The 58,691-nt window shown below is 37.5% G+C and overlaps 1 protein-coding gene across 1 annotated transcript; it reads left to right on the forward strand.

The window, feature by feature from the left end:
* The first annotated feature begins 23,710 nt into the window (after window positions 1–23,710).
* LOC139725995 (polycystin-2-like) lies at window positions 23,711–53,834 on the forward strand. Its single transcript, XM_071637078.1, has 15 exons — window positions 23,711–24,285; window positions 29,834–29,947; window positions 32,696–32,826; window positions 34,367–34,620; window positions 35,304–35,528; window positions 37,619–37,847; window positions 38,417–38,587; window positions 39,171–39,352; window positions 40,261–40,381; window positions 40,874–41,106; window positions 42,595–42,712; window positions 43,653–43,828; window positions 44,675–44,822; window positions 47,949–48,143; window positions 53,520–53,834. The coding sequence occupies exons 1-15, from the start codon at window positions 23,886–23,888 to the stop codon at window positions 53,547–53,549; spliced, it is 2,727 nt and encodes a 908-aa protein (XP_071493179.1). The 5' UTR covers window positions 23,711–23,885; the 3' UTR covers window positions 53,550–53,834.
* Window positions 53,835–58,691: the final 4,857 nt, after the last annotated feature.

Raw genomic sequence — 58,691 nt, forward strand, 5'->3', positions numbered from 1 at the left:
AATCATCATTCACCGCATCGACTGGACGTGGTCGTCATAACGTTGGATTTTGCACATTTTGCTGTGAACATTATACCGTGGACCTATAATGTGGACATACCCTGGATTTATACCGTGGAGTATTATAACCTGCGCCTCTGGATTTACGTCGGAGGTGTCATTCATCGGTGCATCGCGGATCATTCATCTGTGCACCGAACATCGTATGATCTGGACGCTACCAGGGAATTATAAGGACCTCATGATTTAAGAGTTAGCTGCAATACGTGTAAGTGATTCCACTACTGTTTTATAATAATTGTTTCTATTGATCATTATTGTACTGATGTGAAACCGATTACCAGTCTGTACCCACAATATCACTGTTAATAAACCGCCTGAACATTAGTTGATGGTTTCTTTTGTGCGATCATTCTCAGTGTGATTTTGGTCGTAACAGTTGTAACAGTAATGATGATAACAATGGAAATAAAATGTACTTGTATTAACACTGAATATAGGCCCAATGGGCAATTCCGTAAATGTGACAACCTCAAGGTGAAATTTCAAAACTCATAGGCTAAACCTAAATTGCATCTCATTTGAAAGCTGAAACAATGAATTGTCCACATTTGTGACTTCCAATTAGGTTTGACCAAGGTCAAGGTCATCATGCCTCAGTTTATTGAGACATTTCAGATAATTGTATTTTTTTAAACACAAGGTATACCTGACATTTTGTCTGTATTTCCAGAACTGACTTCATGGAATTGTTTCTTTCTTTATGGTAAAAGTAGTTTATATCCAGCTCTTATAAATGCAATATTTTATTTTTGATGTAATTTTTCTTTTAATGACTAATTGCCACTTAATTGCATTACACGTATGGTCGTGTACGTCCGTCACAAAAAAACTAGTTTTTTTAAGATTTCAGAAAAAAAAAGTATTCAACTGATGTTATAATGTCAATCCTAAATAAGCTTTAGGGTATCTACATACTTGTCACAAAAGTTTGTTTTTACTCCTGCTAATTAAGTTATTAATGAGCGGTTGGACGTACACTTTTTTTGTACGTCCAACCGCACCTAATTTGTACGTCCATCACGGTGTCATATAGCTCTCATTTCGCCATTTCAATTTGCCTAAGCATCTTGTATAATTGTTCTCCTTTGTTGACAATGACTGGAGAGATGGTCAAAATTGTTACAGGGCAGATTAATTAGTTCATTAGTCACTAATTACAATGGAATTGGAAATTAGCTGTCTAAACTTTCTTCATTCATAAAAGTTCGGGCTTTAGTGAAAAAAGGAAGAGTTTTTTTTTCAGGTAATAAATAAACACTGGAGACTGGGTGTTGGTAGATTACCAAGGCGAATCCTTCCCTTGAGAAGTCATGGAATTTGGGGCAAACAATGCTGATGTATGTAAAGGTCAATGTCATGCACCCAGCAGGGGGATTCTGGAGATGCCCAGAGCCACCAGATCAGATATTCTACCTAAAAAAAAGATGTTGTCCAAAAAATAGCAGCACCTGTAGTTGCTGGAAATAGGGGTCAATTCAGTTTCACATTCTAGGCATATTGTTTCCAATTACAGGAGGAAGTCAAATATATACTGTAACACTTTGCTTGATGATGGCTAATTCAACCACTTTATTTATTTTGATTTTGCAAGGGGAAAATAACATTATACATGTAAGTAAAAGGCAAATTATCTCAACTCCTCAAATGTTCCAACATTGGACCATGTATGAATCCATTCAACTTCTTATGGTTTGGTGTTTCCTCCCCAGACTTTGCAAAGTTCTTCACAGACATTTCAATTGTTGGTAAATTAACAGACTGTTTTATGCATTCATTCAGTCGTGATTATCCATTAATTATTAGTAATCATACAAAGTCAATATACAGTTCCATTCATGTAAAAGAAAACTGCTCTTAAAGGAGAGTACTTCAATCATGCATGGCTGTAATTCCAAAATTTAAGAAACAAGGTACACATATGTTTTGCTTAAACTGTTTTTTTTTTCTGAAACGTTGTTTTAATTGTTATCGTATGAAATGCTTTTTTTGTTTGTTATACTAGTACATGTGATAATGTGCATGAACTTTACTTTTGTATAATAACCTGCCACTGGATACTTACTAGTTCTAACTGTAGTTTAAGACTTTTTAGTAGTACAGGTATTTCAACTTTCTGTAGTTTCCAGGTTTAAGCCTGATATTATACTCGTGTTACCTCGTATATTGTGCTTACTTACTGTACATCAATCCTACTATAGTTTTTCATGTGTATGATTACATGTACATGTACACATCATGACTTAGTTTTCTCTTTGTTTAGAATTAAAACTATTGTATATGAAAGTATTAATCTTAAGTCACACTGTCAGTCCTTTTTAGGTATACATGTACATTTACCTATTCTTTTTCATTTTCTTTTGCAACCACTTGTTCAGTGTTTGATGTCATGTCAACTCTCATGTAGTACATGTATGTACATGATGTGGTCGAAAATATATCCATATATCATGATAACTTGTTTGTCTTAACCCCCCCCCCCCCCCCCCCCATTTTAATATAGATATTGCCTTAAATGAGTTACTATATGAGGAGTATTGTTAAAATTTTTACTCTGGCTTAGTTTACTTTGGTATGTTAAGGACATATTGAGCATTGGCTCCCAAAATCTATAGCAATACAAAAAAAATGTATGATAAGATGGAAAAACAAGGAAATACAAAGAAAAAATAACCTTGGCATGTATATTTCTTTTTGATAAATGCCAGCTCATATTAAAGAGAGTGATATTTAATTGTGGTTACAAATATGACAAAAATGCTCAATTTCCATATATATAATACATGTACGTCCATCACAGACAAATTGTACGTCCAACCGTGTACGTCCGTCACGATAATAAAACATAGAATATCTCCATATGAATGAATAAACAAAGCTAGATTTTGGTACCTTACTATCATTTGACATCTCCTTCTTACAGTCATACCTGAGTTTGAAGAAAAAATCTGAATAAATCACAGAAATTTTTATTTGAAATCAAGAGATTGGAAAACAGCGTCCATTTTTGTACGTCCAACCAGAGGGGGTTTTTCCACTTTTTGAAGGTCACAGGAAGGGTGTTGCCCCAAAATTTTATGTGAATGTTTTCTTTTCATAGAGGTACATCTTTTGGTAGGAAAAAACTTGTCTTAATAATATTTGTTTTTGTTGTCAAATGTCATTAAAGGCTGTGAAATGTACGTCCGTATTTACGGAATTGCCCCAATGATCAAAACATCATGATGAATAAAACGGTGAAAAATAATAATCATGGTCATGAGGTAGTGCTCTATTTGGTAGGCTCGTCAGGTGTAGCAGCTTATCGCCTTTTCTCCTTTCCTGGATGAAGAAATTAAGGACAAAGTAATAATAATCAATATTGTTATACTGGATGGTATTGAAAAATCATACTAGTAGTTCCTCCAGATTTGGTTTCTTCATTCTTTTGCTTTAATTCTTCTTCCTCAGACCCTGATGGATGGCTAACATAAATGTGTGAGTATGAGTGTATGTGTGTGTTGTGTGTGTGTCTGTGTGTGTGTGTGTGTGGGTGTGTGTGTGTGTGTGTGCCACGGTGTTGTGTGTGTGTTGTGTGTATGTGTGTCTTTCTGTCTGTCTCTCTCTCTCTCTGTGTGGGTGTGTGTGCGTTTAATCGTTGTAGGTTCTGCTTGAATCCATTATCGACACAACAAAAATGGTGAATTGTGAGTGAAAGAATGTTGATCATGTAACATTCATCTCAACCCACTCAATTGCTGATAGTTGATTTTTAGTCTCTTTGAAACAAAAAAAATGACAAGATGCTATTATGACTTATTATATTGGGTTAATAATAGAATCTTTAGTCGATGTCATTCTCTCTTCTCATATGCATTTGCAACAATTTTAAATGTGTAATGTGAGCGTTTTCCGTTAGTCCTAGCTCTTTGCCTATTTTTTTTTTTTTTATCAACGCCATCTTGAACACGGAATTGAATTATTTTTCTATACAGTGCACGTGGTATTCAAGCTTCGCATGTTTTTTCTTTTATTAGTTCTCGGAGTATTACATCTTATTCTTTATCTTTATATTGTCCTATTCATGCATCCTTGCACTCCCAAGTTGATGTAATGCCGTTTATTTTGCTTCGACACATGATTTGGTATTTCCAATTAAAAACCATGTGCATAATCATCGTGCATGCAAGAGTTAAGTAGAAGTTGTTTCTAGTATTTTATAGATGTTTGTTGTTGTGGTGCATGTGTCCTTTTCTTCTTCTTCTTCTTCTTCTTCTTTTTTTTTTTTTTGGGGGGGGGGGTGATGTTTCTTTTTTTCAGTCCGTGCATGTTCATAATTGTGTTCACATGTTGCGTTCTTGACCGACAGAGGGCGTGATTCTCCACTGGGTCTCAAACCTATAATAGTCAGACGAAGAGATTTTTCTTCTCATCACTATGACTCGTTATAAGCTCCTAGAATCTCATACACGTGGTCTCAACAATGATAATTAGATGAGTTCAGCGAGTGTCTCAACCTCTTTGGTTTCGCAATGCAGGGATCTGTTAATCCATTCACCCGCGATAGAAATGACAACGGTTTGACAAGTCCTCACTTTGTCGTACCAAGGAGGTATCATACCTCCTTGGTCGTACCAGGATGGTGGTAGCTACACCTTCCCACTCTCTCTTCTGTTGTCGTACTCAGCGAGAGTTCTACCCAAATCATTATGGGGGGGGGGGGGTATATCTAAGAATGCAAGTCTATAAACGGGAAGTTAAAGCTGTTACACCAGTTAAAGGGATTATTTGCTTATGTGTTTGAATGTTTGTTTTTCGTTTGAGTTATTAACTACGTACTGCGTATTCAATATAGGCCTATATTGACTGAAATCGAAAACCGGACAGTGAACATTGATAAACAATACGGAGCCTGCACTTCGTGGAGACTATATAGGAATTTGGTTTGTAGGACTAAATTTCACTGGAGGGGAGATGAAGACATAAGCATTTCTTAAAGTCAAAACTGAGTCTTTTAGTCAAACTGAGTTTATTCATCAGAATTTAGAAAGAAAGATGCTAACTTAATCTGCAAATTATACAGCTCTGTACAAGAATGAAGGTATGAGGGGAACATACTGTTATATATACTGATATAATTATATTTATGAACATTCGTTCAAACTCTTTTACTCCTAATATTATTGTCTTGCTTAATAATCTTATCAGTTACTTTGGTTGGGAATTATGGGTTGACAGATGCATGGTCGGTGGAACCTTTCTGTTAAAACGAAACAATAACCAGGAATGTAAGAAAATTGACAACTGCATAACTACATAACTTCATGATAAATACTTCTTTTACTACGTGATGCTATTATGTTCATTCAAATTATGTTCCTTGAACTTTTTATAGGCTCATTCTGCAAGAACTGCACCACTGTTGTTTGTATGATGAACCATATGGAATATTATCTGCGTATTTTTGTTTCACCTGATAACAAGGAAGGTGTTTTGGAAAACAATTTTCATAACACGTTGCGGACGAAGAACGTTCCAAGTGACATCTTTGTTATGGTTATCATGACACGTGTCTTATCCCCTCCCGCTGCGTAGAAAGGGCGTTTCTAGATAGAGAATGACAACAACATAAATGTAAAGAGATGAGTTATAGTCAATTCTGTATACGGTTTTTCTTTATTGACTGCAGCTGTCATCTTCGTCGAGGATTTGTTGTGCCCTTTTTCTGCGGCACCTGTCGCCTGGTTCAGTTGATAATACTTTGCGATATACTGCCATCATCGGCAAAGTGACGACAATGACGAGCATTTTGCCGAGCGGGTAAAAATCATTCAAACATATGAACTCACGCAGAATTTTTGCTTATTTTGTTATATTAGATGGATGGATAGATGGATGGATTTATGGATGAATTGATTGATAAGTTGGTTTAATGATTATTAATTTTGATTGATTATTTGATTGATTGATAGATTGATTGATTGATTGATTGACTGATTGACTGACTGACTGATTGATTGATTGATTCATTATTAACATTTTGATGGATGGACTGATTGATTGATTGATTGATTGATTCATTCATTCATTCATTCATTCATTGTGTGATAATATTGTTTTGTCTTATCAATTTCTTTTTTATCTCATTCCATTACAACTATACACAATCCTAAGAATGTCTACTTATGATACTTGCTATTTCCTGGAACTCTTTAATCTGAATTGAAGCCGGCAAATCATCGGCAGGCTTAATGGTACAATGTGAATCCCTATCTTTGTTAAAGGGACTGTATACAGTACTGGTTGAGGTGGGGATTCATGTTTTGAACATTCCTATAAGTGAGATAATGAGAAACCTCTTATGAAATATGAAAGAGCATGTAATTTTAAGAAGGATTCAACGGGTTTTTGTTGTTGTTGTTGTTGTTGTTGTTGATGAAAATTGGTTTTCAAATGGCTGAGATATCCAAAAAAGTGAAAGGCCACGCCACACCTTTTATTAGGATATTTTTGTTTCACCTTGTTTTTAGATATCTCAGCCATTTCAGAACCGATTTTCATCAAATAAACTTTTGATACCCCTTGGAATTGCATGCTCTTTGATATCTCATAATAGAGTGATTTCTGATCTCGCAAAACGTTACAAGCTAAATCCTCACCTCAACCAGAACTGTATACACACCCTTCAAGTTGTTATTTCAGTATTTCGTTTTCAAGTTATTCACATTTATCTAAATTATTGTCAACACAGCATTAAATGAAAGTTTACAGCACTTGAAGTTTGCATAATTCTTTTTTTAGAGGGACCAATTAGTAATATACTTTTGTTTCTGCTGAAAAAAAGGAGACAAACTGAAAATAGAAGTCGCCTTGTTTATAATTTACACGATGAACAATATTAATCCATGACGATTCACAAGATGTTGATTAACTGAGCCTTAGGCCTAGACTGAATTTTTCTTTGTCTTTTTCTTTTCTGTTGGGGGGGGGGGGGGGGGGGGAGGGGGGTGATAAAAATCAAACCAGCCCTGAAAATAGACAAACACCGTGACACATGAAAAGATTCTTCGTATAATTCTTCTTTACTCTAAAAAAAAAATCCGGGTCAGAACTGACCCGGAACCGGATCCGTTGGGGTCACACCCCGTTCCGGGTCAAATATGACTTGGAATTTGGTCATTAAGACCCGGAATGGGGTCACCCTGACCCAATTCATGACTCTGAATGGGTTTATATCTAACCCCATTTCTTGTCATTTCTGACCCGGAACGGGGTGTGACCCCAACGGACCCTTTCCGGGTCAGTTCTGACGCGGATGTTTTAAGAGTGTTCATTGCTCTGAGAATTGAGTGAAAAATGAAAAATTATCGTCAAAGCAGTGACAAATCATGACTTATAAAATATCCTTTTCAAATAGATTATTTGATGTTGTTGTTGTTGTAATTGTTGTTGTAATTGTTATTGTTGTTGCTGCTGCTGTTGTTGTTGAAAATTGTAATGATTTGAATAGTGTTATTATGGTCTAGTCAACTTTGGGTTGTCTCTTCATTGCACTGTAATTGACACTTAACCATTTATACCAGTGATTATACTCCTGTTATTTAATAAAATGATTTTATCACATTTATAGCATGCAGCATGGGTCGAGATCAAAGATGTTTGAATGAAATACAGAACAAAAATACTGCCATTTCTGTCACCTCGGAATAAATCATTAAAAGAAAAAACTGTCAGCGATGATTGTGTATACTCGTTTCCTCAGCGGAAAAATTACTCTCACACTCAGACAGTGTAACAAGATGAGGCAATATTGCAAAGTATGTGTATTCAGATGCGATTTGATGTCTATATTGATTGACCGATTTTCTTTATATTTGCTTTCCTTCAGTTCATGTGAAAGTACAATAATGTGTGAGAGGAAAGACAATTTTTTGGAAAGCAATACTTTCTTCTGTAGGGGAAGATGGATTATTGCACAATATTGGAAGCCAGAAAATAATTTTGCCAAAGGACATCACAGTGTTTCTTTTTCACAAACACTGATTACTCGGGGCTTACAGCCACACAAGCTATCTTTCATGTAGGTCCCGTCATACTTCTCTTTGTTCAACCCCATTTCGATGTTGACCAGTTGTCATTACAATTACTGTGTTATCACCATGTATATTGTTTGTTTTCTGCACATTGTTTACAAGGTAAAAGAACTTGCATTATTATTTCTGTTGTAATATTCATAACAATGAGAAGTATGAAAATAATTATATGAATTGAAAAAAATGAAATATCAAATCACAATTAACGAATAAAAGACTATATTATAATCATCATCATCATCATCACCACCATCATGACAATAATAATGATGATGATAATCAGCAATGATGTATAATAATAATAATAATAAGATTTATCATACAACGTTTCAGATTAAAGTGAGGAATGTTATAAACGGAAACCATAACAACAGGTGTGGTGTTTTGTATCGCTTTACGTTATTAGCTGCCACTGTTGTGCAAGACAGCATCATGGTTTACAACGCCACATTGAAGTTATTCTGATGTCGAGGAAAGGGTATTGAATTGTGAAAGATCTGTGTTGCAGTATTAAAACATGTCCTTAATTAGTGTGGCCGTGATCGAAAAAAAAAAAAAAACTCTGCCTGCATGTCTATCTTCTGAAAAGAGGGGTTTATAATACTTTTGTGGCTAATCATTGTACGTTGCGAAGCGTTTTGTGGAACTGGTAAAGCCGAATGCAGATTTGATTATCAGGCATATAGATAAATGGGTTATCGAACTGATTAGAAGCTCTTTGATCAGACTACCAGGCAAGTCTTTCAAAACTGTTAAGCAGAGACACAACAATGAAACATAGAATGTATACCAAAAATTTTTCATTAAATTCCATCGACAGGCACGTATAGCCAAAGATAGTTTTGCTCGTCCTTAAGTTTCTCTTTCACGCAGTATGTCTATAGAATGTCATATTGATGAATTCTGCTCAATGCGAACGTCATCGTTGGGAGATGGATAGCGATCCCAAGTTCATTAAATTTATATTGATACGGCAAATATCCCTCATGGATGAGAGTCAATCTCCACAGAAAGCGACAGACGTCGCCTTGACAACGATTGCGTCCATCGTTAATGTCAAATAATTTTTTTCCCTCTCCATGGAGTATTGTGAGAGCGCCATCAATATTGTGAACCTTGCCTCATGACATGTCAAAATAACATTCGGGCTTTTGTGATACGATAATTATTTCCATCGGTCGGTCTGTTAGATCAGATGCTGACATTCCAACCGGACATAAATATTTTTCCCCTCATAATTTTCTCTGATTTCTCCAGATTTTCACAGATGCACATTTTTGTTTACATGCAGCTTATTGACAGACACGATTTTCTCTTTACAGTATAATCACTCCTTTAGAACCGACACATTTAATGACATATGAATTTACAATATTTTCTGAAGTGAATTATAATCACACATCCTATCATACTTCAAGTTTGCTTACTATTGTATTTTTGCAAGCTTTATAATGCAATGGTAACATGTAATTATACGTTATATGTATGGTATCTGGTAATTTGCTGTGTTTTTTTTTTCAAAGTGAGTTTTAGAAAACATACAGTTCCATATTACCAACACCAAAAGTGTTTGAGCCTTTGAGAGATGGTGTACAATGGAGTGCTGTTGGCAAACGGATATTGCGTTAGTATTGTTCCACGCAGCAAACGTATAATAGTCCTCTTTGGATATGTTGTTTAGCAAATAAATACGCGCATGGTAAATGTATAAATAGCTTTTATATGAATATTATTCATGATTATGTTCTATATGAATGTAGTATATGACTTTGACCTCCTCGCACGAAGCAGAGAATTCCGTTTCCGCAAGGCATTCATTGATAATTTCTTGAACTGCATGCACTTTATGAGGAATATTGATAATTTTATGCTTTAAAAAAATCATCTACGCAACAGAAAGCATTTTATTGAGGATTGTGCCGCCATTTGAGGTATTGTTTACCTTTGGGAGCAGTGATTTTAAAAAAAATGTTCGAGATGTCACATTTTTGATAAATAATGTGAAGGTCAGTTGTCTCACAAAACTTCCTACCATATAAAAATTTCGCAATAAAGCTTAAAATATGAGGAGATATCTCTATTTTTCTCAATATATAATACAATAACTGTAGACGGTTTTAGTCTAAAAAAAAACAACAATTTTATTATAGGTATTGTTCACATTTTGTATTTTTCACAATACTTTACATTGACTATACTGATTCAATTTTTTACGTTGGTTGTTTCTATCCTTGACTCTCATTTTAGAACTATTTTGAAAAACTATAAAAACTAGGTTTTTGTTTCATCTGCAAATGGTAAATAATGCCTTTAAGACCATCAGGTGCATGGAGCAATAGGGAAGGCTCACTCTTGACTCATTAATTTTTCTTTTGTCATTTTCTTTAACCCTTGCTCAGACGTGAATATTTCAATTTCACACTGAATTTATAAATTCTGAAATAGCTGTGCAAGTAATGATTTTGTGTTAAAATATTACTTTATTTCACATAGCAGACAGCAACTATACACAGAGTATACACTGAAGACAACTTCACTCGCCCACTCTCGTGACGGTGACCTCACTTTCTTCCGCTCTCTTCATTATTTATTAGCTTGCAGTTTTCTGGCTGATGGTCAAAACAATAGGAGCCCTGATTTTTTTGAAAAAATTCTATTCATTATGCTTCGGACATCGCTCCGAAAGTTTTTACCTCCCTGACGTATTGTTTACTCCATGCACCTGTAATGACCATTGTGTTTGCGTTGCATTGTCTGAATGTATATTGATTTGTGTAAAAATGCGCGTCATACATTTCGCTCCTACATAACCGTGATTCTGTTTGGTATATATCTGAGGTGTTCTCCTTGAGTCCTACCAGATCCACAGGTATGGGTGAATCTCGATATGGTATCCGAGATATTCGTGTGCCTTTGATATTTGTAAAACACTTTTGAGTCACTAACTTGTGAAGAACTATATCAACGCAATGCCAGAATCCGGTATCTATATTTTGTCGTATACTGGATGACAATGACTTTCTACGCCACGATTTGCAACTCGTAATGAGTGAAGTTAAAATGAATCAGTTTTAAACAAGGTGAATTATAATATTCAGTGATTATTTTGATATTTAGGAAATGAACTTAATTACGACGTGAAAGATCCTGCCAACCTGTAAAGTCCTTTGCATTTGCAAGGAATTACGAGATAAGTTTCACTTTCGCCAATCAACGCCCTTTCCCAACGACTGTATTGGAGATGCTATCTCCCCATCAGCATCAGTTCGAGATCTCGGGGTTGTCGTAGACCACAAGCTCAAACAGAGGCATATAAACAACACATGCCGCTCACAGAGACTCCAACTCTCCCGTTTTCGACGGGAGCATTACAATTTCTAAAGTGACATCTTCCATACGCAGAGCACGTTTTGAAAAAGCACTGATCTGAGCGCATAGACAGGTATAGGGCTTATACACGCAAAGTCTAGTTCATGAGCCCAAAGCTGCGCAGTAATATCTCGGGAAGTAAAAGTAACTCATTAAAATGAAAAGGTAGGTCGTACACTTGGAGTAGATGCAGAAATTTTACATTTCTGTACACATTTTACATAGGTACCTTTTGAGTTGAAAATTAGCTGTTTTTCACCTTAGGATTCAGTACTCCGCAAGAGACACACATTTTTGCGCGTTATATGAACGGCGCGGTGCGCGCGAACAGGCAGGGAGAGGTCCCATCAGATGACCTACTTCGAGAGGTAAAAGAACCATTATTCCTGTCGCACAATCAAAAAGTAACTCCTTAAAATGAATAATCATATTCTAATGAATATTCATGTAAAATATCTAGCCAATTGGAAAAACTTTCCCATAGGTACCTCTGCAATATTCATATTCCATAGCTGCTGACAGAATCTGCCTCTGATACACTCTATTCAACGCGTGCCGCACTTTAGGATACCGCATCCTGATTGGCTAAAAGGTTTTCGGGCAATCGGTCACCGCGTGATCATTTCATTAATATTCATCACTACTCACGCCACTGGATCGCTGTGATTGGCTTCATGTAAATAAGAACCTCAGATTCAAAAATAATGATCTCGCTGCATCGGATACAGTGTATGTACTTTGTGACCTCCTGCGCTGGCGTGCTCTGCATCTCCTGCCTTCTATAATCCCTTCTATACGTTTTTTTTTTTTTTTTAAATGTATTACTACTACTACTACTACTACGACTACTACGACTCCTACTACTACTACTACTACTACTACTACTACTACTACTACTACTACTACTACTACTACTACTACTACTACCATGGAGGTTCTACCTCCATGGCACTACTACTACTACTACTCGTACTACTACTCGTACTAGTAGAGTATGGCAAAATCAAAATACATGCCCATTGGATATTAAAGACAGCTCGCACAGCTAGAAAAGTACGTCAGTAATATAAAAGCTATCAATTTGATTATTATAAAATTGACACTTAATCATTTGGATTAGATTTTTGTGTACGGCTATGAATAAAATTCTAACTATTAATCAATTTTCAATGTCGTTGAGTGGCTGAATTGCATAATGTACAGTACTTGTATGTCACTGAGCTCTGCACTGTCGTAATTACTTTTTGATTCCGTTGGGTTCGATCCCCCCCCCCCACTCACACACACACACACACACACACACACACACACACACACACACACACATGTACATCATATCTTAATGTATGCACGCACACCTCTACCGAGCAAAATCAACACAAGCACACATGCTGTATACACATGTCATATCACTGACAAAACCTTTTGGACATAAACACAAAAACAGTGTATATATGAAGATAGACCAACAGCCATTTGCTTTTATTCAGTCTTCTTTTTTAGTCATCTGCAAAATTACAATACGTGCAAATTCTCCAACAAGATACAGAATTGGTACAAATGCTCTAACAAGAGACAGAATTGGTACAAATCTTCTAACAAGAGACAGAATTGGTACAAATCATCTATTGTCTTTATAAATTCAATATTTAGTCCTATAAGGTATAGATATCTGCAAAACTATGTGACGGTTTAGAAAAGAATCCAGCGTGTGCAAAATTGAATGACAGTTAGTCATTGTGGCAACAATGTATGGATTAATTTCATGGCAGGATTGTACCTATGCGCGTAAAACTTGTAACAAAAAAATCAGGGGTATATTTTGCTTATAAATACGAATAGAGTGTAATACACGTTTTGTACACTGAAGTTTGGAAAAGCGCTGAACTAGAGGAGCTGTGTGTATAATTGCATTGGCTGGAATGGTTTAGCTAATGAGACGTACAGGATGTTTCACCATAAGGCTCATCAGTGACTGACCATTTGTTTGTTTTGTTTTGCTTTTTTCATTTATAAGAGAAGAAGACGGCACGAAGGGTTGTATCGTCTTCTCTTTTGAATGCAAAAATACTGGTCAGTGCTGATGAGCTTTCGGGTGAAGCAGGCTGTATGACTCATAAGCTAAACTATTCCAGCCAATACAATTATATTTTTGATGACTTTATCTTTAGGATATTTCAATTATGAGAGAGTCAATTTATACATTTCACGGAGGTTTGGAAAGATTTAAAATGAATTACATTATAATTCACCACATTCCCTAACAAAAAAAAAAAAAAAAACCTTACATAAATTTCATAATCTGCAACGATAACAAGGAGCATCATGACTTTTCAGTTGTAATATAGTACAATGTATTAACTGTTTGTATCAAATGTATTCAGAACTACCATTTAGGAATCCATATCCAAAAGTCATGTCCATTTCAGAACGACTGGGCCATGTGTTCATTGCTTCTAAGTCGTTTAACTGATATACATGGATATGATTATGAACACTTTTTTTAAGTGTGCACGACACAGCACTATAACATGTACTGTGAAGGAATACAATAGGTCGTAACAACCCGAAAACTTCTCGGACCTCTTCTGGCGGAAACATAAAAAGTTTGTCATGTACATCCATCATAGTAACATTAATAAACATGAAACGGTGTAATGTGAAAATAGAACTTTATACCCTTATATTCGCAGGAAAGATACACAATTATGCAATTTTCTTCAAAGGGTAATTTTTAACTTTCAAAAAGTTGACTTCTATCAGGACAGTACTGCTCTACTTTGGCAATGGGAAGCAAATGACATACCATCCAATCTGAGTTAGTGACATTTTCATACTCTATCTAGTGTGCTCTTAGTAGTCAATTCTTGTGCATTGACACTCATCCTACCAAGTGATGTGCTGGGCAAGACATCATGACATTACATTGGCGTCAATAAAGAATGACAGAAACATTTTTCTTTTTTTACAATAAATGTCAGTTTTGTCAATTGCTTCCTTTACCCAAAGTAGGGCAGAGTACCCCAAAGTTTAAACACCAGTGTTTGTTTGTTTGTTTGTTTGTTTTTTGACATGCATACTATCTTGAACATCAACAACATCTCTGTATACGTATTCATGCAACACGATAACACTGTCAGAACTTATTTCATATTTGGACAAAATTCATCGAGTACTCTATTCTACAAGTACTAGGCTACTATATTGCTAATACACGCAAGTGCATTCCAAGACTCATCTGAGATGCCATGAGCATCCTTTACTAGCACGGCGAGATTTACCCTTTGTAAAATATCCTCTTCATTACATCCTGTCATGCTACACAACTCCTCTGTATCTTCAATCAGAGAAATAGCCTTCAGTTCTTCACTGTTTTTGTCTCGTACAGTGATATGTATGACAAGAACTCCCTACGAATCAAGAAGTTGTAACCTGGCCCGACACTCTTCTTTGAGATGCATTGAGAGTCTCCTGGCATGTCTCCTTGAGTAATGTTCTTTTCTCATCCATGCTGATCGCTTGCCTGATTGTCTATTTCTCAGTAACATAGAGAGATGCAGAGCACGTTTTTTGTACTTTTTCCTGATCAATTCAAAGCGTTCATTCTTTTTCAAAACTTTTTCAAGCTTCTGTTTTATGTATGCCAACTTCTCAATTTTTCTTTTAAGTTTCTTTATGGTATCAAGCAGACTTTTTTTGCGGACATTCTGATTGCAAAATTTTAAGCTGCCATGTCTTTGTCTTTTTAAGCCCCTTACTGAACAGAGCTCGCTGCTTCCCTCCTCGTCGTGACTGCTTTATTCAAGTAATAGGTCTGATTAGATACGATTTTATTGCATTCAGTAGACGAGGAGTTGAAGACATATTCATAGAATAATGTTGGCATATAGAAAAAAACACAATGTTTGAAACCTGATGTGGACCCTTATGCATAATTATGTAACTTTGTAACTTCAGTAACAAAAGCCAAATCTACATTTAAAAAAAAAAGTATGCCATAGTTCATGAATGAATCAAACTGCATAAAAAATATGGAACTGACGTTTGAGTGTAAAATGTCTAAATAACTTTGAATTTAAGAAACTGTAAAACTCCTAAACAACCCTGAAACAAAAAGTTGTTGTGTCTTGACTTCATTTCTGCTGTTTCCACTCTTCTCGAGTTCCATACGACCTTATGAACCTCAACATCAGATAGTGCCCTCTCTCCAGATGATGTCCTGGCAGGGTACCACTACGTTCCACAAATTCGGTAATTGGTCTCATTTTCCTAACCTTTAGGTAAAGCCCCTTTTCTTTCACGTATGCGAAATCCCCTGCCATATTGGTTATTCTTACGTTCCAGTCGGGTCCTAGGATGGCATTCAGCTCATTCATTTAATAGGTTACGGTCTTGAGTATTTTTGCAAGGTGCAAATACTTCCTCGAACACCAGTGGATCTACAGGGACACGTGCCACGCACTCCGGATTCTGGTTTATGCTGATTGTAAGCTTTTCCTTTATGGCAAGCCTGAGCGCAGTATTGACATCACTTGCTGTTCCGCAGCTGCCTGAAAAATCCTCTTTGGTGATGAGATCCGCCTGAAATTAAAAAACAAGTTCATACAATCTCTCTGTAAATCAAAGATGATGATACTACATAGGTACCCATCATTTATTAGAGAAGTGGTAAGTATACACACAAAGGATATGTAGGTAGAAAGGAATTATGCACAATGAATGTATAATTGAATTATAACAATGGCTTTATCCCTTCGGCAGTGTAATGTTAAACACGGATTACATGTTAAATAGGAATATACGTTTTCCTGTTCAATTTCGTATTAGTGCATGAAAGAGTATAGAGAGTCATTCAATTTCGATAGGGCAACAAAATAATGGGCATTCAGTTTCACATGAGTAGAGCAATCAAAAGAGTAAAAACGTTATTTAGATTCCATATACCACAGGGCATTCAAGTAAGCACGAAAAGACACGCGACTGAAGATTCCTGGTAGATTATATGAATTATGTTACACAATTCAAGAACAAGCATCTTTTCCAATTATACACGTGTACATGTGGATTCCTGGTGACGTGCAATACTGCATATTAACAAAATCTCATTTTATTGTGTTACTTGTTCACCTTCACATTATATACAATGTGTGACAAATTTTCAAACATTTTTGTCAATCATATCATTTCCTCAAATCTAAGCTTCACCCTAAAAAAATAATAAAAAATAAGAGTAACATCGCTCTGCTTTAAGCCTTTAGATATCTCGACTCAGCCATTTCAAAACCAATTTTCATCAAATAAATGTTGAATTCCTCATGGAATTCCATGCTCTTTCATGTTTCTCATTGGTATCTCACAAAAAATGTTAGCGTTAGAAACCTGAAATTAGGTCTCAACCAAAACTATAGGAGCCCTTTAAGGTTGGTGCTGTGAGCATGTTTTTTATTGTTAGACTAGACGTCTAGAGTGTTACTGTTACGGTACACAGTTTACTTTTTTTAGTGTTACTGTTAGTGACGGTTTGATGAATGCACAAATAGTTTTGACCTTTAAGTTTAGGTTTAATCTCCTCTATTAATAACAGTGGCGGATCCAGAGGGGGGCGCAACCGGCGCACGTACGCCCCCCCCTTAAATTTTCGTTAAAAACAAAGAAAATAAAAAGAAAATACTGCAATGAAACCCGGAAGTGGCACCAAAAATATTAGTCACGCCCCCCCCCCCCCCCTTTACAGAATTCCTGGATCCGCCCCTGAATAATACACTAGTTTGATTCGTTACAGGTTCTATTCTACATCGGCGCTAACAGTTAGGCCTACATGAGACAATGCTTAAACATGCTTCAAAATATTAGAATGATGTTTAGTAGAGTTTAACGTTTAGGCCTGTTGTTAGAGTTTAAGGTTTGTCGTTAGGCCTACCTCGACATCAAAGGCTGACTTTTTGTTCCACTGCTGGCACTGCAGTTGTCTTCTCCTGGGTCTCCGCGAGTTTTTTGAAATGTCCGATGGAATATGAAGCACATCTTCTCCTTGGTCTTTGGGTTGGGTGTTCACTCATTGGTTCCAGAATGAAGTAGCCTAGTACTAGTAGAATAGAGTACTCGTTGAATTTGTCCAAATATGAAATAAGTTCTAACAGTATTATCGTGTTGCATGCATACGTATACTGAGTAACTAAGCTAGCTAAGCTCAGACCCTTATACTAGTAGTGCATGCATTATACAGCTGCGCGTATCGCATGCTGGTATTTCGCGGAGCGCGACCACGCTAGCCAGTCGTCCAGCACTAGCTCGTGATTGGCTAATATCTTTGACCTGTGTTTGTATGTAAATGAGGTCAACGCGTGATCAATTAATGAATATTCATTATACACTATCAGCAACGGGTTTCAATTGGTTGTATGTTAATGGAAATATGACATCATACCTCATTAAGAGTTTGTCCGCCGACGCGTGTAGACTTTTTGTAATGGATCTCCCGCCGAAAGCCCATTTTTGCAAAATCTCCCGTTCTCCCGCTTGAGATTTGATTTCTCCCGCCCTGGCTCTGTGTCTCCCGATGGAAAGGATTTCTTACTTATTTCTATCGTATGTTGAAAAAATAAGCCTTAGATAGCACCAGAAAACATCTAGAACCCTAGGAACTTTGCGCTTCGCACACATCAACTTGGAGTCTCCCGTTTGCTAGGGGTTTCGGGGGGGGGGGGGGGGGGGAGAATCTCCAGATCAGAAGGTGATTGGGGTTGGAGTCTCTGCGCTCAGCCGCGTTCGGCATATGCAAAATTGGGAAACTTTATAGACGCTTCTTGGATCAAGCCAATACGGAACGTCTTGTCCATGCCTTTGTCACCACGCACCTCGACTATCGTAATTCTCTGTATGTTAACCTTCCCTATGCCCATATTGCCCCCCCCCCCCCCCTGCAAAAAATCCAGAACACAGCAGCTCGTCCACTCGTCTCTCGCACCAAGAAATCCGACCACATCACCCCCATCCTTCGCTCCCTTCACTGGCTCCCCATGGTTCAAAGAATACAATTCAAAACACTCACCCTTACCTACAAAGCCAAGCACGGTTTAGCCCCTGGATACATCTCTGAACTATTACTTCCCAAGAATTCATCCCGTGTCCTGCGATCATCTCGCTCAATCCATCTCCAACTTAGCCCTGGACCCATACCACGTTTATACCCGCTATGGCAGTCGTGCTTTCGCCGTCGCTGCGCCCCAACTATGGATCAAGCTCCCCCTGCACATCAGGTCTTCACCCTCGCTAGATACGTTTAAGACCCTCCTGAAGACACATTTAATGAAGTCAATATAAGTTGAAGTTACTATGATGTCATGTTTTTCTACATGCGTATGTTATGTTTTCTTCTTTTGTGTGTGTGTCTATTAAGTATGCAAATTCTAGTATTTGATTGTTGCTAAAGTATATTATGTAATGTAAATTATTGTAGAGTTTTGTAGTTATGTTGAATATTACGTTTTGGCATAATTACGATCATGTAAGGCGCTTAGAAACTGTGTATTAAGCGCGATATGAATGTTAATTATTATCATTATTATAATATTCTCTTCACTTCAAAAAATAAAAAGCAGCATTGATATAATATACTTTCAGCATTTCATAAAGGACGTTACAAATCTTTTCTAATTGGTTCGACTGAAATCTGGATCTCTGACGTATACCCAGCGAATAAATATGGCTATTCATTGCAAGATCTATCACGATTGTCAGAAATATGCCTGTTGATAATCAGCTTTAAAATGATAAAAGAACAAAAAAGAGAGGCGGCGTTGCACCGTACAAAATTTATGGACTGTTTTACATTATGCATGATGACATCAATCTAAATGGCACTGTAGAATCTTTGTTCGTGGAAATGTATAATTATTTATTCCAAAACGTGAAATCATATGATTGTGAATGCTATGGGTGTATTATGTTGTCCGCCCAAATCGAACTGCGGCGAATTCAATAAAATAATTCGGAATATTGTCTATAAGCGATGTATATAGCAAAACAAACTGGCCATGATTTACCGTGTGATATTTTAATGGCGCTGTAAAGAATCTCTCTTCGTATAATATATAGAAATGCATATTCCAAAAAGTAAAAATGTGATTGTGGGTGATCTTATCACCCGCCCACTGAAATTCACTGACAAATATTCAGGGGGGTGCTATTGGAAGACAACAATTCCCACCTCCCTGCATCGTCTGTTATATAAGACTTGTATTTAGCAAGCAAATTCTGTGTGATCACCTGAGATATTAACATAACCTATAATCGATGAAAATAAGATCAAGAGTTTAAGATACATTTAGTCCTCATCTGTAGTGCCCTTCATTGTCTGTTGTCACAAAACCCAAGAGAATGAATCCTAAATCATCATTTTCACCAATTTACACATAATCAATTATGTATTTCAGGATGACTATCAGGTTTTCGCTCATTTTGTTTCAGGACGATTTTATAACGACAGGCCAAGAACCAAATGACTTGAAGCTATCGCTATAAAGTCACTCCTATCTTAATATACAACACATACATAATATAAAGTTAAGACCAGGGACATTACTATAAGTCATTACATAAAATACCCGGGAAATCTATAATAGACAAGGGAAAAGTGTTTTCTTTTTAAATAAACAACATTCTCCATTAGAAGTAATTAAAAAAAAACTATTCACAGAACATGGCACATCGTATATGCCCGTTTGACATTTATCGACAAAATCGCTCATTCGATATTGATTCCTCTCTCGATATATACTGTTAACATTTTCGTGGAACTCTTCAGAGGCCTTCCATACCAAAAACTATGAAATAAAACTTCTCCTCAAATCATCTCTCTTAATGATAGGCTTGTAGGTTGTCCAAAAATTACCCATCAAACGATAAATAATAAACAGTTCTTCTGTCTCCATGTTATCTGTCTCTTGTGATTCTTGCAAGGCAGCTTCACTTACTTGGGACACACTTGATCTTAAAGGACAAGTTCACCTTCATAAACATAAGGATTGAGAGAATGTAGAAATATTAGTAGAACACATCATTGAAAGTTTGAGGAAAATCAGACAATCCGTTCAAAAGTTATGAATTTTTGAAGTTTTTGTGCAGTACCCGCTGGATGAGAAGACTACTGCAGTGTATGAATAACTTAGATGTCACATGCGTACAACAATATAAGGGAAATATAAAGAAAATTTCACAAAATTCCATCTTTTGAAAAAAGTACACATTCCCCTGACTCGTTACCGATAGATATTATGGGTAATATTATTCCCCCTGCCTTTAGAAAGAGGCAAGTCAATTGTTCTTTTATTATGCGAAAAAAGTGAAAATATGTTGAATTTTCTTTTATATTTTCTTTATACTGTTGTACGCATTATGACTCACAAGCTGTAGTAGTCTCCTCATCCAGCAGTTCCAACACAAAAATTTAAAAAATTCATAACTTTTGAACGGATTGTCTGATTTTCCTCAAACTTTCACTGATGTGTTCTACTAATATTGTTGCATTTTCTCAATCCTTATGTTTATGAAGGTGAACTTGTCCTTTAATTCACGTAAACGACATTAATGTTCTGAAATACGTAGCAAATTATGCCTATCGCTGATAACCTGAACTATATAGTGAAGAGTATGTGTACAAGGCATTGGAACTATCACCTCATCTATAAATTATAATTTGCTTTCAGTTTGAATCTGGATAGGCCTTAATTTTGCAATCGATGTCACTGCTTCATGAAGACCTGAAAACTATCGACTCATTCCCTGATATGGGCTACTATATATATATATATATATATATATATATATATATATATATATATATTATAAGATAATGAAACGTTAATTATTTTATTTTTTTTAGACGCATTTAAAAGTTAATTCTTATATGTCTGGATTTCAGGGGTGACAACAATGTTCGTTCGTTTGTTTGCTTGCTTTTATGTAATCATAGAGCAAAATGCCTGTGTTCTCAATTTATATACTGGTGTTCAGCAAGGCCGTGAACATTCACTATAAAGCGGGTTTTACAAACGAAATTACCATAAACAGAAATATACAATCAAAACGTATACACAAATGAATATTATAATATGGAAACTAATTATATGAACAGAAATCGAGATACAACTGAAGAAAATATTTACATACAGAAATATGCAAAGATTAGAAATAACAGATGCTAAAAAAGATGCTGATGTCGTTTTTGTTTGATGGCGTCATCCGTCCCTTGTTTTTTCTTTCCTCTTCTTATATTATTTCTTATATTCTTTATATCCTCCATCACATGCAAACTCTCGGTTTAAATTTGTGATGTATAGTATCATTTCTTCTTTAGAGTTTTGTTTAGGAATCGACGTAGGGCCCAATACTATATGATTCCGTCACCGTGGGGAAGGTGTGCGGGGATTGAGACAAAATATACGAAAGAATCAAAATAGACCATCCAATAACACCATAACGAATAAGCGATTAAACAGCAAAGTCTCCTCTTATGCCATTTTGACATCGATTATCAAGAATTACAATTCTGGTGCAACTTTTAGAATAATATTATGATTCTGCAGATGTGATTTTAGAATACTCTTGATAACAGTATAGCTTTCAAACTGAAGATAATTTTCATTAATTCTTATGTAGCAGAATCTTACGCTCTATATAATTTCAGGTTTCTTTTTCTTCTTGTCAAAATCGTTTATCGTTTCAATATACATTGTACACAATCTCTCTCATCACAATCTCTCATGAACCTCGCATCTTGTTCCTCGCGTGTGTTGCATAGTGACCTATCAACTCCTCTTCCTTTACCCCCCCCCCCCTTTTTAACTTCCCTGTCTCCTTTTTAGTCTTTTTCTGTTACTCCTTCGACGCTAATTCCTCTTCTTTCTGTTTTTTTCTCTCTTTACATGAGAGCTTCCTCGTGTTTGTTTGTTTGTGTGTGTGTGTGTGTGTGAACGTGTTACTTTTTCCCTTTCATAGGCAATTTACCTTAGTATTATTAGTTTAGTTCAATAAGTATAAGTTATTGTCCACGAGGAGAGGACTGCAAAGTAGAAGCTTTGCTTTTCAACATGTCTTCTGAATTTCCAACAATTTTGATTTGAATTCATCACAGGACAGTCAGAAAGACCACAGTACTGTCGATCACGACAGTATTTTTCTTTGTTAACAACATTGTAATTATTTTGTGTTATACGTGTATGAATGTGTTGTGTTGTTGGAAATAAACTAAAATGAAATGAAATGCGGTAGCGCGAATTTTTCTAATCTTTCTATTTCTTTGAAAGACATTATTTATGCTTTAAAAAGAGATACTTGTACGCCTAATTCCCGTGAGTACTGAGTATGTTGGAACTATGTCTGATTATATTTTTGCATTTCTGTATCTTTACCCGATATGCCATGAGATAAGTATTTCAGTCTAATATAGTAGAGCCTAGGTAACTGAAATTGTTGCGTTTTTCGCTTTCTTTGGTGAATTTACAATTTAATTGTTAACACAAGGAGGTTATGACTACTAAGTAATTTGGGTGTTTTATTTTTTGCTCGAGAGTATAGTCCTATAACGTCTGAAGATTTCTGGGCTAATTGATATCAAATTCTCCTCGCTCCTTTCTATTTCGCAATCAGGTTTGCGTCATCGGACATCAATCCTAGTCTCGAAGAACAGGCAGGTTGCAAATATTTATTCCCTGCCCTACGCTGAGAGGATGCCAAAATACAGACCATTGCGAAATGATTAGAGAACAAATTAGACAGAATTCTGATTTTTTTTTTCTAATGTTAATTTCTTTCTCTGGAAACCGGTTTGATTTTTTTTTTCTTTTATGTGAATTTCATGTAGCACGTGACGCCAAACTCATCCTCCCGCTTCCACCACCTCCTCCGGTTAATACCGCATCTCATGTCTAAGAAGTAGACTAGACTTTCTACGGCAACTCGTCAGTATCGATCGGGGCTCTTGAAGTTGGTGTCTTGCGTTCTCCCGCTGCGAGAGACTGCGCTGGAAAATCCACGAAAACACGCAAAGTTTTGCTGCGCAGAGATCATCATCATTCTCTTCACACACCTCCAGCTCCCATTGTGTAGCACAATCGAACGGTTTATACAATGCACTAGTGGAGGGTGGTGTTTGGTGTACACGTACACACGCGTACAATTCAATGCGCAGATCGGCGGATGCAACAGAAGTGAGTTGAGCAGGTAGAGAGGACGTCGTACCGGTTGTCTTCTAAAGTTTTCATCGCGTGATGCTGATGAATACTTAGAGATTGATGAGTACGATTGTACCCGAATAACATCAAACCCTGTTACGTTTTGCTTGTCAGGTAATCTGAGTAAATTGTTGCAGAGAGGGCCTTCAAAATGAGTTCCAACAGGCGGGTGAGTCCATCACCTAGGCCTTCTCCTCGTCCGGGCTCCAGTGCGAGCGGACTTTCTCTACAAGACGAGATGGAAATGGACAAAATCGAGGAGGAGGCGAGGAGACCAGGCAGCTCTGCATCTCGCAATGCCTGGAACGACAACGAAGGTTTTGACATGGGTACAGAAGAAAGGAATGTTCACAGCAGTTTTGCCGAAAGAGAATATGATGATGATGAAGAAGAGGAATCGGATAGCGAGGACGACGATCATGCACCTACTGCCATGGAAAATGAAGTTTACGTCGGTGGTCAGATCAGAGCGATGGACCCGAAAGTTGCCAAGGCAAAAGCGGAACGGGAGAAGGCGAGTTGCTGGGTTAAAATTGGCCGAGGAATCAGATGTGAGTAACAAAATAGATTTTTCTATTAAATTATTATAATTTGTATAAAAATTCCATCTCGCATGGAATGTACATGAAGTAGAGTTTAGAGTGTGAAATGAGGCTCTTCAGAAAGGAAGTGGTGTAGACCTCTAAGTTTAAAGTATGAGAAGATAGGTGATGTAGTGTTCACAAACTTATAAAATAGGCCCCTAACTTGATTAAATAGTATTATTAAAGAAACCTAGACAAGCTTAATAGTAGTAGAATTAAATAGATACAAGTTTTGTCAATTTTTTTAAATTCAACAAAAACTGTGATAGTCATTAAATTCCTCAATGTTTACATGTTTCAACCAAGGCCAACAATGAGTAGAGCAAAGTCAGAAATATCCTTAGGTCTCCGCTGCACTGACAAGTCCAGAAATGTTCAGCATTTTTATTGCACTTAACACTGAGAAACAAAATCCGTCAAATAGAATGTATGCTCTCCACTTCTGATTAAAGTCTAGAATAAGATATCATTCCAGGTGTGAAGAAATGCATTTATTATTAGATATGATGACTTTTTTAGAAATTAGATTGTAACTACAAATGATGTAGGCCAACAGCAGCATGATTTTATTCTTTTTTTTTTTCAGAACCAACAGGAGAAATGTTCCATGATGACATACACTATAAATTGCTTTTGGTATCCAATGCATTTATAATGTAAACAAGAACTTTTTCATGCATTTCAATATGGCAAATCTTGACTCTCACCAAATGTGCAATATTAAAATGCATGCAAAAGTTTCTGGTTTTACATTGATTGTGTTGTGTCAAAATGATGAGCATAAATGGGTTAAATTCAATTCAATTCATTTCAATTCAATTCAATTCAATTCAATGTAATTCAATGTAATTCAATGTAATTTTGATTTATTTTTAAAACAATATTTGTGATTAGAAGAGCCATCCCTTATACTGTAGCCTCACTTCCTAAGTGCAAGAGATAATTAAATCCTCTGCTGACAAATTAATCAAGAAAAGTGTCAATCAAGGACCAGCTTATTTTGCTATGTGACACATCATATGCATTTATCAGAGACACCTGCCAGAATACTCTGGTTAGTTGAGACTGTAGTCTTCAAAGGGTTTAAGTGCTCATTTTGAGAGTTCCTGGTTCAATGGCCATCTCGTCATTAGAAGATGAATTGCCCCAAAACAAAACAAAACAAAACTCAGTCCTACCTTGTGCACATGTTGATGGTATATAATTTGATCCATAATTCTTCATTTTGTGTGCATCCCAAGAAATGTGTTAAAAGTTTTTTGTTTAATCTACGACTGTAGCACAACCATGTTCACAAAGTTGTTTTGACACAGTAGTAATCAGTCAAAGTTTCATTTTAACCCTCCCTGAAGAAGAGGGAAATGCATCACAGTTAGGGTTCTGATTGACCAATAAGGGTACTTTCTTTAGAATTCTGATTATTTGTGAAATTTTCTGTTGAGAATTTCTAAGCAAACATACACATTTGATGGTAATATCTAAAAAATCAGTGTATTATTGCTTAGGGGTGGAAATGACTGAGAATATGAAGTTTCATGATTTTATAGCATTGAGGGAAATTTAACAATTGTTAAGACTTCTCATTTCATAACAATCACAGTATAACATGAAATGGCAATGCATTATTGTGCAATAATGGAAATTAGTTTAGATAGACTGGCAGTACTATACCTGTGAATACAGGAGTACATTGGTACAGATAGGTGTAGATTTGAGGGATTATCAACTTCTTATACAATTAAAAGAGTAAAGTCCCTAATAGATTGTTAGTAATATAAATAAGACAAAACCAAGTAAGTTTGGGAACGTGAAGTTAAAATTGTTGAAAAGTGCAAAAGAGTTCACACACAATCACATACAATGTACTCAAAATAGAAGTGGTAAGATTTCATGATAATAATACATTATATTTATAACTTACTGAATACAATACATTCTAAGTGCAAGGGGAAAGCGACAAAAGGAAAAGAACTAAAAAATAAGATATGAGAGATAACAAATTTGAAAGTACAAATTACATGTACCTGAAGAAAAGAAAATAATGATGTACACCAGTATGTAACAGTAAATGAGCAGGTGCAGGTAATATGATTTGCACAAAGGTACTCTGTGATAGTTTCCACATTTAAAGTTGTGCATATGGATGATCATTCTTTTATGTGAATCCAATATAATCCTTTTTTTCCCTAGTCATCATTGCTAATTCATTAAAACTTTAGAAGGATCTGGTGTGAAAGTATCAATTTCATATTTTTGGAATCAGTAAAAAAAAAAGAGGAAATTTGGTGCAGATTTGTGCGCACTGCAGTGCTTTATCATCACATGTGACAGGTTACCAATATCACCGTCCTCATGTTCAAATGAAAGTAAACAGTTTTAGAATTTTTTTCCCCAACTTACAAACTGCTGTGTAAAGCAAAGTTAGTTTTATTTTGCCATAGTCATAAAGTTAATACAGGAGTGAAGAATATATTTTCACTTTGAGCAAGTCTAATTAGGACAAATTGGGCTGCCGTTGTACTCTGGACACAAAAAAAAGGAAATAAAAAGAAAAAGGTCCGCCTCGAACAGAATTCATTGGTGCCTCAGTCATGAATGTATTGTACAACTTGTACGTGTACGATGTACAAAGCTCTACATATTCTGTTGTTTATGTTTTGCCCAAGGTTGCTTTTCCCTTCTCCCACATTTCGACCAGTCTGCTGTGTGTGCCATTTACATTGTAGATGAGATTACAAGTGCTACAAAAAGATTAGCTTTGCAATTCAAGCATAGAAATTGCATGCTGTATACATAGGTCTCACTGACATTTTTCTCATAATCATGAAAAATTACACAATACATCAAAGTTTACCATCAGATCATCAGTCTTGTCAAGGTATGCACTGCAGGCATGTGACAGCAATCATCTTTTCGCTCATATAAATCAAGCCCAAATGCAGCATGAAGGGACATGCCTTTGTTTTGCATCCAAATGGTGCTGTTTTCTGTGCAATCTCCAGTGCCATTCAAATTAAAAATTGATCTATTGTGTGTCACCATGGCAATTTGCTGCGATCAATCAGCCCTGAATGGCATGGGTCTTGATCTTGATGCAATTTACCAGTGGACTGTCAGTGACAGCATGTGCAATAATTTGTACAGTGTACATAGGGCAGAATGGCTGTAGCTTCAGCCGTTGACCATTTACAGTATGCTGCTTTAGGTTAAAATATAAAAGATACAAACTCTATGGTAGCATTTTTTTTTTCATTTATTTACAAGAATTAAAACTAAATGTGAGCCTGAGCAGCAGGCATGATGTTTTCCAAGGGCTGTCATATTTTCATTGAATTATTGAGTGGTATTGTGAGTTGTATGTTTCACTGGAGAAGTTGCTGAGCTAGCAAAACAAAGTGCATCATCTCTGGTATAGAGAATGACAAAATAATGCAAACCACCGTTTAATATCTACACACCTTCTTCCCTGGTCCTTCGAAAAAGATACCGAGGAGTGGATACTAAACCTTTCACAAACCAGCATTAACTATTTTCAGTGAAGCCGTGATATGATACTCTTTATGTACATTGCAGAGGAATATAGTATGTTGCTGCACTGGAGTCTGCCCAAAGAGCGGGTAATTAGATGTGTTGTCGTGGATGTTGTTGATTTGATCGTAATTTATCCAAGCTTTAGATTTTGCACAAGGTGATTGTAATGGGATGTTTAATGAGAAAGTGTGTTCCTATCTTGTGATACATCAGACTCTAGCAAGCAAGGTATTGATTCCCCACTAACCAATATTGATTGTGTATGCCTCATATGTAAGTCAATAGAATGCCCTTGAAACAGATCTGAGGGGCTACAATTGTTCTTGTAAGGTTGTAACATGTAGCAGAAGTGTTTTGTGTACTGGAAGTAATGCTTGTTGTTTCATGTAGGAAGTATCTGTAATTATAATCCAAGCGTAGTTTTTAATAGCTGAGCTGGGTAGCTTCTGAAATTTGGTTATAATTTCTTGTGGTATGTCTTATTTTTAACTATATAGATTTAAAAGCAACACTTGGGCTTAATAAGTTGTTTTGCTATTCAAATTGACAATAACATTCCAGCTTTTAATGTACATGTATTTTTTTCCTGTCAGTGTATTTAGAAGTAGGAAAAAAAAATAACACTTACTAATATACAACTGCAAGTATGTTGTATACTTGTAGACAGCATACCGTATATTTGTGCTAGTTGTGCTTCCCAGTGTGCTATAAGTATTACCTCGCAGAAAATGAAAAGTCGAACGATTTTTAAATTAGTGAGCAACTGATTTTTCGCGGGGGGGGGGTGGGGGGGGGGGGGGGGGAGGGTCATAAACATTACATCCAGGAACACATGGACCGGAGATTACTCTTTCTTTTTTTTTTCTCTCTTTTTTTAAAGTTAGAACCGTGTAAATGCAATGATAGTGTAAACACAGGAAAGAAGAAATTATCAAACTCAAGGCAATCACATGAAATGAAGCAGTTGTTTGAAATGAAGCAGTTGTTTGAAGTGAATTTGAATAAAACATTAGATTGACGTAAGTCATTAAGAAAAAAAAAATGATAAAAGAGATCATACAAAAAGTGCATCACACATGCAGTATTGCATGTTTTTTTTTCACATAGAATGAAGTATACAAACTTTTGATTACAAATAGCATGCTGATTGATAAGAAAAGAGTTATCAAAAGCAATAGTTTGAAGAGAGATAGAAATATTGCCAGTCACATTTGTTCGTTTCTCTTTTCAACATAATGCTCTGCTGTGTACCAGAATTATACATAAGGCTTTCTTTTTGTCAACATTTTTTTAAAGGTCTAATTGAAGAATTCATTATCATTCATTTAGTGCACAGGCTGTTTTCAATACAACAGTTTCTGTTCACAGTAGGTTATGATATGACTGGGTACCTGACATTACCTATTCTCTTGGACTCTCAAGAGATAGCTGAAGCATTTTGATTACTATTCAATCAACAAATCCTTCATTTTTCTTTGTTAGATGCGGAGTGTGCCTTGACATATACCTTTCAATGACCCCTAGACTTTTTTTTTTGGAGGCATTGTGATGACTTGCAAAAGAGGGTTATACTTTATGTTTTAAATAAGAATTTGCAAAACAAGAAGAGTGGTTTTGAAATGTGCTTGTTGAAGATTGAATTTGCTTTTCATGTGCATGGACTAAACAGTTACTGTTTTGAACATTGATTACTGTCACACTGCTTGAACTATTTGTATTTTATGTATCAAATAAATTAAACAGGACACAACTGAAACATGCCTGTATTAAGATATATGAGACTTCTATACAATGCTTCAGTTTGGAGGAGCCCTATAAATTATGAATACATTTTCAATGAAGAAGGACTTGTATAGATACTATAAAAAGTGAATGAATGTCATTATGATAGTGATAAATGTAAATTCATGTGAACAGGAAAGAAGAGATAGCACTTCTTCTGGTTTCATATTCTGTATGATTTCTGCATTTTTTCCCTTTCCAGCCTTGTGGAGGACCAGACAGACGGAAGACACAACGGTTGATAAAGAACTCCATGTCAAGACTACGTTGAGAGAATTGGCTATTTACCTCGTTTTCTTGGTTGTCATATGCATCGGTAAGTCGAGAAGGAAAGAAGTGTACCCAAAACCTGCTAAAAATCTTAATTTTTATTCCATCTTTTATTTGTTAGTAATAATGCATCAACAGCCTTTTGTATGTTCTCTTTCTCTTTGTAGTTTACATGTTCTGCGACATCCATTGATGCTGCCCTTAAAACAGGGAATGTGTATGATTGCTCATGGTAATAGACTATTAAATTTCATTGTTTTACTTCTTGCGCAGTAGCACAAGGACGTAGGGTACCGACTTATTTATGACAACCATTTTATGATGTAGTGTGTAGCTAGCTATAACCACTTTGTACGTGTCTATAGCTGCTTTGTTCACATCCCCCTAAAAGCTAGTTATAGATCGCTCTTTTCATCCTGTCTGTACTCCATTGTTGCAAGTACCATGAATCTTTAATGATCCCTCCCAGATAATGCAGCATTTGGTCGGGGAAAGGTAGGCACTAATCGATCCTGTGAGATAGTCAGCTCTTCGACAGCCCCCTTCCGTGGTGTTGTGGGTGTCTGTAAGCTCTCCCTACAGGAGATGACAAAGAAAGGCTTAGGCAGTCATATAACGGAGATGCTATTATTGTGTAGCGCAGTGAGTCAACAATGCAGGGAATGGGCATGAGGGGGGATAAATTGATCTGCATAATAATAGAACAAAACTTCCAGAAACCTTGGGAGAAGATGTGTTGATAGAGTTTGCATGCTCTTTGACTGCAGTACAGATTGTAATCCCGGAATTTGTAGAGCGAGCCTTTTCAAGTGTTGAGCGTGTACGTGTGTTGGAATGGGCTGTGGATGAGAACTTGAATGCATCAGCCAAAATTAATCTAGATGAATCCTTTGTTTGAATGAAGACACAGATAAATGGTTGAAAGCCAAAAGCACATTAATGTATAGAGAAATACATGTATGTATATGAGTAAATGAAACTAACAACATAACAGAAAATTATTACTGGAAGTACTGAGTGTAGAATGAGGTAGGGACAAATATTTAAGCAATATGGTGCAATCTCATGTACATGGATGCACAACTTAACAAGAAAACAATTAAATATTCCATCATAATCCCTTGAGATCAACGCACAGTTACCATCATATTTGTGCGAGTGAGGTATTATCCATCAATATTCAGCATAGCCCTTTGCGCGATGAGCAGTGATCGTCAGTAGCCATGAGGCGCCAGCCTCAGCAGTTGCCACGGTAGCATCAAGCCGTTACCATGGCGCCACCGGCATCAGCAAATTTGATGCATGCCTCATTTACCGTCAACACGCAGCATCATCTGCAGTAGGCATCCATGCCTTGCTATTCTTTGTCACAGACCCTTTATGCACCTTGTCCATGGATGCTCATTAATCTATCTGAAGTGGGTTTGACGACAAAGTAAATGTTCAATTTCTTGACTAACAGAAATGTTCAGTAAAAATTTATCTAGCTCAATCAGAACAACACAAAATTTAATTTGATTAAGATGTCTTGCTCCAGGTGAAGATGAAATGATAGTAATACAGTGTACTTTGCGTTCACTATGAAAGACATCGAGTATCAAAGGTGATTCAAACAGACACGAAGGACCAGTGCAGCGAACTTGCAGAATTTGAATGCTAAACATGTTCATGGTCATGCCTTTTGTCCAACAAAATTGTTTGTGAAGGACACATCATTCATGTGAAAAGCCAGTTTAAATGGCAGTAGTTTGTTGGGTTTTTTTTTTTATTGCTATTTGCCATTTTTACAAGGCTCTATTTCATTAGAGCTTTCATATGGTGGTAATGAGGTATTTTTAATATCCTTTTGTATGAAGTGGAATTGTTGATTGGGTTCTAGCTGTTTTTCCACTGTGCGTACAGCGTTGCGGATTTAATTGCTGCCATCCATATACTCAGCTCTAATGAACTGACATAGCTTGAAAAACATGATACATCAGAAGAGACAGTCTCTGTAAATTGCAGTGTTTTGCCATCCCATTAGTTTTTCTTATTGTAGGTAAGTGCCTCATTTTCCAAATTGTATCTTCTGATATTTTCAGACTCTGAGTGAGCATGAATAATAGCAAAAGAAAATGAAAGTCCATTTCAAAAATGCCACAACTCTTTTTAATTTTCTTTGCTGCCCTCAACAGAATATGCAAAATCAGAAGTCTTGTTTCCAATATACATCACATCACTGTACTTGCATACCTTTTAAAGGGATGATATAGTATTGATTGAGCTGAGGATTTTTAAAGGGATGATATAGTATTGATTGAGCTGAGGATTCAGCCTTTAACTTTTTGCGATATACTTTATGAAATGTGTAAATCCCAATGGAATCCCATTTCTTTGCTCATTTTTCCACTAAATGTTAAAGAGCTTACAATTCTAATGGGAATTCAAAGTTAATTTGATGAAAATCAGTTTGGAAATGGCTGAGATATCCAAGGGCAAAGTAAAACAAAGCAATCCTGATAAAAGATTGGTCTCACCTTTTGTAAGAATTGCTTTGTTTTGGATATCTCAACCATTTCAATACCAATTTTCATCAAATAGATTTTGAATTCCTCTTAGAATTATGCTCTTTCATACACATTTGATAAGAGGTTTCTCATTATCTCAAAAAATCTCAACTGTAACTGTACCAAGCATCCCTTTGAGCAGCTTTCCACATTACTTTCAGTCAGTGTAACTCAACAATGTTTTTGTATGCAGTGGCAGTCTGTAAAGATGTCTATGATAATAAATATTGCACATTGTCTCCACACAGTGACCTTCGGCATGACAGACTCGCACATGTACTACTACACCAAGGTCATGTCAGAGCTGTTCCTTGACACCCAGTTCCCCGACACCAAGAACACCTTCCGCGGGATGACCACCATGCACGACTTCTGGAGGGTGAGTCATGGTCTCTATGGCAAATTTGCATCTTCTGGTCATGCATGCAAACGGAAGATCAGCAGATCTGTAGTATGCACTTCTACAGGAGTCAAAGTCCTGTATTATACAGAATAGCCATGCCTGATTTGTTTATATGGCATGTTACAGGATTGACTGAAGTTGCTGAATCCAGTTGGAATTACACACTGAGTTGATGATAGGTTGCTGTCGTTATGTTGTTGTTGTTTTTTTTCACTACATGATACACATAGTAGGCTGTGATTATGATTAACCATGATAAATTTTATTCATGCTGCCATGGCATCTTGGCTTCAATATGGGAAAACACCTCCAAAGGATGGAAGGTGGCAGAATAAACAGGAGTTAGAGAAGAGAGAGGGCAAACCTTGGTATCTAGTCATTCAGTGTTTTAGAGACAACTATGTTATCAGTGAAGAGAGGATTGTTTGGGGACAATATTTTGTCAGATAAAGATCAGCAGGGCATTAAAGTGCAATTTCTGCAGTGTGTTTACATTTTCTTTGATCGATTGAGTAAAATTTGCAACAAATGAATGGCAGATGTCTCATCTACAATGTAAATCAGACATGTTTGCACCAAATGGCGATAATTGGTCTCACGTACACGCAGGCAAACTGGGAGAGGCGTGAATTGGTTCGTTCTTAGAAATGAATGAAAATTATGTTTTTAGTCAGTAAAATCACAAATACAGCACCTGTTCTACTGAAAGGGATCATATAGTTTTGGTTGAGACTTAACTTCAGGTTTTTATCATTTTTTTGTGAGATAGTGAGAAACCTCTAATGAAATATGAAAGAGCATGTAATTCCAGGAGGATTTCAACATTTATTTGATGAAAATTGATTTTGAAATGGCTGAGATATCCAAAACAGAGTGATCCTAATAAGGTGTGGGACCCACATTTTATTACGATCGTTTTGTTTTACTTTGTTTTTGGATGTTTCAGCTATCTAAACCCGATTTTCATCAAATAAATTTTGAGTTTCTCTTAAAATGGTATGCTCTGTGCTATTTCATAAGTGTTTTCTTGGTATCTCAAAAAAAAGTGAAAGCCCAATTTTCATCTCCACCAATACTGTACCATCCTTTTAAGGTCAAGTTCTAGCTTATTAGAATACTATAATAATATGATACGAAGGCTACACCTTGTTCTTATCAATTTTCTAAATGTCAAAATAGGAAAATTAATGAAGATTTGTATGCACATTGTACGTAGGTCAGTGACACATGTGAGGTGATAACATGATCATTACTTCTTTCCAATTTACACAAGTGTTTAGAACTGATATCACTGTTTTGCAAAACCATGTAAAACTTTCAAATCCAATAACTTGCCTTTTGAAAAAAGATTACAGTCAACTATAGCAGGGTATGGAATTGCATCATGACATCGGAAACTTGTAGCAGTAGCAGCCATCAGGAGCTCAGCCATTGACTCATGTTCATACCACCACCAATTGTAAATGGTGTAGTGGTTCATCACTTCTTACATTTGCTTTAATCACTGCTCTTGCAGTTTGCTGAGGGACCGCTTGTGGACGGTCTGTACTGGGAGACTTGGTATAACGATGACAATATCACATCTGACGAACTGGGCTACATCTTCTATGAGAACAAGCTGCTTGGCGTGCCGCGCCTGCGCCAGCTGAAGGTGACCAACGACTCCTGCACCGTCCACTCGGACTTTGAGAGCACGATCAGGACGTGCTATGCCGCCTATTCTGAGAGTGTGGAGGATATGGCCCCGTTTGGTCTCATGAACGGATCAGCGTAAGTGGCATTTTCGCAGCCTGATGACGTGCTGGCTTATGTTACTCACGCTGTTGAGATCATTGTGCTTTTGGCAGGCCGATGAAGTTAATGAGCCTGTCCTTGGTTTTGCCTCTGCAACGATAATCTGTAGCGAGCAAATGCTAGATGCAAACTGCCAACTCATTTTGCAATGTGAAATTGGGAAAATGTCCATTTGAGTTCAATTTATTATTGTTACGAAACTTGTTGAAACAAATTTAAAAGCACAAATTAGTAAAAAATTGCATTTGAAGACCTATATGAAGATGCTCTGGGAGCATATACTTGTGTGGTGAAATGACATGCAGTGGAACACAAGTGATCATAGCAAATTCTTGCTCTTTGCTCAACTTCAGTAATCTAATACTGCTTCTTCAGATGAACTGCTGTTTGGTAAGATTGTCAACACAAGTACTCTCAAGCTATCAATCAGTAGTCCAATTTTAATGAAAACCTTTCATATTGAAACCTGTAGAAAGTTTACTTATATAGTAAATGGCAAACTAAACAGTGTTCAAAAAGTAAGATATTTCATAGTAATGAACACTTTCTATTGAGGAAATAACTCGACTGGATTACCATGTACCTGTTAGCGTAATGTAATGTCCTAGTGAATTGCAAGTAGCCTCAAACTTTCCTCTACCTCTCCTTTATTTGTATAGGTGGGTCTATAGTACGGAGGATGATCTAGATGGGTCAGGGCATAGTGGACTCATCACATCGTACGGCGGAGGCGGTTACTATGCCGACCTGAAGAAGACCAAGGACGAATCCCGGGCGATCGTAGAGTCCCTGAAAGAGAACCTTTGGCTGGATCGTGGCACCAGAGCTGTCTTCACAGACTTCACTGTGTACAATGCCAATATCAATCTCTTCTGTATCATACGGTAGGTTTTGTGCAAGTCTTTGTGATTTAGTATAACTATGTGGCATTTTGAGATGTAGATCAAATTCAGTTCTAGTTGCAAAGATTCTGCTAAGATGTGGAGATCAGCTGTTGCAGAATTCTTATTTTCAGTTCGTCAGTTGATATAACGGTGATTGTGCAGTCATAAGATTACCTTGATAGATGAGACATGTTTGTTTTTTTTATGCCTCCGCCACGAAGTGGTGCCGGAGGCATTATGTTTTCGGGTTGTCCGTCCGTCCGTCCGTCCGTCCGTGTGTCCGTCCGTTTGTACGTCTGTACATACGTCCGTCCGCTTTCGTTTACGCGATAACTTGAGTAATATTTACTGGAATTTTACCAAACTTGGTCCAAGTATGAAGTATGATGGGGCAATGATTTGATTAGATTTTGGGTGAAATCGGCTAAAGGTCAAAGGTCAAGGTCAAATCATGAAATTGTATCCGTTTACGCGATTACTCAAGACTGGATAGAGCAAATTTCACCAAACTTCGTTAGAGGATGATGTATGATGGGACAATTACTTGATTAGTTTTTCAGTGAAATCGGACAAAGGTCAAAGGTCAAAGATCAAGGTCAAATCCTAAAATTTATCTGTTTACGTGATAACTCAAAACTGGATGAAGCAGCTTTCACCAAACTTGGTCCAAGGATGATGTATGATGGGACAATTAGTTGAGTAGATTTTAGTGACATTGGCAAGAGGTCAAAGGTCAAAAGGTCAAGGTCAAATGTTAAAAATGTTGCTATTTCCCCCATATCTATGCAGTGCCCGCAGTTATTTTCTTGAAACTTAGTGTAGACATGTACTACTGCGTAAAGATTCTCCAGAGAGAGCTTCATGTCATAAGGTCAAAGGTCAAAAGGTCAAAGGTGAGGTGAAAATGTTTTCACTTTTCTCGCAAATGGTTCAATGTACAATGTATCTTCATGAAACTTGGTACATATGCATGTACTGACTGGCAGGGATTATCTAGGGAATTTAGGGGTCATGGGTCAATAATCAGGGGGTCAACGGTCAAGGTCAACTCCTCAAAATGTTACTATTTCCCTCATATACTAGTATATGCAATGATTGCATTATTAGTTTTAAAATTTAATATATGTACATGTATTAATAATGGAGATTCTCTTGGAAATTTCCAGCCAGAAGGTCAAAGGTCAAAGGTTAAGGGTCAAAGGTCAGGTTTAAATGCATAAAAAAGAGATATATTTTGTACTGTAATTACACTCATTCTTCATACCTTGAAAATTATACTTAATGCATAAACTTATAATAAGGTCGGTCAGAAGTCAAGTAAAAATGTTCAATTCCCCAAATATGTGTACCTGCACTCTTTAATAGACAATTATAGCAAACCCAGTTCGTGGAAAGTGAACATTTAAGATATTTCTGACAAACCTGTTATTTCGATATTTTGCCTGTTATGTGAAACTGTCATCACACATTGTGAAGACATTGTACTATACACCTATTGGGAGAATCATGCATTATGGCGGAGGCATCAGTCGCCATAGCGACATTTCTAGTTTGGTTCTGCTCTCAATTATTCTGTTTACTCAAAAGATTTGATGTGTTCTAGTAATACACTTGACACACTTGAAAGTTCTCTCTTTGAGTGGAAAAGTCACTTTTGTTTTTCATTTACCTTAAGATGCAATTAACATTGTGGATATCTGAATAGCATTGTATGTTTCAATGACTGCCATGCAAACGTGAGAATGGAGGAGACCTACATCTGTATCATGAAGAAGTTGGCAGAAAAAAAAAAAAATTGCAATTCAAGCAAAGCATATCCCTTGGCCAGTGTAATTATACAAGTAAACAGCAAAATAGATCAGGGATGCTCGTTTTCAGGCGAGAGCCTAAATTCAGGCCTGGATAGTACCACATTTCAGGCCCTATTTTGTACAAAGTAGCTTTAAATAAAGTATTTCAAGCCCTCTCTTTTATTCCAACTGGCATCCCTGATAGATTGAGTAGCCTCAAGAAACAGAATAAAGGGGCCTTTGATAATTCATACCTATTCTCTGCTGTCTTCACTCTTTTTCTTTCTCTTTATCCATCAGACTGGTGGTGGAGTATCCCCCAACAGGTGGCGCCATCCCCTCCTTCCAGTTCCGCACTGTCAAGCTGCTGCGCTACGTGACGGCCTTCGACTACTTCATCCTCTGCTGCGAGGGCATCTTCTGCCTCTACATCCTCTACTACATGGTGGAGGAGATTTTAGAGATAAAGCGCCACCGCTGGTCCTACTTCAAGAGCACCTGGAACTGCCTGGATATCATCATAATCTTGGTGAATTGAAGGGCAATGAATGATGCATGCTTTTCTTCGTGTACAACATAAATGCTTTAGTTGAATTTGAGGTTGTCATTTGTGTGTGTGTGTGAGAGAGTGTTCAATTTTGTGGATAGAAAGTGATGGAAAGTTGTCAGGTTTTAATGTATCAGTTGAAGACATCAATCCATCACGACTGCTGTATCGTAGTAAATTAATTTACCTAGATTTTATATATCATGCTATCAGTGGTGAGAGGTACCTCAGCACTCATTTCAACGTGTGAGTTTAAGTTGCAACATTAGTGCTTGACTCCATAATGAAAGTGTTGTGAAAATTTGTACTGACTCGCTGTGACTTTATGTTTGAAAATATTCTCTTCCAGTGATAACAGTATTGATTACTCAGACGTACATTCTGCATCATGGCACATAAATGTTCTTAGTAGGACATTTGGTAATTCAGTCCTACTTCATTATTTTCTTGTGTTTGTTTGTTCTATTCAGGCACTCAAAGCAAAGATTGATCAAAAGACTCATAGACTAATATTGTAAAGATTAGTTGTCTTCATCATCATTTCTTCCCAGATCTCCATTGTCTGTGTGGCGTTCAGCTGCTACCGGACCCTGACTGTCGGTAACCTCATACAGGACCTCCTCGACCAGCCCAACATCTACCCCGACTTTGAGATCCTAGGCTACTGGCAGGATCTCTTCAACAACATCATAGCTGTCAATGTGTTCTTAGCATGGATCAAGGTGTTTATTCGCTTTTACCATCTCCCATCAGTCCCACCCTATCATTTTCCAGCATGCTTTGCTGGAACAAACGACAGTATCAAAACCTGTTGTGTTTTCATGACAGGCTAGAAGAATGACATTACGATTATCAAAATTTCTGTTGTTAATGTATCTGTGGAGTGACGAGAATCCCAAACTTAACCTGATACACTGTTTTATAGCCACATTTGTATATTTGTGTTGGAAGATTATTATGTACCTACATGTAGTATCCAGCAAGAATATGCATTTCCCTTTCCTCTTGTCTTGTATACACAAATCAAGACATTTCAGATATGTAGAAATGTACAACTACAGTTTTGCCACTGAGTCATGACATATATCAAACTGTTTCTCTATTTGTAAGTGTTATTGATATTGAGGTATGAACTTGTCTTAATTGTCTGGTCAAGTAACCATGACTGACATATCAAAAAGAAAGAAAGACAAAGTAACCATGATTGAAACTAAGCATGGCCTATAAGCCCCTATAGTTTGATTGATGTGTGTTCATAGACTGATGGTTAATTCCTGCCTCCTCCCTCCGTGCTTGTAACCCCAGACCTTCAAGTACATCAGCTTCAACAAGACCATGACCCAGCTGTCCTCCACCCTGTCCCGCTGTGCCAAGGACGTGGGAGGATTCACCGTCATGTTCCTCATCATCTTCTTGGCCTATGCCCAGCTGGGCTACCTCATCTTTGGCACTCAGATCAAGGACTTCAGCGACATTGGGTCCTGCATGTAAGCAGAACTATTTTGTTTAAAGGGATAGTATAGTATTGGTTGAGGTGAGGATTCAGCCTTTGACTTTTTGCAAGATACTTTCTTTTGCAAGAAATCACTTTATGAAATGTTAAAGAGCATACAATTATAGAGGAATTCAAAGTTCATTTGATTAAAATCCGTTTTTGAAATTGCTGAGATATCTAAAAACAACGTAAAACAAAGCGATCCTGATAATAGGTAGTTCCACCTTTTGTTAGAATAACTGTTTTGGATATCTCAGCCATTTCCTCACCAATTTTCATCAAATAAAGTGTGAATTCCTCTTAGAATTACATGCTCTTTCATGTTTTATAAGAGGTTTCTCATTATCTCTAAAGGGTGGATGTTGGAAGTTGGAAACCTGAAGCTCCATCTCAACCAAAACTGTACCATCCCTTTAACTTTGTAATAGAGCTGATATTTTGGGAGGCTCACAGACACATTTTTGAGATTCAAAGTCCTTCCAAGCATTGAGATGTAGCTTTGTCCTTAGAGGAAACGGTTTATTTGGAGTGGGATAACTTTTTATAAAATAATGCTAACATAACTATATGTCTCACTCTAGACTGGAGCACATGATTGTATTGTTCACCATGAAAAGACAAAATAAAATACGGAAAATACTAGGGCTGATATTTATGTTCTTTGTTAAGAGTTACAGATCATAATGTCATCAAGGATCAGCATTAGTCCTCTTTTGTTGTTTTTTTTTAAAGGGAAAAAATAAATGGAGCCCAATGGAAAATAATTTTCCCCAGGCAATATTGATATCAAATCAAGCAGTATTTCATGTAAGTCCTGTGCTCTAATTAGTTTTCTTCACAAAGCTTGAAGGATGCATTTACATATTCCTCATATTTTCTTCTCTCCTCGTCGTATCATAGCTACACCCTTCTGCGTATTGTCCTTGGAGACTTCAACTTCCATGAACTGGAGGCGGCTCACCGAGTCATGGGTCCGCTCTTCTTCCTCACCTACGTGTTCGTGGTCTTCTTCGTTCTGCTGGTGAGTTTACTACCATCACTCAGGCATGACTGCTTGGCATTCTAGTGTATTTGAGGAAATTGGAACTTGAGCAAATGTGAAGACAGCAAAATAATGATTATATGGGTTGGTGCCTTTTTTATTTGTCAAAAGAAGTAATAACTAAAATGCTTTTACATGACAGGGACAATAGAGATCTTTCCTCAGTATTGCTCGTTAGTCTAGTGAATGCGACACCTGTCTAGTAATGTAGAGATTGGTGGTTCGAGTGCAACGGAGTATCATGGCTTCTACTAAAACACTAAATAATAAATGGTGCTCATTTACGTCAACAAAGGACCATTTGCTGATCAGATCAGTTGGGATAAAAACAGCTTCAAGCAAGAATTCATTAATTTGAATGGGGATAATAGGATGCATACAAACAGACACAGAAAATGTAAGACAAAGTCACTTCGAACTAATTTTGCTGTAACATTCATTGTTTTCTTCTCTGTTTTTTTTTCCTCCCAGAACATGTTCTTGGCCATCATCAACGACACCTACAGTGAGGTCAAGGCCGACATCGCCAACCAGAAGTCCGAGTTCGAGCTGACCGACTACTTCAAGAAGGGCTACGAGAAGATGGTGGGCAAGCTGAACTTCAAGCGGGACAAGATCGCCGACATCCAGGAGGCGCTGGCCCACGCTGACCATAATGCTGACCAGCATCTTGACTTCGATGAGTGGCGACACGAATTGAAATGGTACAGCCCAAGGCTTAGTTTACACACATCAATTTTGTCTTATTAGATTCCATTACATTATTAGAAAGGGGACAAGAAACCGAATACTGTAAAACGAGGAACGTTCGCGTGCATTTTAATTTCGCGAATTTTGTGAGCGCCAAGATTCGCGAAATTAAAATGCACGCGAAAATTCTTGTCTACACTATATGCATTTAATGCCAGTGGCATTTCACGAAAATTTCATGCCGCAAAAAAAGCCGTCGGCTCCAATTCGCGAAAAATTCATGCCGCGAATATATCATGTTTTACAGTGTAGAGACATGGAGTTAAACATGACCAAAGATGAAATTATGTTGTTGACACAAACATTGCTAAAATTATATGCCACAAGAACTGAAATGGTGCCGGCTTAATCTTATTTAGAGGACAAGTTCACCTTCATAAACATAAGGATTGAGAGAATGCAGCAATATTAGTATAACACATCAGTGAAAGTTTGAGGAAAATTGGACAATCGATGCAAAAGTTATGAATTTTTAAAATTTTTGTGTTGGAACCGCTGGATGAGGAGACTACTACAGCTTGTGAGTCATATGCGTACAACAGTATAAAGAAAATGTAAAGAAAATTCAACATATTTTCACTTTTTTCGCACAATAAAAGAGCACTTGACTTGCCTCTTCCTAAAGGCAGGGGGAATAATATTACCCATAACATTTGTCGGTAACGAGTCGGGGGAATGTGTACTTTTTTCAAAACATGACATTTTGTGAAATTCTCTTTATATTTTCCTTATATTGTTGTACGCATGTGACATCTAAGTTATTCACAGACTGCAGTAGTCTTCTCATCCAGCGGTTACTGCACAAAAACTTCAAAAATTCATAACTTTTGAACGGATTGTCCGATTTTCCTCAAACTTTCAATGATGTGGTCTACTGATATTGCTACATTCTCTCAATCCTTATGTTTATGAAGGTGAACTTGTCCTTTAATTTTTTCACATCAATAAGAAGGATACAGCAAGCCTCAACAATAGCAACAACAACAAAAGACAGATAGAATAACGAATATTTGACAAAAGACATGATTGTGTTATTTACACACACCATGCAAAAATATTGCAAACTAATTGCAATGGGTATAAGAGATCAACAAATTCCATAAGACAGTTATGAGGATTTTACTTTTGAGTTATTTCTCATATGTATCTCCTTTCTCTACAGAATTTCTGATGATCATGTAAAATATTTTATTTTAGTAGTTTGTCAATAGCACATCCCAAGAAGTTTGTAGATAGCCAGTGAAGAGTTTGCAGCCATGTACATAGAATTTCTGTGTCCAGTGATGCCCTGCCCGCCCAAAACTCACCAACATCAACACACAAGAAGTTGATATTATTTTATTTTCAATATCATAAATTGCATATCTGATATCAACAACACATGAGTGAACGTGTTCCAGCAGTTAGTTGGAAGGCTAACCGTGAGTATTTCACCTATCCAGCCGTGGCCACGCCGATGCTGAGATTGAGGCTGTCTTTGCCAAATACGACGTCGACGGTGATCGTGTCTTGGACGCCGAGGAGCAGATGAAGATGGCTGCCGACCTGGAGGGTCAGAAGGTAATGCACAAATTGACAAACACCAACCTAATGGCCTGTCATTTGAAATATCAAAAAACTTGTGAGCGGAGATGTCACTCAGTCAGTAACGTATCTGCCTTCCAGTCGAGCGGCTCGGGTGCAGGTGTGGTATCAAAACCAAGTGATTCATATCTTAGCAATGTTTTGAGTTTAATATCATGGTGTCCCCTCTAGTAGATGCAAAACACTCTCTCCCTCGGATGGGACATAAAATGGAGGTCCTGTGTGTGAGAGAGTCACAAATATTGCACGTAAAAGATCCTGCTTCATTCATTCATTGCAAAGGGCAGGGTGCATATGCCCGATGAAGGGGTCCACCCCAAATTCTCTCTAAACCCCTGGACCTCATGGAAAACCAGCTAGTGCAGCTGAAAATGGGCTATCAAGTCATCTTGTTAGATGGAAAATGTAAAACAAACAAACAATACAGCATTACAGTCCTCACCTAAATGATTGCATGAGTCCACTCTTTCATGGATGCTGTGGGTTGAGATCGTAATGGTTACACGTCATGCACAACGCTGTATTACAAGATATATTTTTCCCACCTACCCAGTTAGGTATTTTGGCAGGGGCCCTTGCATTTGCTGTTAATGTCTTTGTTTTTGTGCTGTTGAATTTTGCTCTGAATGGCTCAAAAACATTCTTCAATTTACACTTTGCAATTGCTTTTGATACTTGTATGTTTTCATCCAATTCTCAGATGAGACAGAAAGTTATTTTAACATTGCTATACATGAATATGGATGAATGCTCCGTTCTGTTTCTGCATTTGCAGTATATCCCAACAGACGAGTACCTATCATTTCTTACATGACAGTGTGTTTTAGTTCCCCTAGGCAAGCAGATGAATAGGTTTCCTCTCAAAGTGTTAGGTCATGTGTAATGCGTCATCTTCTCTTTGGACCATTCCCCCCAGACTGACCTGAACAACCAGCTGGCCGAGTTGGAGGAAGCCAAGGCCAGCCGCCGCCCAATGACGGCCCGCAGCCGTGCCAGCTTCGACGGTGAGGGCAGCGACGAGGACGATGAGGAAGGAGGACGTCGTCGTGGCGGTGGCGGTGGTGGCGGTGTTGCCTACGAGGAGTTTGTCGTGTGAGTACCTTATCATGTGGATGGGATCACTGCACATTTGAGCATGCTGAGGCCATACTATTCCATGAAAGTGATATTCCTGCAAAGCTTCCTTTAATTTGCCATACGCAAAGGAATTTTTTTCTCTGCCTGATGAATGGTTGTCTTCAAATGCTACACATATCTAATGTGAAACATTGTATCTTTGTTGGATGTTGTCAGTGAATGAGGTTGCCTTCTCTTACATTAAAAATGAGCTTGTGAAATTATGTGAGTAGGTCCTCACTTTAAGATCTTTGCAAAGTAATGTGCCAAGGTATAACTATCTACTCTGTCTGTAGCTCTGGATGTATTATGAGTTTACAAGTAGTGGGAGTAAGTAAACATCAGGAGCATATTGGCTTTAAGAGTATGCAAGTATTGGAAGAGTGCTAGTACTAGGAATGTATATGGCAGACTTACCCCGACGTGTGCATCTTAGATATCTGTTTAGGCAAAACTTGGGCAAGTTACGTCTTCCACATAGTCAGTGCTGCTTTATGCATACTGTAAAATGAGGAATGTTCGTGTGCATTTTAATTTGGCAAATTTCGTGAGAGCCAAAATTCACAAAATTAAAATGCACACGAAGGCTCTTGTCTACACTATATGCATTGAATGCCAGAGGCACTTTGCGAAAATTTCATGCCGTGTAAAAGGCAGTCAGCTCCAATTCGCAAAAATTTCATGCCGCTGAAATATAATGTTTTACAGTATTTTGGCAGCTGTAGAAAGGAACTGCCATCCTGTCACATCCTGTACCATAAATGCACTGACTATCTAAGAAAGATTGGATGAGATCTCAATCTCTCTCTCTCCCCCTGGCAGCTTGTCACGCCGCGTGGACCGCATGGAGCACTCCATCGGCAGCATCGTCTCCAAGATCGACGCCGTCCTCGTCAAGCTGGAGGCCATGGAGAGAGCCAAGCTGAAGCGCCGAGAGACCATGGGCAAGCTGCTGGATAGCATCACTGAGGTGAGTCCCATTTTCCCCCCCTCTCAAGGCAACTAGCGCAAAATAAAAGCAAATATTTTCCCCTGCTATATGTAATGCTCGGTCATATTTTGATTCCGCAGAATGAAAAACGTGAAATTCACCTTACTCGGCAGTGTGCGAAAAATTACTTGCATGAGTATTTGATATTGTTTATTTTCAGTTATTTATTCCCAATGTCTTTTAACAGGGACATTCTGTTCAATTCTGCTGATATCCAGCAGACCTGCTTTTCAACGAAGCGGTGAATACAATGTACAAAGACATATAAAATAAAAGCAAACAAAACAAGAAACAAAGTATGTATGGTATTTATAATTATTATGTACAACTGCATTCACAAAGGGTGTAACATTTCGTGTGTACCAATGTGCACCAGCATGGAATGTATGGAATGTATGTAAATCAAAGCAATACTATAACAGAAAAACAAAGACATTTCAATCAAGCTCACATCAATAATAGTCTAGCTCATGAAATCATGTCCTTGTACCTTTGTGCCCAGATGTTTAGGATTTTTGTTGGTTCATCTTCACACATAATCATGTCACCGAGTGATAAGTGTCGTAAAATATATGAATTTGAACCACAGATTTAAACAGCAAATTTACTATACAAGCAAGTTTCTTGCATTGATATGTCTTGATAAAATGCCCCATGATACAGAGGATACAAGATAGCTATAGCATGGACTATCTAACTCGGAGTTGTGCTGCTGAATTGTCATCCCATGTTGTTACAAGAATTGTAATGATCTGTTTATGTCAGCTGTGAAAACAGTTAACAGTTAATTATTTCACACAATATATAGAATGAATAAAAGTGTATGACAATTCATTAGTGTTCATCCATGCAAAACTAATATTTTATCACACATGACATTGCTTGCTACATATTTGTGTGTTTATTACTCCCCTTTCATGAATTTTTACCTTACATGAGACAATGATTACATTGTAAAACTGTTCAGGATATTTCTCTGGAAGCAGCTCAAGAAATCTAAGAGCAATAACAAAATACTGTATGTTTTGATTCATCAACAATACGCTCTTCATCTATTCATCAATCTACTCTTCTATCCTTCATCCCCCATCCTTCCTTCTATCCATCCATCTATCCATCATCTATTGCATGCCAAACTGACCCGTGGTCAGGAGAGAGAGGTCAAGATGGCCTACAAACAGGCCACGGGCATTGTCCCACCCCGCTCAGGCTCGTCTGCCTCTCAGTACAGTGAGGCGGATGAGGACGAGGTATTGTAACTAACCCCCAGAGTGTGAATGTGCCGTGTTAGATATACTGACAATGTCAGCTGGCTGGAGCTGACTAGCTTTGCACCATTCTGTGTGTGTGTGTGTGTGCATTCAGAGGTGTTCACACTTTAAAAATATGTTATTCTTTTTCCATGGCCACATCAAAGAGACACATACAATTTCCTCTTGTGTTCGCACCATACTGTGTGTGCATTCTGAGGTGTTCACACTTGAAAAAACTTGTTCTTTATCCATGGCCACATCAATTAGACACATATGTTTGCTCTTTTGTTTGCACCTACAAACCTGCATATGTGAGGAGATGAAATTAATTGAAATGTCGACGATCGATTATTGGGTGTTCTGTTTGAGTTAGATGTAGATGTTTGCAACTTGTCAAGTGGCAACTGTTTGATGTGACAAAGTGTACCACAACATTCATACAAAGACCACTGTAGTATCCCTTTCCTTTATCTACCTGCCTTGAAAGGCAAGTCTAATTCAAAATCATAATGATTTGGCAAAATTTTCCAGTGACACACAGTGTGCTGTGTATAAATACAAATAAAAATCCACTTTGAAGTGTTGTAGGTGTAGAGGAAGAAAACTGAAATACATTTTAGGGCTACCATTGAAAAATGGTGATGCCTTGCCATCATACAGCCCATGTAAAACCCATGTGAATGTTTCATTATGAGCGCGTGCCATTTCATCAACCCCTTGTCTCTAATAATGATAATAATAATAATAATAGTGTATATTTTTATAGCGCAACAGTCCATCAAAAGATGCTCATGGCGCTCTATGCTCTATGATATCATTAACAGCACCAATTGGGTACCATATCAGTCTATGGTTGTCCAGTAGCACAGTTTTAAAGCTACTTCGGGCTTCACTTTGTGTTATAATGAATCACCAGTGGCCCGTTTCATAAAACTTGTTATCAGTGACAACTGCCACATTTCTATGACAAATTTGCTCTCAGCCAATCAGATGCAAGGATTTCAGTAGCTTGTCACATCTATTACAACTTGTCACTGATGAAAAATTTTATGAAATGGGCCCCAGGTCCCCTTGTTTTAGCGCCGTAAAATTATAAACAAAATTTCTTATGTTCTTCTTGCAGCACAATTAAATTTCTTTGATAGAAATACTTTGCACAATATCAACTGACTTATTTCTAACCTGCCAAATGGAAGACTTTATCCAGTGTGTGACCTACTGATCCTTCTTTTCATACACCTTCATACCAAGGGAGGTAAAACATGATTAGAATAGTAATCATACTTTGTATACTTTGTATTGGAGAGAAATTGAACTGATCAGTTCTCTTTGTTCTTGCAATGTAAAATGTTCTTGCAGCCTTCTAAAAGAGATTACATTTTCTCAAATAGAATAAAGGTGTGTGACTGTGAATCTAATGTAATGTCAGATATCGAATTGTAGTCTTTGTGCTAGTATAAATTCAAGGAGTACCTGTCTTTGACGTTATGTCATCCAAGGTGGCACATTGTTATTTCATAATGCATATTGCAATTTGCTTGGAATATTTGGTCTAAAATACGCTGAAGGTAGGTATTATGGGTCCATAAACGTTAATGATACATGCATGGGCCAAATACTCTTTGGTATACAAGAGTGTGTCGTTTTTAATACATCATGTTGTTGAATGTTGATTTACTTCCTACTTTTAAGAGCTGATTTCTTGTGGTTGATGTAAAATCTGTATAGTACAATGTAGTCTTGATTGGAGTGGAATTTTTTAACTTTGTAAAATGCTGCTAGATAAGGAATTGTCAGCTGTCCAGTATATCAATTATTTTGTTCTCCTCCTTACCCTCTACCCCTCCAACAGGATGAGCAGGGCGGTGAGAATGTGGACAAGCGTGAGAAGATGGAGAAGTTGGTCCGTGAGGAGCTGGAGCGCTGGGATTCAGAGGTGTCCCTCTCCCAGAGCAGCCGCCGGGCTGGCAGCTCGGCCAGTAACCGGCCCCTCAGCACCCAGAGGTCCCGGCCACCCAGTGCTGGATCCCGGCAGGTCAACCTTGGGGTAGGTTTTTGACTCTCCCAGATCTCCCAGTACCCCAGTACCTCAGTCAAAATGGCGGCCGGCACTAAATGATGCTTAGTTTTCGTCCAATATTTTATCCATCAATCCAGTAGTAAAAATAACCAAAACAATGTCAAATTCTACTACTATCACATTTTCAGTCCAATGTTTTGTCCATCAATCTGGCAGTAGAAATAACCAAAACAAAGTCAGATTCCACCACTATCAAGTTTTCAGTCCAATATTTTTTCAGTCAATCCGGCAGTAAAAATAACCAAAGTGAAGTCGGATTCCACTACTATTCTTCAGGGATTTTACAGTCAAAAAGTTTTATGAAAGCTTATCGAGAGGATTAGGTAGTGCAGTATATTACAATCATGAAAGCCAGATGCTCTTTAATATGTCACTTTGGTTTGAATATTCTAGCCTGCCAAGCAATGTCATAGTTGTAGATATTAATAAGTTATGTGGTGGGGATGTATATTATTTATATGTATCAGACTGCAGCTATCATTTTCTTGTCTTCGTTCCTGTGGTAATTTTCTGCAACTGCAAAGTAGATTTATGTGATGCAAAATGTCCTCATTTACTCACTTACTCATGCAAAGACCATTGAAGAAGTTTCTGAAAGATCAAGTACAGAGAGAATGTCCAAGGTATGGATCTATGGACACTGCTCAGCTATTTCATCACAGTGTGTTGGATCATCATCAATAACACATTGTACTGATCACTGTTTCAGATCCATGTTACTGTTTTGTTGCCATCTTTTTATCATTTGTCATTCTCACACTACGTTCATGCATTTCCAGAATCAGTGAAAAGTTCTGCTTTGATGTTTCTAATTCTTTTGATGACCATATGAGATACCATAAGGCAGCACTGTATACTCTTTTTCACCATGACAACCAACAGGTGTCTGTATCCAGCAGTCATGACGAACATTAACCATTAACAGTCCATTTCATGTATGAGCATTGGTCCTAACAAAGTGTGTGACATTTCTTGATGTTCTTTTTCATATCCAGTCATATGTATATATATCCATACATATAAATTATTTTTTTTCCTGTTTTAATGTTTTGTTCTTCTTTCTACTGATATGAGCAGGTACAGATCTTCTTTGACATCAAGTTACTCTCTTCTCTCTAAATATGTAATGAGAGAGAGAGTGATAGTTTATTTCTTGTGCAGAAAGATGGAGATTCCATGAAAGTTGCCAGATTTCAATGGGCAATGTGGCCTATCCTCATGCTATGTTAACTTTTCTTCAATTACAGAATCAGGAGGATGGTCCTCATCAGGCATAGTTAAATACAATCTCATTCCTTCATTCTGATATCAGTAAGTTTCTTTAGCTTGTCTGTTTACTGCATCAGCGATATTGTACTGACTTTGTATGTATTGATACACCCCCCCCTTCCATGCGTCCCTCAAGGCGACTAGCCGGGCCAGTCGCGCTGGATCGGCAGCGTCCCAGCGTTCCGCCACCCAGGTGGATCTCGCTGTGGCTGTGAGTAGAGAATCCCTGTGGGAGATATCAGCACATCCAACTAACACCCACAACCCTGCAGTGACCTGCACACAGTCATAAACAATTCTCCAATCACTTCCCTACCTCCAGTGTTTCCGTCTAGTTTGTCACTGTTGGGGCGACAAAACCTCATACTGTATCTCAAAAAAATGTCAAATGTTCAGGAAACGCAAGAAAACATGGCAGCCTAAGCACTATAACAAATGGGATAGCCTTTTCCGTGACATGCCATGGTGGCTTCATTTTGTGCAGTGAGACAGCAAAGATTTGAACTTGACATCACTTGACTAATTACCTGATGATAAATACATAGATAGTGATTTTCACCAAAATTTGAGATTCAAGCTTTTGTCACCCCAGCGATGATACAGAATCTTCATCCTCTTGAATGATTCTGTACTCTGCCAATCTCATCGGCAATTTTATTGCACATGATGTCAGTGGTATCACATTAAAAAAGGCAACCTCAAAAGAGGTTTAATTTGATTATGTTAATGTTGCTTGAAATGGAGGCCCGTAGACTCTTCACATTACACCTTTGCAATGCCAGACTGTTAGTTTGTAACATGGAGCATTCCATTGTGATATTATGGTGCTGTTTGATTGTGCTTTGTTGTGAGACTAACTGCTTTTATCAAGGAGCATCAGAATGAGAGAGAACTGCTATTACAGTATCATTCTTCATTCAACGACTTAGAAAGATAGACGGTTGCCTAGCTTGCTAAGGGTGTTAAACGAACAGCCTCTGTATAATTCACAACTGTCAACATGACAAAGTGTGTGATCAATAATTTACCTTTTTTTTTTCATGACATCATATTGATTTGCTGTGAAACCCTCCCCTTCCCCCCCCCCTCCCCACCTGTTTGCCTTGAAAGTGTGCAAAGAGAAATTTGCTTTATGACACAATATATGTCACTGTTGAGATATCTTTGCCATTAGTTCTCTCTGTAATTCAGGCACTACCAGTACTCATTTAAAGGTACAATCACTCATGGATGTGCAATTAGCTGTCCCAAACAAGGAAAGGGTATTGCACTTTTAGAAATGAAATGATAACTCTGCACTACATCGTGGTATTTTATGACAAATGTAGTCATAGTATGGCCTTAGACAGCTACAGTATGATGAGAAGAGAAAGAGAGATACACTGTAGGTTTCCTGTAAGCCACTGCACGATGTCTGAAAGATTCTACACCCTCCCTCTAGCAAATCATCATTGAAATCCACAGAAAAGGACCAGATTGATACTTAACAATTCTAGCTGGAATTATACATATTTTCATATTCATGTACCTGCAAGTGGTTTTATTTCTACACAATACCTTTTATATGCTCATACTCTCCAAAGGTGACTGAAAGATGTCATTGGTATTCCAAGAAATTAGGAGGAAATTAAAGATTACTTCTATTTCCCACTGCAAAGCTGGTTTTTAATTTTAGCTGAAAATTTCCTGACTCTCACTCAACAAGTGACTCTGTTTCAATGTCCCTTTAGTTTTCTGTGTTTTCTACTTTTGATCACAATTATGTGCCCCAACTGTGTTTGAACATTATGATGCAATATCGATGTTTACTTTTCCTACTAAACGCCAGAATGCGGAGCCTGAAACCTCTCCTCGCAGTCCCAGTGTAGCTTCCACGGTCTCTAAGGCCTCTACGGTCTCCAAGGCCTCCACAGTCTCTAAAGCCTCCACAGTGCGGGCTGCCTCTCAGGCATCCAAGGCCCCGTCCATGGCCCGATCCGTGTCGCAGATCAGCGAGCGGGCCCCGTCGGAGGCCCGCTCCGTGTCCCAGCTGAGCGAGAGGGCAGCCTCCGAGGCCCGCTCCGTCTCGCAGGCCTCCGACGTCTCCCGCTCCACGACGGCCACGTCCCGCGTCAAGTCGGTGGCCTCGCGCAAGTTCAGTCCGCGGGCCGATTCGGCCATGTCGGATGGCTCTGTCCTCGTAAGTGATCGTCCTGCGGTGATGAGAGCTTGTTCCCTTGCACAGCGTGGAGTCAATCACTAACACACATTTTTGTCCGTGGCACAGAACTGAAGAGACCAATGTTTGCCTCTTCATACTGTGTGTAACCTTTCTTGCACTGTGTGATACTGAAAGTGTGTCCTGGAGGGCTAAAAAGTCCTACTGGTGTCAGTTCTTACCTTTGTACTCTCACAATTAACTGTTTTTAAGTGTTTCCTTTCCCTACTGACTGTTTTTCCATGTTTCTTTTCCCCAGCACAAGAGTAGTTGACCACATCAACTACAAGTACTTCACCTCTTTTGACCCTAACCTCCGTAGCTTCTTCTTTTTTTTTTTCTTTTTTTTTTTGAGAGCAGTGTTGAGGATGATCATGTCAACACATGTTCTTTGCTTCTCAAAGCAGTGAACAGGCAGCAATGTATTCATCACAGTACTGATTTGCCGTAACATTTGACCTCCGCAAATCACAGGTTGCACTAGCTTTCACATGGTGTTGATTACTCTTATGACTCTTTGATGCCGTGTGTTACTTCGTAGCACACCTGTTTAAACATTTTTTTTTCTGCTTCTTTAAACCCTAACTTTTTTTCTTTCTGTTTATGATGTGTTGTGATTTGCACTGCGATAGTTGGCAAAAATGTTATTTCATCTTCATTTTGAAGTTATGAGATACATCTGGGCGATCCATTAATGAAACTTGAGAGAGATCCACCCCCCAGATGCTGTACCGGTAATCAAACACTGAGAATGCAGTGAGCGTTAATGTCATAAGTGAACTTACCCACCAAGTTCAGGGAATCTGGACATATGTCATAGCCAGTCTAGTCTCTGTATGTATACATGAAAAGAATGCTATGCCAATGCTGAACACTGGCACCAGTCCAAAGGTTCCAGACTAGTAAAAATCAATGTTGGACCAGTTCTTTTCAGAATTGCTAAATTTACTGGTCTGACATGATAGGTCAAATAAATAACATTGTCAGGGCCAGTTGAAAACAGTACAGTACCAGCAAATTTTAGATTTCAGACCAATAGAAAAAATAGGTTAGTGTGCAGCCCTGGCTATACCAAGCCATAAGATCTCACATTCCACTGTCCCTTGTGGCAGTCATATCCCATCATCACAGCAAAATCCCCATTAAATTGTTATTGTTTACTCACAGTGAAAATCTTTGCAGTGCAGTTCATGTGTTGTGTGTGTGTGTCAAGTTTTGATTGAGACATTTAAACGTGCCATTTACTGAACTCATGACCTTTGACCCTCCCCACCTTGCATGCTGCCCTCTGCCAGGAGTCGCGTGCGTCGTCAGTGGCTGCCTCTGAGTACACATCCAGTGAGGAGGAAGAGGAAAGCGACGAGGATTAGGCGGCGTAAGTCGGCGTGCTGTGACCAACCAGTGAAATGACAGTCATTCATTCATGTTTTCCAACTCTTCTGCTATTTGCAACAAAGTATACATGTATATAATCAATTTATCAATTCTGTCTCTCTTTTACCATTAAAAGTGATAATGTTTTCCCACAGCCTCGCAGCTGAGTAAACTGTATTCACTCAGAATGTTGTTTGCTCATATTCAATCCATGTGTCTGGTTTACATCATTGAAGTAACAGATGTCGTCTTTTTTCAGGTGCTGGGTATGTGTAAGAAAGGGCGTGTCTATTGAAGGGCCGCATTACAGGAACTGTGTGTCACTGTTTTCCATTTGATGCATCCTATCTATGTAAAGAGCATTTTGAAAAGATGATCGTGAACATGGTTTCAGTGAATATGTGAGAAAGATAAATTTCTTGTGATATCCTGGCTCCACTCATATTTGTGTGAATAAAAAATGATTCTATTATGACGTTCTTGTAATGTATCCCTCCCTTCAGGACGCCAATATCAACACAAGCAATGTGTAAGAGCGCAAAGACGCTCCACCATCGTTTGCACCGGTCATCACGTGCGAAACCACATCCACGGATAAACAAATTCTCCAGCCGACATTCCCGGATCGTCATGAAGCCACGAAACAAACCATGGAAACCAAAAACCACACCCCCACTTCACCAAGATTCTGATATAAAGAAAAAACTGGATTCACCGTAATCACCACTGTCCCGGTCTTTACTAGACCAGGGAAGTTGTGTAATACCAAACTTGTGTTTACACTGCACCACAGTGATACTCAACCTTAAGACAGCTGTATGATACCATAATAAAAGCAGCCCTCAAACTTGCTTAGCACTTACTTGTTCATTTAACCTCTAAATTTGCGGCTTGTTATTTAATAGTTCAGTTGGACGTTGAATTGACTCGAGGTATTTGTCATTTTTGAAGATTTATTATTGCTTGTAGAGAGAAAATATATATTATATATTTAAGATAGATGTGTAGCCAAATTGTATGATAAAAGTGTACTTGTATGGCATGTTATTTTAATCAATTGTATTGTTGCATTTTACTTACAATTTTGGAAGTTCATAGTATTTTTCACAGATTAAATCTTGTATGAACTTATTTTTCCGTTATTTGTGCCAAGTTATTTGAAATGATTAATCCTGTTTAAGTCTGTGTATCTGACTTCCTATTTGCTTATCTTCCTCTATGTCAGTGTAGATGTGTTCGAACTTTTGGCTCTCAGCCTTAACTTGGCATCAAAGCAGTGCCTCTACTTGTAGTGGATCTGTAAAAAGACAGTCTGTTATACTGCTTCTCAATATGTATTACATGCTTCTATGTTATAGGGAAGAAAGTTGACTTCTATCTAGAGAACATGCACATTCCAACTACTGTAAAAGTGGTTTCTTTCGCGGTGGTTTTATTTTCGCGCTTTTTGCGCTTTGAGGTTGAACCGCGAATTTAACATCACGCGAAAATGTTTTGAACTTGTCGCTTGTATAATGCTATCATTATCGATCGCGAATTTAAACACATGCGAAAAAGTCCGCACCGATGGAAACCGCAAAAGTTTCTGTACGCGAAAGAAACCACTTTTACAGTAATCATTCAAAGCATTTAAGAGCTTTCTTCCTTTTTACTACTCTTTGCTAAGTGTGGAATTACATGTACATATATTTATGACTGTAAATGTTCTGTCTTTAAAACTAAGCCTTACATTATTTCTACTTCCATACTTAACTCCAGATTTTCTTCCTTTCTTAACAAGAAGCAAACAAATATAAAAAAAAATGTAACATAGTAGGTATTCATCACATTTATTAACTTGAGAAAAAGCTGACAATGGTTTTATCACACTTTGAATGTCATCAAGGATTTACAGAAAAACATCAGAAAACACTGGTTGGAACTTAATTATGAAATTCTGGCACTGCATATGATTTAAGTTCGAGATACATTCTCTGTATTCAAATATGACTCCCATGGTTCTAATCCTTATGAATGCTGTTCTGTACTTGAGCATTTGTAGATGTCTTACAAGGGAATTCAAAGACTTGATTTCTTGTTGTTAATCACAGCTATATCCGTACAGAATTACAGTGTAAAGGAGCAATACTATTTGAAATTGTAATATACCGGTAAGTCTTTTAGATCAGCTTTAGCTTAAGAGTGTGCTGACGTAGACATTCATGTTGTGATTTAAAGATTTATTGGCTTATCATTATTTCTTGTAAATGTTACAGGCTCAAAATTGGTTCGTTAAACTATGTATTTGTGCACGTTGTGAATATTGCCTCTGTGAAAGTTTGATGAATAGGGGTGAGCAATTGATCAAATTTTGAGATCAAACGTAAAAACAGTTCTTGTCATCTTCAGATGAATTTTTGGAGACAATTTTTCAGACAATCAATGTATATTTTCAGAGAGGTAATGTACAAATACCTTCATTTGGCTTTTTTTTGTTTGTAATTCATAAGTTGTCTTGTGTTTCAGTACACTTGAAATATTCTTGGAGCTAGAGCAAAAACAGGGAAGTGAACAAAATTAGAACCAAAAATTTTTGAAGTGGGTCTTGTTTTGTTTCAGGAATTTGTACAGTTTGTTTATTAAAAGGCAATGTAATTGTAGCGATCAGAAATCCGCAGTGTATGAGGTGTAAAGTTGTAAATCTGCTGAAAGTAAGCAACAATGTTGGACACAATGTGAAGAATTGATGTTCAGTTCTAGATTACTGTGTGCTTGTATAACTTGCCAAATCCAATTTGTAAGTTGAATCTTTGATCCAAGGTTGACAGAGAACAGAAATTATCGATCAATCTACCACAAACGAAAATTCAAAACACATTGAACTGACACGCACATACAACCACTGGTCTGACAGTCTTTTTAAGTAAAACAAAAGTTTTGGCAAGCGTTTGTACATATTGTAACGGCACGTAGTGTAAGGTGTATGTCTTGATTGTAACAATCTTCATTCTAAAGCAAATGAAGAGCTCAGATGTGCAATGTATAGTATTCAGGAATGTTATGTGAACTTTTGCGTACTTAATGATTGCCCCCCAGTAGTAACTGACTTCATACTCTCACACATCGTGTTCACCTCTTATCAAAATGTGACAGTTTTCATGGATCACAATTTTTGTGTTTAACTTTCCCAGTTTATGAGTGGTTGGTAAAAAGAACGCGACTTCAATGTACAAGTCATCTCTGTGAGTGAGAAACAAAAGTTGAGGTGTTCATCTGATTTGGGGAATAGTTTGAAAGATGTGAAAGCTCCCAGCTCTGATTTATTTTGTACGTCTCTGGTTGTGAAGTATTATTCTGTGCTACTGAAGGTGTTAGATGTTATTCATCCTGCCATTTTCCAGTCTTATTTTCACCTTGATAAAGAATCGTGCCCTTTTTTGTATTCACCATTTGTGTGCTTTTCTGTGATGCTGACTGCCAATTTGGTTAGCCATATAAGCCTGTGATTTACAGTGTAAAGTTGGATTGCAGTTGGACTGCAGTTGGACTGTGTTATTGACCCAGTAGTCACTTGGCTTGTTCAAAGATTGAACAAAAAAAAAAGTCTTTGTCCGAAATCTAATGTTGAAACACCGTATATGTGGAGCATGTTTTGGCAGTCATGCAATCATCAGATGGATTTACCCAAATGTAGGATGGCCTTGCACGACTACAGCGTCTTTCAGATGACATTCATGTAGCTGAGAATGACACGGTTAAGGTTGAATTAGGAGACGATGTTATGCTATTTGGTCCCATGCCAGTACAGGTTGCCCGCGATGATGCTAATTAGACACGTCGCCTCGAGATCATACAGAGTGTTCCCTAACTTTTTAAGTGACACAGGCTGACTTGATGACTTCTGAACCATACAGTCATTCAATAAGATGGCTGAGACTACCCTATGGCTGAAAATAGTGTTCAAGTAGGTGATATGATGCCAAAAAACTAAGAGTGCATTTCGAACAACAAAACATGAGTGTCATTTCTTCTTGTGCTTGACAACATTAATTAATTAATGATCATCCTTGCTCAAGAGTTGACCAAAATGTGATAACTTGAAATACCAGTGCCTTTCTCCCTCATTTTGAATACTTAACCTGTTTATACTAAAAATACAAGCCCCATGATATCTATGCAAGATGTGTAATGATTTATGCTCAGGCTCAGTCTACAGAAGATGTTTTTTTAAACCCATTCACCCCTACAACCCCTACCCCTCCCCTCCTCTCCCCTCCCCAAAGGAAGAAAAAAGGAAACTCCTGCAGACACACAAGCAAAACTTATACTTAGTGACATGCGAATTTAGTGAATTTACTTAATTTTTTTTTTTTTTCATTTGGAGCACCTATGCTGACCTCACTTTTGCATTCTTTCCATTTTTAATGGCATGTTTTCTGAATTTGATAACTGATTTATGCTAGTCTTTACTAACAAAATGAAAGCTAGGAAATTCATTTGACCTAAAATCATAATTCAAAAATATCATATTGTTACAGTGAATTTTGGACCAAGAAATGGCACAGAAGTTAGAGTTTATCCCAAACTTGGTGTCCCACTACATCGAAAATGCATTAATTATATATGACAATAGTCTGTCATTTTCATGCTTTGATTTATCACAAGCATTTCACATATATTACAAGTTATTTTACTCTTGCTTTTGACGCTTGTTAATAGTGCCTGCATAACCCAGGATCTTTCAAAATTTCTGTATAAGGATTTCATTGATATCTACAAGTGTGCCTATACAATCCTGCCATTATATGAAACCTTGAATATCACTGAATAAAATTATTTGTTGTAGCATCCCAATACACTGTGTCATGATCTCTTGATTTGAGGTGATCTTGATTTATGCAGATGTTCGGGTGATAAGTTGTTTGTCTCAATCTTCAGGTATGAATATCACGCAGCTTTGAGTGAAATTTCACACTATATTCAGGTTTCGTTTGATAGATAACAATAAAATGCAACAAAACATATAGAACTTTCTTGTATATTGGACATGAATGAGAAATATCAAGTTCAATTTGTAATGGAAAAGTTATGTTGATCACAACCATATATGCAAATTATGTGTGCCATCATTTGCATTACATATTTCTCCTCAGATTACACCCCTACCCACTGAAAGTCATGACTGTAAGTTACTGTAAAAGCGGAAATTTTCACACATGTAGTACAGCCAGCATGTAGCGCGAAAATAAAAGCACACGTATATTCTTGCTTGCCATATGTTCCAGTAGTTAATGCCTTTATGTGGCGGAGTAAAACACATGCAAAACTCATCTTACCCGGCTGAGCACGAAAAATTACTCGCGCAAAAATATCCACTTTTACAGTACTACAAATGTAAAATGATTCAATGCAAAGGAATTAAGTTTGAGCTTTTTGATTTCATGTCAAACAAAATTTAGAAAAGACGTGTGTGTGTGTGTGTGTGTGTGTGTGTGTGCAGGTTAATGGGAGGATGTTTGATGCAATGACATCATCATCTCTTCTAATTTGCATATGAGGTTGTGACTACTGTTGCATCATTTCATGGCATTGTGGAAACTTAAAATGTCACAGTTTTCTTACATTGAGTCTGATTTCAATGAAACTTGGAAGTGTTTTGTTTCTACCACTCAATATCGACTTGAAAATCGAGTGGA

Source organism: Diadema antillarum, unplaced genomic scaffold (assembly GCF_040938485.1).
Source record: "Diadema antillarum isolate AM-2024a unplaced genomic scaffold, OU_Dant_1.0 seq00000070_RagTag, whole genome shotgun sequence".
Classification (NCBI taxonomy): domain Eukaryota; kingdom Metazoa; phylum Echinodermata; class Echinoidea; order Diadematoida; family Diadematidae; genus Diadema; species Diadema antillarum.

What these genes read in the sequence shown, in the direction of transcription:
- LOC139725995 (XM_071637078.1), top strand. Translation starts at nt 23,886, where the DNA reads ATGAGTTCCAACAGGCGGGTGAGTCCATCACCTAGGCCTTCTCCTCGT. An exon ending in AGCGACATTGGGTCCTGCAT is followed by an intron (nt 39,353 to 40,260) that starts GTAAGCAGAACT and finishes GTCGTATCATAG; the next exon opens with CTACACCCTTCTGCGTATTG. An exon ending in TGGCGACACGAATTGAAATG is followed by an intron (nt 41,107 to 42,594) that starts GTACAGCCCAAG and finishes TCACCTATCCAG; the next exon opens with CCGTGGCCACGCCGATGCTG.